Source organism: Periplaneta americana, chromosome 2 (genome assembly GCF_040183065.1).
Source record: "Periplaneta americana isolate PAMFEO1 chromosome 2, P.americana_PAMFEO1_priV1, whole genome shotgun sequence".
In the NCBI taxonomy this organism is placed as follows: Eukaryota; Metazoa; Arthropoda; class Insecta; order Blattodea; family Blattidae; genus Periplaneta; species Periplaneta americana.
In genome coordinates this window covers 61853510-61925598 of record NC_091118.1, presented here as the reverse complement: position 1 = coordinate 61925598, position 72089 = coordinate 61853510, and the positions used below count along the sequence as shown (strand labels likewise).

Below are 72089 nucleotides of genomic sequence, written 5' to 3'. Positions count from 1 at the left end.
ATATTGATGAGTGTGTCTGTTTCAGAGTTGCCGAGAACAACTAATCTCAGATTTATCTTTATACTGTTTGTATGGTATTGTTTTACTGTCAGTGCAGTATTTCAGACATATTTCACCACCTATCTCATCGATACAGGCTTACAACCACACATCACGACATTTGAGGACTTGCTAAAATCGGGAATAGAGTATGGATATGATAATAACTACGATATGTTTGTCGAAGAATCGAATGACTGGAGATTTAGGGAAGCGTTCGAACACCGTATAGAATGCAAGGACAGAAATTATTGTTTTGGGCGTGTTGATCTCGCCGGAGATTTCGCCTTTTTTGACAGTGTTATATTGTATGAATTGTACGCAATAATGCATCGAAATCACAGGATATGTGCAATCGATGAAGCACACGTATCATCTCTTGCACCTATACTTTTCAGAAAGGGGAGTGTTCTCGTTGAATGTTTCAACAGAATCATCCCTAAAATTGTGGAATCCGGTATCTTCGGCAAAATGTGGGTTGACGTAATGTACTCTATGAGGTTGGAAAACAAAGCGAGTAAATGGTTTGATAGTTACATAAATGAAACGATTATTCCTGATAGTAATGATTACGAGGTTGTTGGTGATGGCTATTGTCCGTTTTCCTTAGCTAATATGATGGTTGCATTTTTTCTCTTACTATTAGGGTACGTTTTAAGTTTTATTGTTTTTATTGCAGAAATTGTTTCTCATAAATATCAGAAAAATTGAGGAATGTCAACTCTATAAATCTGTGGCATAGTACATTTGCATCTTTCATTCATATATTCTGAGGATCTCGTAATCATCATGATAGCAAAATGTTTTATGCAATGTTAAGTATGACACGAGTCATTCATAACATAGTCATAATATTTAACGCAAAGTATTACGAAATATGTCTGATGCACATAGATGAGTCACAGATCTAACTAGCGACCAATATTTGTTAATGATGCTGCTAAAGTTATTAGCGTTAGATGACAGTATTCTCCAAGTATCTAGGAGGTCAATGTGCATACAAGCGAAACAGAGAAGCAGCAGTTGCAACAGGGCCGAATACCTGCTCGACCTTCGAGTAGCAATCAGTTGTGCGATTTTCTGTTGCAAAGTTATAGCAGCAAAGGACATTCATAAAGAAATGCTGCTTTATGGTGGACAAGTATCGACCTTCCAGTCTGTTGGCCAGTGGAGATTGAGTCGGAGGCAAAAGTGCAGCAGCTTGGTTACATTATCCGAGTAGATAGGAAGAAATGGACGATTTGCTAGCCTAGATAGTCACTAGTGATGAGACTTGGATCAATCATTGCCAGTCCTGGACAAAGCGTGCATCAATGCTCGGATAAAGTTGTCAACTGTAGGCCACATTCTTGCGGAAGTGCCGGCTTCTAGCAATTGCAGCTTCCTTTTTTGAAAGGAAAAAATGTACAGTTCCCCAAAAAGGGAATGAGACAATGGAATATGCTTAAGTCTCTCATATAAGACACTATGCAAGATCGAGTATTCAAATTGATAGACAAGACAACGAATATTTGAGTTACTTAAATCCAGACTATTTGGTTTGTTACTAGCATTGTTCTGAAAATCACTTCAAAACTACAAAAAATATGGTAATATGATAAAAAGAATTGCTAATTATTAACAAAAGCCGCCCTTAATAAGAGATTCCATATATCGACATACTAATAAATTCCTAAAAATAATCATTAAAAACAATTATGTGACAATATGAAAGAAAAAAAAACATTAAGATAAATGATAAAAAAAAGTAGGAAATCAACAATAAATTTTCTTGGGTACAAATGATTACTAATTATAGCTAAGGATGATTTTAACACGAGATCCTATGACATCAATGGTTGCATCAGAAATGTTAAATTGTTTAAGTTGATTTAAAGTTTCTCGTGGAATCGTACCACGGGCACCGAACATGAGCCCAACAAAGTGTAATTAAATCGATATTTGAACCTTTATGATTAGATCCACACTACGCCCAGAAATGGAAGGTTTCGTGTCATCTTAATAGCTCAGACGCGAAGTTTTCTGCGTATTACGCAGGAGACAGTGGGTTCGAATCTGAGTCTATACCAATGATTTTTTATGAATAACCTTGAATCAGTGTTTACTGAATCCTGAGATTAAGTGTTAGTGATCACAGACAATACAAAATTAAAAAATTATAACACTATAAACCTTAATCTACTGAATGCAATTTCACCATATATTAGAAAGTAACATTACAATTAAATTGACAAAAATAAAACGATTTTACGACAAGCATTAAGAAATTGATTCTAAACAATTACATTTAAATATTAACCTATCAGCCACCGAGACAAGAAGGACAGACATTCATCCAGCTTTTTAGTCTCACCGCAGGCAGGTTCCAATTCAAAATACAGACAAAGAATATTAAAGCCCAGATCATTTAGGAAGACGTTCCAAGAGGGGAATCATGCGAGATAGAGTGCTAATTTTCCCTCTCCGAGAAGGCTTTAAGTCGATTTTTTTTTTCATTTCACTTACTGTATTCTATAGATCTCACATTAGTATTGAAGCTCCAAGATGTGGAATGTCAAAATTTTGTAAGATTACAATTGTAAGCTGAGGAGTCGAGATATGGGATATGAGCTGTGTGACAGGGGAAAGAATGAGCTATCACAAAGAGAGTTTGTTTCATGATGGTTAATATTATATGAATCTACTGACACGAAAGTCCATCTATCTTCCTCCTCCATACCCATTGTTGATATAGCCATGGCACATGATAATGTCACAGGACAGATCTTGCCTCTTTACTACAGTATACCTCACCTAAAAATTAGTTACACGGCGCTCGGTAGAAAATATCCTGAATAAATCTGTGATCGGTCAGGCTCCCGTACGGTATCTTAAGACCCCGCTTTGAGGACGAAATTATCTACCATGTGAAATATAGTCACTTGCCAAAGGATAAAAACATTATTTGAAATGATAATTGTAAGAGCATGATAAAAGGAACAAGGACACGGCAAGGACAAAGACGAGGACGACGACAAGGATCACTTCTTGAGCTGCGGCAAGCACCGCAACAAAGATCTCTAAGTACCAGGATTAGAACCCACGATAATGAACAAGACCGCGATAACGACTCTGACGAAGAAAAGAAGGGCCATGATAAGGACCACAATAAAGACAACAATCGTCGCGATAAGGACAATGACAAATACAAGGGCCACAGTAAGGACTACGACAAAGACAACAAGGATCAGCATATGGGCCCTGAAAAAGACGAGAAAGACCACGATAAGGACTACGACAAGGTAAATGTCAAGAACAACTATAGGACTAAGTATCACGACGTGAATCACGGTCCTAGTTAAAAAAAAAAAAAACTTTAATTTGTGTAAAGAAGTTTGTAAATGAAAATGGTTTTCAAATATGTAACATGTTTAATGTTATTAACAAGTTTTCTTTCTAGAATTTCCACATATCGTTATTGTTTAAATATGATACTAGTTCACGTCATGGATGTCCCTTTGTGAGTGGTAATACGTGTAACGTTTATGTTATACACAATTTCTGTTATACACAACATTAATGCTTTTTTAACACAATAGATTAATTAAATGTCATTTCAATTTATGCAACAGAATTTGTTTGCAGTGGTAATTGTTTAATTGATTCATGCTAGATATAAATAAACTTTCCTATACACAAATTGCTAACGTGTTTTAAATGCACGGTACACATTGATGTTAATGCTATGTTGATCTGTGTAATCGAAGTGGCAATACATTCAAATACATGTAATCCTTTAAATTTAAAAAAAAACTATTTCTACACATGTAGAAATCTTTCCCATTACATGAAAAGTTTTCCTAAATATTATCTTAACTTGTGTAACAAAATTTTTCAGTAACTGGTAATTATTTTTTAATGCAAGCAATGATGTGGAAGTGAAATAATGCTTCAGATTCAAAGGGACTATATAGTATACGCCCGAGGGATAAATTATTCTTACTAGATTTCCAATCGATATGAATAAAATTACGATCCTTCTCGCAATAGTTACCGCATAAGAGATAGTTAAACATTTGCAAAAAAAAAAAAAAAAACACACATTTTCTGAAAAAAAAAAAAAAAACTATGAACTTTCCACCAATATGGTATTATAGTCTTTTGTTACATACAACGTGAACTATTCGGTCTGAAAATCTGCAAGACTATTTCACTTCCACCTGTAGATGCTAGTTTATATTATAACAGGTGTTACATTGTATATAACTACAACGTCTTTTGTAACTGGTAATAGTTTCAAATACATGTAACGTTTAATGTTACAACCATATTCTGTTACACACAATATCAAAGGTTTTTAAATACAATGAGTGAATTAAATATTACGTTAATTTGTGCAATAGAGGTTTGCTTGTAAATGGTAATTGTTTTTAAATACACGTCTAGTTTAATATTATAATCAGGCCTTAATGGTATGGGTTTTTAATATATTGCAATGATTTCAATTCCATGATAATTTAACATATGTTTATAAGTGGCAATGGTTTTTGAGTTCTTCAAAAGTTATACTGTCTTACTAATAAGCCGTGTATAGTTTTTATACGATACTTATACAGAGTTGAGACAGAAAACGTTACTAATAAACCGTGAATAAGCTATGGACGTATAAACAGCCTGTAACTATACAATGGGAATTGCTTTGCAGTAGTTATATACACGAAACCCCTAGTTTAAGCGTTGTATATAGCGAAAAAATGGCCGCCCCTCTAACAGCTGTTCGTATCGACTGTCATTTTATGATGATGGATGCCTTGTAACCACAGAAGAACAAACCAAAGATCGTAGAATTATTAGAATAATATTGCTGTAGCTTGTACTCTTTGACCAAAATGTAGTGTAGTAATCGATTAGAGCCAGTTGTACTATCGATATTTAACACGCCACACTAGAGCGCTCTACCGGATGCAATAGAGAACCTCAGATATTCTATTATCTTTCGTAACGAAGTAATGACGAAACTATGACGTAGCTGTGTAACAGTTATACTGTTATACACGACGTATGTACTGATTATTAGTAAGGAATTTACAGAAGACTTATAAACGAGCTACTCATTGTATAAGTATAAGACAGTTAAACGTCTGTATATAGAGTTTTATTAGTAAGACCGATACAATTTTATAACCAAACTGAGGAGGCTTGAAACTAAATTAGCTACGTCCGATTGAAAGCACTTTGAGAAAAACAGACAGAAAGAGAAAGAGAGAGAGGGGGAAAGGGGGAGGGGGAGGGAGGGAGGGAGGGGAAAGAGAGAGAGAGAGACTGTGTGTGTGATCGACCTGGTTGGCGGAATTGGTATAGCTTTGGCCTTCTATGCCGGAAGTTGCGGGTTCGATCCCTGGCCAACTCGATGGCATTAAAGTGTGCTTAAATGCTACAGGCTCATGTCAGTAGATTTACTTGCATGTAAAAGAACTACTGCGGGAAAAAACTCCGGCACACCGGCGACGCTGATATAACCTAGGCGTCGTTAAATAAAACATAACATACATATTTGTATTGTTGTTCGATATTTTTGTTACTTTTGAATATGGAAATTCTGTATACGAAAACATGAAGTAAGAAAATAATGACTACAAATGTGAAATCAATATTCACGGAAATAGTTTACAAATAATGCGTTTGGACATGTCGACTTTTGTTTCTAACTTAATGGACATAGCTAGTTTTCCTTTTTATATACTTGGACAAAGCCAGTTATGGGAGAAATATTTTTATTAAATTGGGTGAAAGTTAACTACTGTGTCTTGGGAACATGAGTAAGGTTACATTTTATTTGTTTCCAATGGATTATAATTCAAATAAGTATACAGGGTGATTCAGTGACTATGTTACAAACTTTTAGGGATGATAGAGGAGACAATTATGAACTACTTTCATTTAAGAACCCATGCTCGGAAATGCTTCACAATGATAAAAATTAACCTAAGCCAGTGGTCGTCAGCACTCGCTGAAATGGGCAGAGTGCATGGGATAACAAGACAGCATAACCGCCAGCAACCACGAATGCAGGGCAGTGTCTTGTCCGCGGGTAGGAGACGCTAGTCGGAAGGTCCAGTGTTCTGATGACTGCTGAACAAAAGTTTTAAATTTTTATTACAAACATTTATGTATTTAACACATTTGAAGGTCGTAACAACACAATTAAAAGACCAACACACATTACAAGGACTGTTGAAAATGTCCCCACCAGCCTCAATAGGGGCATTGCACCGTCGCATCATCGACTGTCGCACTCGTTCAAAAATTCCCGGCATGTTCCTGACTGTGTAACTGGCAATTGCTATCCTTGCTATTAAGTCCTCTTCCGATTCGATCGGTGTGTAATAAACGAGGGCTTTAAGTTGACCCCAAAACAAAAAAAAATCTAATGATGTCAAGTCGGGTGAACGGGCTGGCCAATGATCCAATGATCTCCGATCCACTTTGCCGGAAATCGTTTATTGAGAAGTTTTTGGCCATCCTGGGAGAAGTGAGTGTGTGAACCTCATGCTGCCACCACATGCGCTGAAGAAATTATATGGAATATTCTCTAGCAGCTCGGGTATTACAATCAGATCAAGAAAGTTGTGGTAAATTTGTCCATTTAAGACCTGGCAGTAGATACGACCTTATCAAGCGATCATGCAGTATGCCAGCCCACACGTTTACTAAAAATCTCTGTTGATGGTTTCTAATGGTGTGAAAGTGTGGATTTTCCTGAGTCCGGACATGGCTATTCCTGTTGTTAAGTATGCCATTTCTGGTGAAGCATGGCTCATCGGAAAACAACACAGTGGTTATAAAATCATGTTCAATACTTCTGCAATAAGCACTGACACAATTCCACTCGAAGATGATAATCAGCTGGACTCAGAGTCTGGACCTTTAGACCATGAAATGGTAAAGACATTGTTCTTCTACACTGAAAACAGCGAAGAAGCCATATTGTTTGCAATCTTTCGTGTACTCACATGCGGCTGTTCTTCTTGCATCATTTTCTTTTACATTTGTTCACAGACTCCCTGTTTCTTACAAACTTTGGTGAAGTCTCATAAAAATGGTATGGCCTGGTTGGCAACGTAACGGATATTTCAACTGATAAAATCTTGCAGCATTTCTTCCGTTACCATTTGCTTCTCCATAAATAAAATGTATATTTGTAACTTATCTTAATGTGAATCTTTCCATGATTACAACGGAGTAAACACAGCAACATGTGAACATCACCATGACAACATCATGGCGTACTTTAAAGACGCCAACATTTACCATAGCCCCTAATCACTTTAGAACAAAAAGCTTCAATTTACCAGTCTTTTACAAACAGCATTCTGACAATACACAGCAATGCTTGTATCTATCAAACCAGATGTTTCCGGACATAGGTTCCTATATGAAAGTTCTTCATAATTGTGTCCCCTACCAACCCTAAAAGTTTGTAACATAGTCATTGAATCACCCTGTATATTAGATTATTATTAATTCATAACATCACGTAAGACACAACACTTGACTATTATAGACCAAAAAACATACGTTTTTTTATACAGTTTGTTCTTCATATTTTTCATTAATATCGCACAAGTGATCATCATTCACAACGTCTGCAATGTTTTTCATTTTCACTGCTGATCAAATCCCTGTAATAAATCAATTGCTGATCTTATTGCCAATCATGTCCAAAATGTTCCTTCAGCAGATTATATATATATATATATATATATATATATATATATATATATATATATATCTTTTAGCTTCTTCTTGATTGCAACTTGAGGAGCTAGTGGAATTTTAATCACACTGGTGCATCTTTTCCTCTCTTGTTCACTCCTTTATGCTGCCCAAATCAGTTCTGAAATATGGTTCACCTGTGACTAATATTATATTCCCATTATTTGACTTCTTAATGAAAATACATCTGAAAGTGCTAAATTTAAAATGCTAATCTCCTGGTGGCGTAAGATATAATATCATTACTTTGTTGCCTGGAATTAGGACTGCTTTCTTCACATAATATTTAATCGAGCAACATTTTTTTTGACTATGAACCCAGTGTCTTTCTTGAACAGCGGCACATCATGAGCATGATAACCAGGTCAAACAAATTAAACTAATTTTTAGCGTTAACTTTGAAATATTATGTTAATATATGAGGCGTTTAGTTGCAAAATCAGATACATCACAAAAACACAATTTTTCAGTATGAAGGAAAAACGTTTGCAAGGAACAAAAGATTTGCAGCCAATACTATTCTTTCATCATACAAATCCATGTGATGTATCTGCCTTTGGAGTATAACAGTGATGAAGCAGTTGTAGAATCATATGAAGATATGAAATGTAACATTAACTCATTTTCGAAAAAAAAAGTTATGTATCTGATTTTGCAACTACACGCCTCATATGTAGCAGCAATTTGTAATAGATAAGTGTATAAATACATGTAATAATGTAAATGTAATATTAATTTGTAGAAAATATTACTTGTTAGTGTTAATAGCTTTTAAATGGATATAATATTCAAAATGTCTTAAACATAGCCCTCTTACACACAAACATAAATGGTAACAAACAATCGTTGAATGTATGTAATATTTAAGTGTCATATTTCTTGTAACAGATATTTCTTTGTAATTATTAATTATATTTAAATATATGTTTATTTTGACTGCTACATTAATAGTATGATCATAAGAACGTTTCAAATTCTACGTTCTTCTAGTTTTGGAATATATTCCTCTGTCCCATATATTCCCTAATTCATTTTTACTTAAGAGCACAGAAAGTTAACCTGCTTTAGTATTCATTATCTTAAGCTCTCCAGAGACTCCTGTCTTCAGCTACGTACTAATGGTCTCTGACTACCAGAAATTCACTATTTACTCGGTCCTTCATCGTAGTTGTGGACCACCCAAAATATTCTTCTACATATGGGGTAACTGTTCACCACTGTCGGAAGAAGATTTCGAAATTTTGTCGTTCGAAATGATCAACTCACTACAGTTCTCTATTTTTCACTAGAGCCACTTTTCGGATTTTTACAGAGTTCCAATTGAATTTTTTTTCAATAATCATTTTTAAGATTGGGACTAAATATACTTTCTAAAATGTTACTTTCTAAAGTGAATATCAATTTCATGGATCTTTTCATTTAAATTCATATTTATTTTGAATATAAACTAGAGGTAAGATTCCCATATTCCATAACGAGAAAATGTTGAGTACGCAGATATATTTTTAATGGTGTATCATTTTTGTAAGATAAAATGAACGTGTCTGTATGAATAAAGAATATGAAAGTGAGGAGAACGTACCATCTTCCAAAACTGAAAGTAATCCAACGACACTGGAAAACCAGGCAAGAAATGATCGACGCTTTCAAAAACTGAACGAATATGAACTGTTCTAATAATAACATACAAAATGCTCTCCTGCTTAAAAGATAAAAGAAATGAACTCCGGAAATGTAAAATGAAATCAACGACTTTGCAAAAATTTAAGCAAAATTAATATTTCTTCCGAAACTGAAGGGAAAGGAACTACTCTCCAGTAACCGAAAAGTCGTGAGCGGTTTACTGAAAACTGAAAATTAATTGTAGATGTTGTGGAAACAAACGTCTGGAATTTAGAAAACGAGCATAAGAAAAATTTTTTACTTACAAAAATAAACTAGAATTCACGCGCATTAAGAATTTTGCTTTTTTTATATTCGTTACATCCGTTCCGTAAGGGACTCGCTTTCGGGAAATCCGCGGTTCCCCAGATCGATCAACGAGTTTCTCCGTGCTTTTCCAAAATTACATAGGCAAATTCGGGTTTGGAATTTCCCTTTCTCTTCCCGTAGAAAAAATGTAGTTTTCACATCATACATGACTGTCGCAAACAAACTGCGTGATACTGAAGCAACATAGATTTAAAATGTATTTCATTTATAGCTAAACACCTTGACTTGCAGCTTGAAACCACATAATGTAAAAAAATTGCACTGTCTAGTTCACTCCTAGGTTCATTTTTTTTATTTGTGTCCTAAATAAATTTGCTGTGTTAAGTAATAGCAGTTCATAAGTTGCAAATCAAGCTCTCAGGTGTAACTCCCTGTAAAATTGATTTGAATAATTTCGAGGAAAAAATTGTTCTGGGGCCGGGCATCGAAACCGGGACCTTTGGTTAAACGTACCAACGCTCTACCAACTCAGCTACCCGAGAACTCTAGAGACACGGATCCAATTTTTCCCTTTATATCCACATACCTCAAAGTAGGCTGACAACCGTCAAGCAACCAATTTTTGTCTCTCCTATAAAATTAGTTTTGACGGAGATGACTGATTTTGAATTCATCGATTCAGTTTTATTACATTTCAGAGTTGTTGAAATACCTTTAATTTATCAGATATAACATATGAGAATGTCACAAATCATAGGTTCTCTATAGTGGCAACCAATAAACTCTGTCGTACTGATACTACTTGCTGCAATTAAGTTCATTGCTCCATGTATCCACTTCGTACTATCACAGATTGCAAGAACATAACTTGGAAGAAATTACAACCGCAGTATAACTGAGGCACGGTGCACAACACTCATTAACATAAAGCTAAAATCGATGGACAGTGGTGCAACAGCGTGGAACTATCGCAGGATATTGTAGTTCACTCTATACCAAGAATTATACGCAAAAGCCCCACTATTTCAGATAAGTTGGATATTTAAAATCCCGATATCTATTATGAGGAGAGAGAATACTGAAATTTCAGAAAATTCCCGCCCCCCAAATAAAATCCCTTAAAATGTTCTCTTTGTATTCTACTTTCTTGCCCAAGTCATTATTTATGTCCCTAAGGCCCAATTGTATAAAACTCCCTGACTAAATATCAACTTTGATCGAAGATCGAAAAGTGAACCGAGTTCAGACACTTCTTCTATTGTATAAAACTTTTCTGCGATCAAATTACCTTGGTTCAAATGCAATCTAAGTTCACGTGAAAAGGATTTGGCAACATCGCATAAACAGGTGAAATACGTGATGCGCGGACCATGTTATACAGGTTTGTTCAGTGTTGCCAATCTAGCGATTTTAACTCTTTTTCAACAACAATTTCTTTTAACTTTTATATTGCTTAAATAGAGATTTAGTGACCTTTTTAGCACCCCATAGTGACAAAATTTAATCTTTCTTTGTTGATAATGAGAAATCTAGCGACTTTACGACTACTTTTTCGCGACTTTCCGTATTACACTCTGTTGGACACACTGGTTTTTTTTTTTTTTGTAATGTAAATAATGGCGGACAATAAGAAGAAGGTTGACTGTTCTCCAAGTTGTTATCATGTTATGGTGTTTCATACTGCTAAACATAATAAAGCTTTATAAAACGACAATTTTCGCTTAGTAATACAGTTAATTGAACATTTATGAATGTACCTATCATATCCATTAATAATTAATGGTTGTTATAAACATAATATAATTATAGGTTATGTTATTTGATACTGCTGAACACGATAGAGCCTTATAAAATATAAGAATGTTTGTGTATTAAGGCAAGAAATTGAAAGAAATATATATAAATGTACCTAACAACATATCTATTAATATTAGTAATAATGGATATTTTATTTGCATAATCTGTCACTCGTATATTTCAAACAGAAAAGAAATAACTGAACTTAGATCATCTAACTTAATCGGAGAAATTTCTTCAGTCAAAGTTAACTTTAGTTTGAGACAAATTAATCTCAGATTAGACTTTATACAACACAAAATTCCAAGTTCAGCTGAAACAAGGATCAATTTAACCTCTGATCTAAGATTAAATGGTTTATACAATCGGGCCTAAGTGATCCAGAGATAACATGCGACGCCATTTTAAATTGCATGACGCCCACTATTCCTTTAACCAGAGAAAATTCATTCGCCTGTTTCTGTAAGCTACCGTATATTTTCTTACAATGCCGCCAAGGTGGTCTAGTGGCTAGAGCGCCGGACTTAAAATTCTGTGGACCTGGGTTCGATCCCCGGCGTACCTCCGATTTATAATTTGTATTGGGCAAACCCGTGCTTCACGTAATACAGGGGTTTTCTCCAGGAACTCCGGTTTCTCTTTTGGCATCCCAACAAAAAACTGTCGGTAAACTGTCTACTGTTAGCGCCGGGTAACTTTGTCCGTGGAAGAAAGGGCAACATGTAAACAAAGCGAAGGTAAGGGTAAGTCATTAGTAGGCTTCGAGACTTCCGACCCGATAGAGTAGTTCAGTGGGAAATCCGCATACTGAGTATAGTGGTAAAGCGTACAGTGGGTGGGGGTACTGTAGAATGAATGCCAACAATAGGCAAAGGAAAACGCTCCGGATTTGAAGGTTCTGACGAATAATTATTTGGTTTTCATACAAAAATATTTTCAAACAGTGTCTGAAATTATTACACGGTTAGAAAAGTCAGAGCAAGAGATGCCGGAAGCCCTCAAATTAGTTGAGGAAATGACACACAGAATTAATTAGACACCAAGTACACCGGTTACTGAACGTGTAAAACAGAAGTGGAAATCAATTTTATGTAAAAATAACGGATATGGAACTTTATATAACATAAACTGCAAATTAGTGGACATAGAGTCACCCGAGAATAAAGGACCGTCTCTTAGAGACTGCAATGATGATAGGTTTTTTTCGTTTTTCTCCTATCACGTCATGCCATGTAGAGGGCAGCTTTTCACAGTACAAACTGTGTTTGGCAGATAACCGAAAAATATTTATGTTTGAGGCACTGAAAATATATCTTGTAGTACATTGCAATTCGGTACTGTAACTGGACTTCCTAAAGACGACCAATGGGATAAATGAAGAAATTAAAATTGCTACATGTTTATTTCCACCATTAACACTGTCTGTAATTAAACACAAATGCTTATAAAAGACAGGAGAATAAATGCTTTTCACATTCTTTTGACACTATCACTGTGTAAAGTATATTTACTTTCAGAATGTACATATGTGTGTTTCCCCATACTACCGTACTCTATTCTAAACAGCAACGTTGTTACCTCAACACATCTCTACCTTTCACTACCTGCAGCGAGTCAACAACCTACAGTACATGCACAGTAAACTTATTGTATCGGGTCCAAAGTCTCGAAGCCTGCTCATTAGACAAGCTACCACCGTTCAAGAGAACATTTCTTACTTTATGATATACACACAGTGCTCAGAAGAATATTCATCGGAAAAAACTGAAGACATCTGAACTATACTCGTACTTTGCATATGACCTTCAGCGTTACCTGGCCAAAGAGGATCGATATCAAATGCATTTCACGCTGATGTGTTCTGCTCTGGTATCAGGGATCTCGCTCGGAGAAATCACAGATGCTCCCGAAGGCTACAGACAATCCGAGGCCCCCGGTACAGTAAGCTACAGTGTATAGTCCGGGTCAGCTTACTTCATACCCTAAGAGTGTAACCTAACCATTTTTCCCCCATTACTACATAAGCTAGTGGATTATGGTGATTTTATAGTTTGCAGGTTGAATTTTCTTTTGCCAATTTCGTTTCGAATTTTGGTACTGAGAAATACTACAACTGGTAGTGAATTTATAACTTATGTTGGCAGCAGTGACACAAGTTGTCAGTAGTTTAAATTCTGAAAATTCAAATTGTTCTATATTTCTGAGCCCATTACTGAAAGCTAGTGAACTTTGAACATATTAGGCCTAATAATTAATTAATATCAGTATTAATATTAACACATAATAGTTATTGTATGCGTTGCTTTGTGTTGTGGTTACAATTCAAGATTACAGTCAGGTACTCTAAGTGTAAATAAATATAACATAATTTCAAGGGAAAAATTGTTCCGGGGCCGGGTATCGATCCCGGGACGTCTGGTTGAACGTATCGGCGCTCTGCCAACTGAGCTACCCGGAAACTCCACCGGACACCGTCTCAACTTTTCCCTTTATATCCACACAACTCGCGTGGGCTAACGAAACGCCAGAGACCCACATCGAGTGCACACAATCTCTGTGTGACTTGGAATTGTGGTTTTCTGTTAACGTACACAGTGACGTATTGTGACTTGGAATTGTGGTTTTCTGTTAACGTACACAGTGACGTATAACTTTTCCCTTTATATCCACACAACTCGAGTGGGCTGACGAAACGCCAGAACTGTTCCCTTTATATCCACACAACTCGCGTGGGCTGACGAAACGCCTGGACTTTTCCCTTTATATCCACACAACTCGCGTGGGCTGATGAAACGCCAGAACTTTTCCCTTTAAATCCACACAACTCGCGTGGGCTGACGAAACGCCAGAACTTTTCCCTTTATATCCACACAACTCGAGTGGGCTGACGAAACGCCAGAACTAACTCGAGTGGGCTGACGAAACGCCAGAACTGTTCCCTTTATATCCACACAACTCGCGTGGGCTGACGAAACGCCTGGACTTTTCCCTTTATATCCACACAACTCGCGTGGGCTGACGAAACGCCAGAACTTTTCACTTTAAATCCACACAACTCGCGTGGGCTGACGAAACGCCAGAACTTTTCCCTTTATATCCACACAACTCGCGTGGGCTGACGAAACGTCTAGCATGTACGTTAACAGAAAACCACAATTCGAAGTCACAACTGGCGTATCGCCAGCCGACGCGAGTTGTGTGGATATAAAGGGAAAAGTTATACGTCACTGTGTACGTTAACAGAAAACCACAATTCCAAGTCACAACTGGCGTTTCGTCAGCCCACGCGAGTTGTGTGGATATAAAGGGAAAAGTTGAGACGGTGTCAGGTGGAGTTCCCGGTTAGCTCAGTTGGCAGAGGGCTGGTACGTTCAACGAGAGGTCCCGGGATCGATACCCGGCCCCGGAACAATTTTTCCCTTGAAATTATTCAAATCTGCTTTACAGGGAGCTTTACCTGAAAGACTAGATTTGCAGAATATAACATAATTCATGTGATACATGCCCTTGAGTAATCGATAGAAATACCATTTCACATTTTGATTAATTTCTTTCGTTTTTATACTCTTATTACAATAATGGAGTAAATATTCTAAAGCATACATTTCAAAGTGACATTCGTTTTCGGAATTCATACTAATCAGTTCACGTGATCAAACAAAGTACATTTTTAGGTTAGGTCTCGTGATTCGTAAACTGTTTAATCAAAGCAATAAATTTCATGTTATCAGGCAAAATACATTTTAATATTAGATCATACACTAATCTACTAACTACTAACATTATGTGCGAAAGGTCCAGAAGAAAAATATAACTTACTCTTTCACAAATTTTAGAAAACACCTCCCCAACATAAAGATGAGATGTGGTAAAGAAGCAAGACATCGTTATTGTTAATACTATATTATTACTATTATTATTATTATTATTATTATTATTATTATTATTATTATGATTTTATCCTATTTTGGTGATACCTATTATTAGTTGGCAACACTGAAGAGACGGCCAAATTAGTCTTTTAGGAATTACTCTTACGTGATCCTCAGTATAGTCAGCGCAGTGGAATAGTTGGAGAATGTAAACACTCACACAAGGTCATTATGCTCTTTATCTCCATTTAGGGAGAGAGAACAGCCCACGGCGTGTTTACATTCTCAAACATCCACTGCGCTGGTTGTATAAGGCAAGCTATTGTATTTTTTCTTGGGCAGGCTATTATATTTTTTCCAACTGTCTGAGAACTCTAAACGGAGTACTCATCCGAGCGTCATTCTGTTTTTATGATTGAGAATGATATACAGTAGAACGTCTCATTTAGGCATAGTGAAAACGTAAACAAAGTGCAGGCAACGTGTGGGGGGGGGGAGGACGAGCCGTATGCTAACACGAGGGATGCACAAGGTTTTAGTTGCAACATTTATGATGGAGCATTATTTGAAATTATATTTTCCAAAAACACACGAAACAAAAGAACACAAATCGCCTAACGTTATCATACACTCATTTTAACAAATCTATACTAATAATAAATCTGTAGCCGAAATTTTTCTGGTAATTTTCGATTTTCCAAAAATAATTGGTCCTAACATATATAATTAACCACCCTGAAACCGAAAATCGCTTTTTTTGAAATTTTTGTTTGTATGTCCGTCTGTATGTTTGTTACCTTTTCACGCGATAAAGGCTGAACGGATTTCGATGAAAATTGGAATATAAATTAAGTTCGTTGTAACTTAGATTTTAGGCTATATGGCATTCAAAATACATTATTTAAAAGGGGGGTTATAAGGGGGCCTGAATTAAATAAATCGAAATATCTCGCTTATTATTGATTTTTGTGAAAAATGTTACATAACAAAAGTTTCTTTAAAAATAATTTGCGATAAGTTTTATTCCTTGAAAAATTTTGATAGGACTGATATTTAATGAGATAAATGAGTTTTAAAATTAAAATAACTGCCATCTAAGGCCGTGTAATGAATTAAAAAACAAATGACTTCGTCTATAAGGGGCCTTGGACAGCAACAATCGAAAGCTATGAAAGAAAGCCTACATAGAATGTTTCTGTATTTGTATGAAGTAATATCGGAAGCTAAATTAAATGATTTGTATAATTAATTATTATTTCACCATTGGAAAGTGTAGTTTCTCTAGATGGATATAATGCTATAATGTTATTACAGTAACTTCTGATATAATATAATATAATATAATATAAATAATATAATATAATATAATATAATATAATATAATATAATATAATATAATATAATATAATATAATATAATATAATATGTAATATTATATAATATAATTTAAGTTATTTGAAGGGTTCACAACCATAGTGGTCCAAGCGCCATTTACTGAATACGTAGAAAACAAGGGTTAAAATTAAGTTATTACCATAATTCAATGGAAACCTATAACAAGTAAAATAAAATATACACATTAAATCTAAATGATGTCAATCTTCATTAAACTATGGTTGCATGTAATAAAAATTAAGAAACATGTTAAAGGAATTGTCATTGCACCAAATGAGTGTCTCTGGACCAAAATGATCGCATTTTAATTATTTGGATGCAATTTGAATTAAGTAAAACATATTAAACGATTTATCCTTCTATCAAACATGAATGTTCCCTGGATCAAATGTCCTATTTTAATTATGTAATTACTTTATATTTATTTCTAACGGGTGCAGCGGAGTGCACGGGTACGGCTAGTAAGCAATAAAATTGTAACGTTGAAATAATTCAATATAACAAATCAATTTTGCTACTTATATGATGTCATGAATTTCATTTTCTGTATGACTAACATAATATCACCGTCTTCTGTGGCCGAATTAACAAATCTACAGTAAGCTATACTGATCTGAAGTGACAACACTATTTCCTAAACATAATTATTCTTTCCTAAAGTTCAATTTATTCAGGTACAGTTCAGATCAGTATACTGTAGTTTTGTTAATTCGGCCACAGAAGACGACGATATTATGTTAGTCATACAGAGAATGAAATTCATGACCGTAAAAAATGCTGCTTGAAAGCAACATTATATAAGTAGCAAAATTTGATTTGTTATACTGAATTATTTCAACGTTACAATTGCTTGTTTGTTAAAATGTGTATATGATAACGTTATGCAATATGTGTGTTTTTGGAAAATACATTTCAATTAATGCTCCGTCAAAAATGCTGTATCTAAAATCTTGTGCATCTCTCGTGTTTATGGTACGGCTCGTCCTCTCCCCCCCCCCACACGTTACCTGCACTTTGTTTACGTTTTCACTGTGCCTAAACGAGACGCTCTACTGTATATCATATTGCAGCAAGTTTTTATAGTTTTAATTTTTGCAAAAAGTGGAAAAAAAATCACCGAAAAATCATTTGAAACACTTCGCAAGAAGAGATTAGTCGCGTATTTGAGAACAATTTTCGGAGATATAAAAAAATGAAATGAAGCACATGGAGGACATTTTCAACATCTCTTGTGATACAGGTAAGACATACTTGTATTCATTTTTAAGTTTTTCATGAAGCATTTTCCCAGCTAAACAGGTTTTAAAAACTAAAATTACTACCGTAAAAACGTATGTCGATTTCACAGTAACTTTGCGAGGCCTACGACAGAAAATACCGCCGAGCCTGCGATGTGAGGAAAGCGTCATATATGGAGGGTATGTCTGCGGTTCATTGATTTAAAAAACAGCATTGTTCCAATAAATTGCATGTTATTGCAACTAATACTGTTGAGATATTTCCAAATATTAAGCACCTTTATTCTGAATCACATAACATGGTCATTGATTCGTCTGAAATAAATAATTATTGCAAATACAAAATTTCCTACTCAACAAGCACAGACAATAATTGATTTCCAGAGGGTGGTACGCTGAATAAATATTGATTTGAAGAGAGTTACGTCCGTCTTGCACTTAAGAATTGTGTTTTGTAATACAGTACAGTATTCATTACGCGAGGCTTTGCAACAAAATAGAGTAATTTAAATGTAAAATAAGGTAGAGTGCCGTATTTTTTTATTGAGTGAGAAAAGATTTACTTTTGCTACGACCTTCTACAAGTGTGCACACCGATTCGCACTTGAAGCTTTGGTGCTTACTTCGTCGTGTACTCTTTACATTCTCAAAACAAGGACCACCGATCTTCGCAGTAATAGAGTGATGAAGATCTGCTATGAAATACGTATGTAACAAGCCAATTTCAAATACCAAGTTATACCAATATCTGTAAGAATTTACTCGATATGAAGTAACATCTGCCTAAGAACAGTAAACTACATTAGAACCATCAATAACTACGAAGTAATACCATTCTTCACGTCTTCAGAGTCATGGAATTGTATATTTTGGTGAGTGTAGCAACATCGTACAACTTTAAATATTTCATTTTTATTAATTTCTCTTCTTCCCAAGTTGACCTTGTTCCTCCTGTATTTCTCTCACGCCATCTATTCCTTTCCCTTTTCCCCATCTGTAACTCCTCTTCTGCTCTTCTAATTCTGTAGGCTACTATCTTCCTCCCCAGTCCTTCTGCACGATGTAGGCTTATGAACAGCACGATTATTTAGTCCTAACAGTCGCCGATAATGTGCGTCTGGGTCAGGCGAGTCGATTAAGTTACGCCAAGGGACGTTCAGGTTAGTCTGTCGCCTGCAGTCAGAGCGATCGGATGTCACGCATGCGATATAGCGTTGTCTTTCCAGTACAGTTAAGCTGTACTGCATTCCTTTACCGACCGCTCGCCCTTATCTCTACTCCGGAACTCTCCCCACTACTCCTATTACTTCCCCTCTTTCGCGTCGCTGAGCTATCAGGACTAAATAATCGGGCTGTACCAAATTAATCATTAATCGTGCGACTAGGTCCACCTCTGTGGAGTAACTGTTAGTTTGACTGACCATGAAACGAGCGGACCCGGGTTCAAATCCTGGTTGGGAAAAGTTACCTGGTTAGGTTTTTTCCGAGGTTTTCCCACAACTGCTTGAAGCAGAATTACTGGGTAACTTTCGGCTTTGGACCTCGGACTCATTTTGCCTTCATTAGTATTATTTTTTAATAGTTATAGGTCGTCTGGGAGATCGTGACGAACGTGGTTCCCGGATTCGCATACAGATGCCATCTGTCTGAAGGAGCTACACAAATCCCTTCTACTGTGGACTACGGAAAACCTGGGAGTGTAGTTCCATCGGATAGATGGCGCCTTGGTGAGTCGCGGAATCGACGATGGAGGGGCGTGCCCAGCATGGGGGCTTTGGTGGAGTGGAGCCCACACAAAATTAATTTCAGCGCACCCTTAAGCCCCACCCAACATGAAAAATAAAATTAAATTATGTTTTATTTAACGACGTTTGGGAACGAAAATGCGCTGCCAAGAAATGATACATAGTTGCTGTCTACCACCTACAGGGAATAGTAAGAACTATGTTTTCCCGGTACTGGGAGCTGTTCAGGGCTGGGGGGCGTTCCCCTACCTTCAATGTCAATGGATTATTATCAGTATGTTTTGATTGATAAGTTTTCATCTTACAGGCAATTCTCTTCTTTTGCATCGTTATTCCAACTCAGTCGTCAGGAATCAAGGTAACCGAAGAATCAAATGGTTTGGAAGATTGTGCAGCAGAGCTAAGTAAGCGAATATTCAAGCCAGGGAAAATCTTAATTTTTCCATCATTGCAGACACAAAAATTCTCTGATCAGTCCCCAATGTCAATCATTTCTCTCTCTCCGAAAACTCTAACTGTGGAAGAATATTCTGCCTGTTCTATGCCGAAATCTGACATTTCAGCAGCTGTCTTTGATAACATACGGAGAGGATTAGCAGTAACAGTTCCTGCAACACTTACCGATACCAACTTATACCGATTCGAGTCTCTATTCTGGGATGGACGCAAGAGTTCACTGATACGCTCTTTGCATGAGGCAGGAACGTGGCCTGTTCTTACCTCTCCCCAAGATCGTGATTCTGACATTTGGGATAGAAAATACTTAAGCATTTACGACTATATCATAATTGTTTCCTATCTGGCAGGAGACTTCCAGTCACTGCATGATGACATAAGGAAACATATCCACACTTTGTTGTTGTCAAATATGTTGAATACTAGCGCTCGTTTCCTTGTCATCGTCGAAGGTGATACTGGCACAGAGGAGGTGGTACGTTTAGTGATTGAAACTCTATCCTCATTCCAAATTAAAGACGTTGTGGTCCTCATAGAAGACAAAACATCTGGAAGTTTTCGTATATTCACATGGTTTCCTTACAAGCAATCATCAGGCTATTGTGGCAATCTCCGGAAACCCATATTGGTAGATACCTGTCGTAATGGGAAATTGGAACGTAACTTCAGCAGACAGTCTAACGACAAAATTAATCTGAATTTGCAAGGTTGTTGCATATCAGTTCACGAAGTTAATTCAAACGAGCCCATTGTCATTAACAATGGTGATCAAACGAATGAATTTAGTTTGCCAGTGACAGTCATGAAACAAATTTCAAATTTCTTCAACATATCAGACAAATGTGTAGAACACGACAATCAGTCCATCATTAATATTACTAGCGTATTACTGAAAGATATCCGTTCCAGAATTTCGGATGGAGTAACTTTATTTGACACACACGAATACACGTTCTTCGTACCACGGGCCGAGCTTCATCCTCGTTGGAACAGTATGCTTCGTGAAATAAACTGGGTAGCAGAATTAAACTAAAATACATAGAATGTTAATATATTTCAAATTATATTAGATAATAGAAAGAGATTATTATGAGACAATTTTGAAAATGCAGCACAATCAGGATGATGTCTAAAGAAAAAAAGCAACAGTGTAGTCAGTAATATTTTAAATCAGTATGATTGGAGTGAAATGCTAATAAGGTTATCTTTTAAGCTGTTCTTAAAGGTGTTTGTTGTCTTGCAGCCCCTAATACTTTGTGACAAGGAATTCCATTGACGCGAGGTGTATAGTCGACATCTAGCAGCCTGCAGTGTCTATGCGAGAGGAGTCGGCTACATGACGCAACTCCCCGGTAACCATGACAACAGCAGTTTAACCAATAAGATAGCTGGTTAGAGGCGTGTTTAAACTTGACTAGAACGCGCGAGGGGAGCCGAATTTGGAGACGTCCTACCCACCACTGACAACTGTACTGCTGTACTGCTTAACAGCTGGTTTCGGCTGTATTGGGAAGCTCTCTCTCCTTCTCTCTTCTTGGTTTTAGAAAATTGAATCACGTTTTGTTAGTTTTCTCTCCCTGCGTAAAAGTTTTCATTTATGTTAGATTTTCTCTTGTTTGCGTCTGTTCCTGTTATTTTATTCTTTCGTGTTACGAGATGTATTTATTTATACAGTATTTTAAATATATCGAGAGTTTAGAAACAGATGCAGATTTGTCTCTAGCTTCTTCTAGTAGCAGTTATTCAGTATGTTGTGACCTAATTGATCGGTTTACGAAAAAAGGGGATTGAGTTAATTTGCTGTAAAATTAGACTAGGCTATGTATTAGTAATGGGCAAGCTCGAATCAATTTTGTTGCTATCTCGTTACTCTCGATATATTGCTTTTCTTATTCGTTTTATATAGCAAAGAGTAACATTCTTAAATTCAATATGACCTAAAAAGACCTAATTCCTAAGTTAGGACTTAAAGTGTCCTAAAGAGAGGCCATTTTACAAAGCCATTGTAATATATTAACAGTATGTTGTTTATTTTTTTCCGTAAAAACCTATATAAATTCCTAAACATAAGATTTAAAATCCTAAAACATAAACTGGAAAACCTAATTTTAGTTTCTTAAAACCTATAAATTCAGCGCTTGGTAAGGAAGTACGTCACAGGCCTTATATTTTTATATTCTCATCAGTCACATCTAGGCCTCCTCAACTTTCCAACTCACCGTCCGCTACTGTGTTAGTTGTAGGAAAACTGCACAAGAGTTTGGAATTTCTAAAATCAACAGTTTCAAACATTAGCAATAATAGGACATCAATATTAAATCCATGAGAACAACATTGCAGTGGGAAAGAAAAAGAGTTCACAAAACTGTAAACAACGAACTAAAATGACAAAGTATTTGAATACAGTAGTTCCGTAACATTATGTACAGTAATTTCCTTTCCATTGCATGCTAAAAAATTTCTATCTCGGACACCCCGTTAGGTTTGACAATTTTTTTTATTAAACCATACGTGTCCGAGTTAGAGAGGTTTCACTGTATCATGTGGGAACAAAACTTGTGTAACCAATCACAATGCTCTTAGAACTGTTGAAGTACCGTCCAGGCAGAAAATAGGCCATGAACAGGAACAAAATGTAGTCAGGAAGTCCCAGGTCTGGACTGTAAGTACATTTAGACAAAACCTCAATGCCTTACAGTTCTTAAATATCGGCTTGTGTCAAACATATCGATGGACTGGAGAGTTGTAATGCTAGTGAAGAGTCCGCTTTTGTCTCGATGGTAAAGAAATCAGTTTCCTTTAAATAAATGTAAACACAATCCATATAGGCTACTTCGACATCAACAGCCCAGTAATCTCCAACAAATACTCTAAACACTCTTCTGTTTAATACGAGAATTGATCCAGAAGTTGATGTCTTTCTACAATTAAAAAATCGACAGTACTGGCGCTTCGTCAGAATCAAAGACTTTGCTTCAGCATAGAATAGAACAAACTATTATCTGCAAAACTGTTAAAAATATTTTAACATAAAATCCCAAGTTTGCTTTGTGTTCTCCAACAATATACCATGAACAAATTGCTAATAGCTCCTCCATATTAACAAAATAAAGTCGTTCATATTTTATTGGCGCTCTTGGAATTTATCTCAGTAGATTTATTTGTTTCTCGTATTCATTTTCAGCTGTAATCAGAGTTTTTAAAAAGAAAATTTGATCACTGCAGAAATCGGCATTGAAATTACCGGAATTACATTTATTATTATTATTATTATTATTATCATTATCATTATCATTATCATTATTATTATTATTATTATTATTATTATTATTATTATTATTATTATTATTATAGGAAGAAGAAGAAGAAGAAGAAGAAGAAGAAGAAGAAGAAGAAGAAGAAGAAGAAGAAGAAAGTTAGCTTCCCTTATGAAAAGGTTGCCAGATTTGACAAAGCGTATTACATATAATTTGGAAACACACCTAAAAGGTAAAATGATATGCATTTGAAACGATTAGGGAATCGAATATACAAAATGTCAGAAAAATTTACACCTAAGTAGCGTTTGTGCTCATTTACAGTTAAGGGGGGAAAAATATCATCAGATAGGTTAGAATGATATGAATGCCATATACCGCGAGAAAAATAATAGTACGGATTTATTTGCATTGATATCTAAACCAATCAACAGCCATCGGTTAAGATAACTTGAAATTTCCATTATCACTCCCATACAAATGATTTCTCAATATCTGAACCGATCCTTTGAGGGCACTAATGGCTATTTCCTTCACAATGCTGTGTGTTAAGCCCAGGATTTTACATTTGTTGGCAAAAAGGAGGGTATGGTACCTCGTGCTCCTACCATCAGACCTATTACATCAATGTGGGACAGGCTATATTTATCTTTATAGAACGGGATTGTTGATTCATAGATCCGTTTCTTTTCACTATCCACTTCATGCGGTTGATCTGCATGTGTCTCAAATCTAATGGTGGGATCGAGAATGTATGCCGAGTTGTTCTTAATGGCAATGATATCAATTCACCGAACACTTCCTTGTGTGGCTAGTCCCTGCACCTCTTTATGTACTGTAAACCCAACTTCCTTCAGTGCCTCGGCCAGCATAGAACGGACAGCATGGTGACGGATGTTGCGAAAGGCCTCACTATATGGGCAGAAGCCAAGGATATGGGGAAGAGTTTCAATCTCGCTGAGACAGCGCCTACAGCGGGTACCATCCCGACTTCTACCCAGTACAGCTCGGACCGGAGCGACAGAGCCTACCATTTTAAGGGCGTCTATCCATTCCGAGAGGGTTACACCTTTGTGATTTCTTATCCAACTGTTTGCTGGGTGGAACTCTTTGTTAAGAATCACTCCCTTACACTTTTGTTGCAATATACACCAATTTTCAAATTCTTTTTCTCTTAAAGCGTCTCTAACTTTCCGAGAGTCCACAAAATTTTCACGATTATTTAAAAAAAGAATTAGCAGGAGTTAATTTAAGGCTATTTAAATGTGTTTTACTTTCCTCAATAAGGTCCCTAGTGGAAGTAATGTAAGGATCATTAGTTTTGTGTAATACCCGTAATCTGTTAATATGTTGTAGCCTGGATTCCCATCGTACCCTAAAAAGACCAATACCTTTATATTTACGATGTGTATATATCATAGAATCGGGTGTATCAGCTGGTAGGTGCAAAATTTCTTTAAGAGTGCTTTTAATAATTTTATCAGCGTTATCTAAAAAGGTATTGGGTATTGTTTTCAAGAGCATTGTCTGAAATGTGTAGATTGATGATGGGCAAATTGAGGAATTTAATATACAAAACTTTTGATCAGGATGTAATAAAGGCGACGAAATGAGCAAATCTAATCTAGTTTTCAGGTCTTTTAAAACGGTTTGGGAATCGAATATACGGACGTCAGAAAAATTAAAACCTAAGTAGCGTACATGCTCATTTGCAGTTAAGCATGTAATAGTAGTGTCACCAGAAATGTTTAGTTGATTTGGATGCAATTTACCGCGAGAAATATTAATAGTTACAGATTTATTTACATTTATATCTAAACCAATAGCTTTGAAACGATCAATAGCCATCCTTGTGAGTTCTAAAACGGAGTTTTTGTTTTTAGCTATGATAACAGTATCATCTGCAAAACCAAGTACAGTAATGAGTTTTAAACCTGAAACAAGATTGAAACCGTATTCGGCAGCGATCGAGTCTTCTGACAATTCATTAAGGATGTGAGCAGTACATAGATTGTATAATGCGGGTGAAAGGGGCGATCCTTGCATAACTCCTTTTCGTAAATCTATGGGGTTAGTTTTTCTTTTGATTGATTTCTACTCTCGTGGAATTATTTTGTTGAAGATTCAAAATTAACGTTTCCAACAAGCTTGGAATAAGCAAGCTATCTAATGTGTTTGATAGGTGCAAGTGCCCGATATTATCGAATGCCTTACTAATGTCAAGGAAAACGAGAGTTGCATCACATTGTTTAGATTTTGCGGACATTAAAATGGACCTGAAAAGGAATGTAATAACTATTGTTCCTGGAGAATTTGTAAATCCCCTCTGATGAGGATTGAATTTTATATATTCTCGAAGGCGTTTATCGAGGACGCGTTCAATTACCCTACGTAACACGGAACAAATAGTAATTGGTCTCCAGTTTTTAAAGTCATTTTCGTCACCAGATTTATAAATGAGAACACTTCTTACGGTCTGGAAGCATGGAGGTACGTGACCAGTCTGGAGCAGTCTTGTAGCTATGGAGGAGATGATTTCTGCAGCAGTATCATCCTTCAGAACTCTCATCAGGACGTGGTCTGGGCCAGGAGCGGTGTCCACCGCGATTCGAGATATTGAAAGCGCAACTTCTAACTTGGTAATAGATTTCTGGAATGTTTCATCTAATTCGAGTATTTCTGCTTCGGTGTAATGGGATGGATATTCTGATCGAATATTGTTATTTGGTTGAGAAAAATTTGAACTGTAAAGTTGTTGCACCTCGCAGACATCTAATTTGCACGTTGGTTTATTTTGACTCAGTACTGTTCTTATTGCTTTCCGCCGTTGATTGAAGTAGTCGAATTGTGTTTTCTCATAGAGAAATCTGTTTTTTCTTTTCTGTCGGTCTCGTTTTGTGGCTCTTTCTGGGTTAGTGGATCTGCTGTAAGTCCTCTGGTTATTTAAATTTTTCTTCAGTTTTCTTGCTTCGTAATATTTTCTGGTTGGATGTTTGGGTCCGGGCAGATAATCAATTGCTTTGCATAAGAAAATCAAGAATTGCTGTATCACATCATCAAACACATTGTCGGATAACTCTGTGCTAAATTTATCATTCCAAGTAGAAAGATTTTGTTTGTAGAAGGATAAAGGACTTGTATCAGCAGTAGAATGGTTTTCAGAATTATTAGTTAAATTATTGGAATTGTTCTTCCACACGATGGTTGAACATTGGGGTTGTTTACCAATGAGACGTTCTCGATGAATATCTGGGTGAGATTTACTAATATGTATGGCTATTCCTCTTGAATTAAAGAAACATTTTCCACAATGATCACACTGAATTTGATTAGGACCCTGCGTTGAGTTACAAGTATCTAAAGAAATGTTATTTATGTCGTTGACTCTTCTCCTGTTACAGCCTCCATGTAGTAAGAAATATCAAAGATTTGCTTATACTTGACCAGGTAAGGGTCTATAAATTAATAATAATATATGGTATCTGTAAAGTTTCATATATCTAAATAGTCTCGCCTACAGTACATTCCAAAACTTATATCAGACACAGCACAGAACTATAAAACTTCCATAACACGATATGCAAAATCAATAAAAACTGGACGTTGTTGATAAAATGTCTATAGCAACACATAACAGTTCAGGAAACAAGGCGAAAAAGTCAATATTTTCCAAAAGTCATTCAATAAATTATTATGCAAATATCACTTTGTGTGAAAAAGAATAATTACTATGTATATCTTGCATAAAAAAAGTCGAAACACCTTAAATGATACTAATAAGTTCACATAAATAACGTCAAACTGTTCTGTTTCTCAGATCTCATTCCATGGCCATCATCAGATAGGTTACAATGATTTGAATGCCATATACCGCGAGAAAAATAATAGTACGGATTTATTGGCATTGATATCTAAACCAATCAACAGCCATTGGTTAAGATAACTTGAAATTTCCATTATCACTCCCATACAAATGATTTCTCAATATCTGAACCGATCCTTTGAGGGCACTAATGGCTATTTCCTTCACAATGCTGTGTGTTAGCCCCAGGTTTTTACATTTGTTGGCAAAGAAGGAGGATATGGTACCTCGTGCTCCTACCATCAGACCTATTACATCAATGTGGGACAGGCTATGTTTATCTTTATAGAACGGGATTGTTGGTTCATAGATCCGTTTCTTTTCACTGTCCACCTCATGCGGTTGATCTGCATGTGTCTCAAATCTGATGGTGGGATCGAGAATGTATGCCGAGTTGTTCTTCATTTGTGCTCATTTAAGAAAGGGGGGGGATAACTTTAGTGTACGGTTTCCTCACTGTCAACAATTTTCTCTTGGAGATTTGCTATTTTTACTCATAATTATCTGTGTTTGTCCAATGCACACCATCATACTTACGGAAAGACATTTTCCGCTACCAAAAATTTATTTTGTGTGCAAAGGTGTAGACTGTAGAGGACAAAGATGAAAACCGTAAACTAAAGTTTCTCCAAATATTAAATGGAATCATTATGTGAAACGTCACACTCCTGAAATAATAATAATAACGGCAGCAATCTTACTTGAACTTCGTACAAAGCTAGGCGCTCACTTACTGGAAAAAATTCGTTCGTCGCATTCGAATTTTTAATAAAAATTTTTTATTATAACATCGCTAACTTGTCCGCATTTCAGAATTAATGATCAAATAGTGTTGTAATTTACCGCTAGAGTGCATTATTTCATTGTAATGTTTTGAACTGAACCTGGGAATAAAATGATTAGTTCTGCAACTTAAACTTTGAAGAACAGATCTGGTTAATTCACTATTTCCCCAACCTCACCCCGTACATCCTTTTTGCGTTACATTGCTATAATTATAATTTGACAAATTGTAAAGCTCTTCATACTGTTGGACTTACAAAATCAGCTTCGCGTCATCTTTTTAATTTATATACCTTCAATATTACCGCGATTTGAGGTTTTGCAATCGATACAAGTTTCATGACATTCTTTATTTCGATCTTAGCCCGTACGGAAATCCGTTTAGAATTCTCCGGCCAGAATTTTGGACGGAATCCAGTCATGCGGACAGAGGCGATACGGCCAAGTGGACGATGTTCCTTTTAAGATAATACAAAGTATAAAAATCCGCCTAACGAATCCGTTCCGGTAAGTGAGTTTATTTAAAAATCCAGTGGCTAGCAAGCGCCATAACAACGGTCAGGGTTACTAACTTTACTGTACTACACTGTTATATTCAGACGTGATGAAAAATGTTAAAATGACAACCAGTAGGAGGATAACACATCAAAGAATAAGAAATGCTAAGATACTGATGTCTATTACAAGTTAATTTTTCGCATTACTTCTACATAATTGTGCTATAATTTGGGGTGTACTATAAGCAGTAATATAACCTGCTCCCAGGGAATCAGAAGGAGGATAACTATGGCAAAGAAAGCTTTTAATAGAAACAGGATCTCCTTCTGCAGACATCTGGAAAAACAACGAAAGAACTGAGAAAGGGACTAGTGAAATATTTTGTGTGGAGTGTGACATTTTGTGGAGTAGAAACATGGACATTACGACGAAGGGACTAGAAGCATTTGAAATAAGAGTATGGAGAAGAACTGAATGTGTGAAGTGGACAGACAGAATAAGGAGTGAAGCTGTCTTGGAGAGAGGTGGTGAAGAAAGAATGATGCTAAAACTGATCAGGGAGAGAAAAAGAAATTGGTTGGGTCACTGGCTGAAAAGAAACTGCCTACTGAAGGATGCACTGAAAGGAATGGTGAACTGGAGAAGAGTTCGGGGTAGAAGAAGATATCAGATGATAGGTGACATTACGTATGCGGAGATAAAGAAGAAGGCAGAAAATAGGAAAGATTAGATAATGCTGGGTTTGCAGTGAAAACCTACCGTTGCGCAGAAAACTATGAATGAATTAATGTTGTACTTTGTAATTATTGTAAGATTAACTCATAAGGTGTAAATTTTCATGAATTTTAGACTATTACCTTTACGTATTCTGTTGTATTTTTTATTACTGCACAACATTTGCTTCAGCAATGGGCGTGCAGTTTTATCACTGAACAAATTGTGTAAGACTTCACACTAAAAAAGCCCTCGTTATAATTTCTTCAATTTGAGTTTTAAGCTGGACAGAGTGCATATAACAGCATTCTTTGTTAAAAAAATTGTGTGTGATTTTATAAAATGGTTTGGTAGTTTTCATTTGTTAGCTTAGATTTGTAATGTTTTTCAGTATGTGCAGTGTCAAATCATGTCAATATTGTTATTGTTACTATTTTTCTTATCATTGATACTAGTATTATTGTGGCAATTCAATATTGCAGTCTTAATCAGTTTTAATGAATGTACTACATTGAAAATTATGCACATCCACACTTAGTTAAGTTTTGAGTATGGTGATAGTGAAATATTATATGCTCACAGCATTTTTTGTGGAATTCTGATGTTATTTTGTCTTCTTAAAGAATAAATCTGAAAGGTATTGTAATGTTTAAGGTTCTTATTCAATGAACGAAATCAAACAAAAATACGTAATATAGTCTACCCACAGGTCCTAAAGTCCTTAGCTTTTATGTTACTGCCACAAGAAAATTCTAATTGTAAAGAAAATAAGAGAACATAAACAAAAGAAAACAAAAAAATATAGTGTTCTCTATAAACAGACATCATGGTGCATATATGTCTGCCCCTGTGAATTACAAGATTGCAGTTGAGATAAAATAACAAAAGTAAGAATTTTATTACTCATGCCCGTACAGGTCGAATCGAAATTCTGCTGACAAGTTTCTAGTAGTTACAGATTACACAACTCAAAAATACAGGTAAGTAATTAATGACCAGAAAACACGCACAGTCCACATCTGTGGAGTAGCGGCTAGCGCGTCTGGCTGTAAAACCAGGTGGCCCGTGTTCGATTCCCGGTCGGGGCAATTTTTCTGGTTGAGGTTTTTTCCGGGGTTTTCCCTCAACTCAATATGAGCAAATGCTGGGTAACTCTCGGTGCTGGACCCCGGACTCATTTCACCGGCATTATCACCTTCATTTCATTCAGACGCTAAATAACCTGAGATGTTGATACAGCGTCGTAAAATAACCTACTAAAAAACACACACATAAGTAATGTCAATAATTCTGGTGGGTGATCCCTTGAGTAAAGAGCAACAAAAAAGTAAAATACCATTTTGAAATATTTTAAACAGTTTTTCAGAAAAACGTACATTTTAAAATACGTGAATTGTGAAAACTTGCAACGCTGTACCCTACAAGCAGCTGGGAGTTATGTTACTCTGAACAAATTCCTCAACCTGTGTTGTTGGAGGTCAATGTCACCTTGCCATGTACATTGGAATTAAACTCTTAAGGAAAAATACAGATATACCATTTAATGTTTGTGTTTACTTATGACCGTTAAGGCTAGTTCACAATAAACCGGGGACGGGAACGGGAACGACAACGAGAAAGGGAACGGAAATATTGTTAAAATAAATGTATTTAAATATGAGCATTCACCATTAACTATTGTGAATGCTCACATTTAAACAAGTCTACATTTATTTTAACAATATTTCCGTTCCCGTTCTCGTAGTTTCCATTCCCGGTTTATTGTGAATGAGCCTTTACTGTTCGATAGTTTTAAAATGTATGAACTGAACTGGAGAAATGTGGATCACAGACAAAGAAGGGTTATCTTTGCATCATGTGCGGGGATTCACCGATATGAAGGAAGAAAGGCTTGCGTCACTGCGTCCAGAGCTAGGCCGTGCCAGAGTCCGTGGATGTACGAGTAGAGTAGAGCAATTACCGAGTCGGCCGCCATTGTTATTCCATTTCAACACTCGTGGGATAGGAATATTTAAAGTAAAACTCAAATATTTTTAATTTGAAGGGCAAAAAACTACAAAAGGATATTCCTATATTTCAGAACATTATTGTCAGTCAACATGCTAATGTACAAAAACTTAATTAACAATTATTACAGCATAAATGTACATTTAAATGTTCGATATATTTCTTCATACACATCACAACTATGGGTATTACAGCAACATAAGCTTAATAAATTACAAGTAATAAATGAAAACAACAATGTTGCAAATAAAAAAATAATAAATCTAAACATTTCCAACAGCATTTCTCGTGTTGACATTTAGGCTTCCGCATTAAATAGGATTTCTAGGGCCTTTGTGTTATTTGGCTAGGTTCGAAAATACGATCTTGTTCTGAAGAATGAATTTTTGAAACTACTAGTATATTATGACATTCTGGCAAATTGCAAATAGGATTGAATAATTCAGAAATATTTGATGTTAATTTTATTTCATTTCATTTATTAAATTCCATAGATCTTACATTAGCAATGAAGCTTTAAGATGTGGAACAAGTCAAAATTTTACAAGATTACAATATATTACAATTTCTACAATTTATTTTTTACAATTTCTTTTATAATTTTTTGGCGAGATGTGGGGATAAAACGGTGAAATTTGACATTTTCTTCCGAATTGATATATAATTTTCATTTGTTTTAAGTAAAAATATTACAGACGTAACATATCTTGAAAATGATTCTATTGCATTTCTGGGTTAGTTACAAGCAATAGATGAAGAAACTACGTCAAGGTCTCCTTCCTAAAAACTATACGACGACCAAGTAGCTTTTTGATGATGACAGAGTGAATCTAGTAGGTTGTGGTCGGAAACGAGAACGGCAAAGTTCGCCAACCTTCACATTCCCGTTCCCGTCCCGGGCTCCGGTAAGCTTCTCGTTAATTACGAATGCTCACATTTAAATTTGTGTAGGCCTATTGTAACAATTTTTCCGTTATCGTTTACGTTGAAACAGTCATAACATACACAGATCGCTCACCAGCCAAACAAGCAAGGACATGAGCCAATAACGTTGATCGAGCTGTACTTAGTTTTATAAAGCTTGAAGGATGTTGTGATATTGTGGAGAATCATTTCATTAGCCCTTTCCCTGGCAGCTGGGTATTTAAAGATTACGAGTGTCCTGGCAGACATTTTAAACAAAATAGGATCAAAATGCACTCATTCTGATCTCTTTTATTTGTTGCATGGACTCAGAATTTATAGACTGTCTTTAATGCGAACGAGGGCCTCAAGTTTTACAGCCCTAGGATCGCTTATCTCTTAGCTAACAAAGCAGAACGGAATCTTACACCAAGGCATGAAAACGAGCCAACATCATGCAATTTTATGCCGGGGCCATTCATCGTTCTGTAGGAGCGTACATATGAACAGAACGTCGAAAGAATTTTTTATTTCCTGCTCTATGATTGCAGGAATTCAATATTTTTATTAATTATGCAAACTAGCTTACATTCAAATATTTTTTGATATCGTTAACACAACGTCGCACTGCAATAACAAGACTCGTGCATCCCTGCCAAGTCCGTCACTTATCAAACGAGGAAAGTTTGCAGACGTGATGATGTCACGCCGCCTTATCCTTGAACTCGTACATTCAACATCTGATTCACAGAGATGGAAGCGCTGTCAACTCAGGGAAGGCAAAATCTGTCGGAACCACAAGAATAAAAGGTTTGTCTATTACTGCAAAGTGAAGCACGACTGTATCGTAGAGGTAACGTATCAGTGCAAAATATTTCTCTATTTTTCACTATGCTATCTTCTTATTCAGTGTCATAACCTTTATCTGCTAACAGTATCTGTACACAGCGCCAGTGTCGCTTACGCAAGGGCGAACCCTACGTCCGCCGGTGGCCTCTGAGTAGTAGCAGTAGCAGTAGTGTAGCAGTAGTAGTGTAGTAGCAGTAGTAGTAGTATAGCAGCAGTAGTAGTAGTAGTAGTAGTAGTAGTAGTGTAGCAGCAGCAGCAGTAGTAGTAGTAGCAGTCGTAGTAGTAATACTAGCAGTAGTGGTAATAGTAGTGTTGTAGTAGTATCAGTAGTAGTACTAGCAGTAATAGTAGTACTAGTGTAGTAGTAGCAGTAGTAGTACTAGTAGCAGTAGTAGTACTAGTTTAGTAGTAGCAGTAGTAGTACTAGCAGCAGCAGTAGTAGTAGTAGTAGTAGTAGTAGCAGTCGTAGTAATACTAGCAGTAATGGTAGTAGTAGTAGTAGTATAGTAGTAGCAGTAGTAGTACTACTAGTGTAGTAGTAGCAGTAGTAATACTAGCAGTAGTAGTAGTGTACTAGCAACAGCAGCAGTAGTAGTACTAGCAGTAATAGTAGTAGTACTTGTTTCTTTAAAGTTTGGTATTATACACAAAGGGTGGAAAGTGAAATAATCCTGCAAAGATTAAAAGGGACGATAGAGTACACTTAAATAAATAGAAAACCTATATTACGTTTTGTGATTAAATGCACGGTTAATTAGAAAATTAAGTTTGAAGTTTCAGCAATCCGGAAACATTGTCACTAACACACTGCTCCTCCTTCTCGTAATGCAGATGTACCAGGTCAACGAACCGAGGTCTATCTATCTCAGTTAATTACCTCCAATCTCCCTTTCTGGCTACAATGTTCCAAACTGGTCGCATAGATCAGTGGCTTCAAATTAGTGATTTTAAAATTAAATTTACACGAAAATCGTTCACGCTACTGAAATACGCCAAAGGGATAAATAATCCTTTATGAGATTTTATATCGATATGGACAAATAAAACAATCCTACTCACAATAATTACTGAATAACAAGGTGTTAAATATTTGGGAGGGGGCATTTCTTTTTCTGAGAAAATTATGGACTTTTCATCCATATGCTGTTACACTTTTTTGTTATTACATCATGAGTTATTAGCTCTGTAAATCTGCAGGGTCATTTCACTTCCACCTTGTATATATGAAAGGGTAGTTGGCGACACAATTCGCTTAGCGGAATCTGCCGGACGATCTTGCTTTGTTGAAATTTAATCCGTGTGAATTTTCAGTCTTGATTATTACTGTTAAAGAAGTTAGGTGTACTGTGTTTTATTGGCGTAGTTTTCAGTGTTAGTTTTGTTTAGCAAATAATAATATTGTATCCAAAATAATATAAAAATATTGTACCAAAATAGTTACAGCCAACTGGTCTACATACGTATATATAAATATTTCATTGTACGATGCCAAAATAAAACAAATAATTGTTTGCATTCCTCACAAAGAAAGACCAGATGTAGTTAATACTTCAGTTTCACAACTTGTTCGTCTACTTTAGGTAAAAAGTAGCTCAAATATGGCTGCACGTAGTTACCCTATGCCCTGCGTGAAGTATAAAACATTCTCGACAGATACAAATACACACACAATTTGCAAATCATAATGCATACACTCATAGAGCCCGATCGCAAACTCGTGGCACCAACATGCGCGAGCTTCTTTCTGAGTAGAGATGGCCGATATTTCACAAACCGATATTTTGCCACAGGTATTTTTTGTCACAGATAAACCTGTGACTGATGACGCGAAATATCTGTGACAAAATATCGCTATCGAAATCTGCTCCGTATTCAGTACTCTGTGGCTGATATTTTCTCCTCTACGTCGTAGGTTTGCGCGTGCGCATGATACAATAACAGCAATCTGGCGGTAGTTTCTCCATCTTATTATAAATGATGTAGTTATTACACGATTTAAATAATAACACCATTGTTTATCAGTACTTAATCTTGTGTAAAATCCTGTCTGAACAACTGTTTTGTTTTGTAATTATTTTCCAATGTTTTTCCGAATACTTATGTTTCATTAATTTTTATTCTATGGCTCAATATTATAATGTTAATGCAAGACTTAAAATAATTTATCCATTATATTATATACAATCAAAAGGATAAATTTTTAAAACGATTGGGATAATCATATAACCTCAATTTCTCCATACCCAACTACATTTAAAAGTGATCAACTGGTTCAATATCTATAATATAACCTCTTGGTACATGAGGTTATGAGAAATTCTGTTCTATTAAAAGGCTTTAGAGCACGAGATATTTCAAACCCCATTAGGTAGCTGACTTCCTTACATTTATTTATCTCGTCTTTCTCTTCCTCGCTATGATTTAAGACATGTCAATTCCTGGCGTTTAACAGTTCGTTGGTCCATAATATTGAATCAGTTTTTCTACAATATTATTATTAAATGAATAACTAATAAATAGTTATCCTCATCTGAAGATTAAGAAGATTAAAAGTGAGATAAAACCTAATAATTTTATCCTTCTAGGGAGAAGATCTAAAAATATCAATATTCATGCACATACAGAAGAATTATAGAAACACATACTTAGTGGTCAGTAATAATAATAATAATAATAATAATAATAATAATAATAATAATGATAATGATAATACATTATTCACCATGGCAGTGTTTCTATATACTCCTAATTGAACTGTTGAGCAAAATAAACATATTACATTTTGTCCGACAGAACAACAAAGAAGTTCTCCTTCTCATTCTTTACGAAACCACTTCTTACTGCTTGTAGAGACAGAGTTTGTAGAGCGACATGATACCGCCACTGCTTGCTTTCAGTACGTGAATGAAAAACACAGCAATGTACTATCTGAGCGCCACCTCTGAAACCGTGCCGTGTGAGGAAGTGGAGACCAGGGGGACGTGACTCAGCAAGTATAGCACAGTCTAGCGCAACCATGGGGAAAAATGGCTCCGAAGGGCCATTGCACTCAAAGCCGCCTTACCTCACTCCACCGACCCTCTCCTCCGCCTGGTGCTTCTCTAGACACGCTTCATTCAGTGGCGGGTATGGCTTCGATCTCGAGACGTCAGTTTCAGGAAGAGTGGCAGAAAGAATTTTTTGTTACTTACAAAAAGAAGAAAGTCTGTTGCTTAATATGTAGGTTTAAAATTGCGCATATAAAACGCTTCAATATTAAACGCCACTTTGATCGGAAGCATAAAGCGGACTTCGGTGATCTTACAAGTATTTATTTAGAGTTTTAAAAGCTATTTTCGTAATATTTGTGAAAAGATACAAAACAAGATATGTTTATGGTATTTTCAGGATTTAGATACTTACTATTTTATTAAGTAGCCTATCTGGAACTGAACTTATTTAAAACTTTGAGTGCATATTAGGCCTACTTGATGCGTTCTCTTTCCAGGAAAGATTTTCAGAAGTAACTGCAATGGACATGGAGATGTGTCTGTTCAATAATCCATTTGTATTTGATGTTACCCAAGCATCAGAGCCACTAAAGAGATGCAAAAGAGCACTCGACTAAAGTGTTTAGGAACAAATGGATTAGATATCTTTAAAAACCTACCAGAGGAGCAATTACTTAATCTGCGCACATTTGCAATGCGTATTGTATCTATGTTTGGATCAACTTACTGTTGTGAGCTGTTTTTCTTTTCAAAATGAATATGACCAAAAGTATCTCCAGGCCTAGGATCACAGACATGCACTTAGTTTCAGTATTACGGTTGAGTTGTTCTATTTTAGAGCCAAATATATCCTTTATAGTTAATAAGAAATTTCGAGGGCAATCAACAAAAAAAAAAAAAATGAAAACCAGCAGTATAGGCCTACAGTAGTATTTCGTTTCATTCATATCTCATATATTTTGTTTAATATCTTTTAAAGTTAAACGACAGTGGAGCTTAGTTTTACTTTCTTTAGTATTTATAAAGAGAAACAATTGATTTTGTTGATAATTATATTGTGTTTAAATCTTTCAAGTTAAATGACAATGGAGCTTAGTTACTTTATTGGTTTTAAAAAGAAACAATTTATTATGTTGAGCATTGCTCCTAAACTCTCAAGACAACATAGAAAGCTACAGAAGTCGATGAAATTAGAAATTAAGAAGAAAATGCAGGTTCAGAATCAAAATGTTACCACTACTGATGAAATTTTCTACCACAACTTTAACCTATTAGAGCTAGAAACTGCTATTAACAAACTTAGTAACAAAAAAGCCCCAGGCCCAGACAATATCCACCCAGAATTCATCAAACAGACACTAAAGCAAGAAATGCATTACTTGACTTCTATAACTATGTTTGGAACATCTCCGTACCTGCAAATTGGAAAAAAAGCAATATTATTCCAATATTGAAACCAGGAAAGACAACAGACAATATTGAAAGCTACAGACCTATATCACTAACAAGCCACTTAGCTAAAATCATGGAAAGGATGATATCAGAGCGATTAAACTAGTTTTTAGAAACAAACAATCTTCTATCAACACAGCAAGCCGGATTTAGGAGAGACCACTCAACAAGAGAACAAATAATTTTACTAAGTCAAGCTATTAAGGATGGATTTAACAAAAAGAAAGATACATTAGCTGTATTCGTCGATTTGAAATCAGCATATGATAATGTGTGGAGATACAATCTGATTACAAAGCTCCAGAAATTAGGCATAAAATCCAATATGTTAAGATGGATATCTGAGTTCATCACCCAAAGATTTTGTTCTACAACTTATGGATCAGCAAGTTCTAAATATAAACAAACTCACTTGGGCTTACCTCAAGGTGCAGTATTAAGCACAACACTATTCAACATATATATTAACGACCTACCACAAGAGCTGGAAAAACATGGCACTAAAACAGCACTCTTTGCTGATGATTTGGTTATTTGGACGTCACATAAAACCAACGCAGTAGAGAAACTTCAAAATTCCATCCAGTCATCGTTAGTGGCACTTGAAATTTGGTGTTCAAATAATATGTCAGTGAACACAGAAAAAACAAACTTTCAACTCTTCTCATTAAGAAAGAAACCAGTGAAAATAAATCTAAACTATAGAGATGATAAGTTACAAAGAACTGAAAATGCAAAATACCTGGATATACATTTCGACAATAAGCTCACCTGGAGAAATCACATTGAACAGATCAGAACAAAGACAACAAATCGTTTTAAATTACTAAAAAGACTGCAGGAACGAAATGGGGTAGCTCAAGGAGTACACTCAACACAACCCACAACACATACGTAAAGCCTATCTTAACGTACTGTGGTGAAGCACTAATAACCTCATCAACCACAAACAGATATTAGAACGCACTCAAAACCAAGCTTTACGTCTCATCACTGGTGCAATCAAAACTACTCCAATTGAAGCCGTGCAAATAATCACATCTAATAAACCAGTTGTAACAGATCTTGAAACACAAGCCCTTTTAACCTATGAAAAATTAAAAAGGCTTCCAAATTGGAATAAATGGAGTAAATACAAAGATTCTAAATTTACATTGAGTGCCCAAAATGGATACATACAAGAGGTAGAAAAGCTTAGGCAAATTCTAAAAATACCAAGTGAAAAGGAAAACTTGATGAATCGATATAATCCACTTAATAACTTCAAAGTAGATTGCTGCCTTGATCTTGATGAAGTCTTCAACAAAAAAGATATAAATTCAGAAATAGCACAAGCCATTGCCCTACAAACAATTAATAGAAAATATCCACAAAAGGACTGGTTGTACAGTTACCCTGAAAAAGAATGAGACGATTCTTGGTCGTCGGAAGTTAAAGTTCTACAGCGCGGTTCACTCGATATCGACGTAGGGATACATAACATGACAGATAGTACAATAATTGTTACAAGGACCACAAGGACAAGGACCAGAATAAGGATCACGAATAACACTGTCATTTAAGGCCAGGATTTCACAACATAGCTCGAGTCCCAAAATATCATTGCTTCACTGTACCGAATGGCAAATGCCTGCTAAGGGATCTACATTCTGGACTGCTGCTATCACTGTCTTGTCTCGGTAGCTCATATAGTAGCGTGCCGGTTCCATTGTATAACCGAAACGGCTCGTGTTCGATCCCAGGTAAAACTTTTTTTTTTATTGAGGTGTAATTAATTTGTTCAGAGTTCCTCGACTGTCTAATTTGTCGGAAAATATGGAATAATTTATGCCCAATTTCTAGGTCTTACAAGTGGGCTGAACCTCGTCAAAAAAAATAAATCTTACTTGGAAGTTAAAAGTATTCTTCCTCAAACAAAAATCATAAGAAACAAAAAGAGACCTGTTAACTTAAAATCTTCTCCACATGCCATCAGCTTCTATTACAGCTCTAAATCGATCCGGCATGGATGTCACGAGATTGTGGAATAAGTTCTGATCCCCGGCGAGATCTTCCCAGGTGTCAACAACTTGATCCCACAATTCGTCTCGATTTCGAGGGCGTCGGTGGGCATAGGCGGCTATCCTTCTCTTTTTCAATTCCGCCCATAAATTTTCGATGACATTCAAATCAGGTGACTTCGGAGGCCAGTTAATGATTTCGATCTCGGGTCTCCTTTGAAACCATCTTTGAATGCTTGCAGCATAGTGCACGGGATGTTTATCCTGCTGGAACAGCAATGTTCCTTCGGGAAAACGTTCTCGGGCGGAGGGAAGGAATATATTTTCCAGAATGTGCTCGGAAGTTTCCGCATTAAACCGGCCATCGATGCGTTCTATAACGCCAGGTCCATCGTAAGACATCCACCCCCAACACGATATGCTAAAGCGCCCCGATCTTTCACGTCGGTGCACATAGCGCTGATCATGTCGGAGACCATCCTCACGATAGACACGGACAGGACCTTCGTAATCACTCGAGATGGTTGTTTCGTCGGAGAAAATTACATTTCTCCAATCGAAATCCACTCGATTGGTAGCGAAGGCAAGACGGTCGACAGCTTGTGCTTCCCCCAATATTTCCATTTGCGCAGCCCTCCGGCTCCTAATACCGCGGTTCCTCAACCTGCTGATGATAGTCTGTGAAGAGCCGGGAAAGTTAGATGCTGCTCTTATTTCGTTAGCAGTCAGAAAGGGGTCCTGTCGAACTGTCTCGGTTAAAAGAGCATCCTCTTCCAATGAAGAAATCCGCGGACGCCCAGGAATAGGGCGATTTTCGACCTCCCCAAAATGTTGGTAACGATGAACCCATCTCGCGGCTGTACTTCCAGGAACACCGACCAAACGGCCAGCATATCTAGCCCCATATCCAGCCTCAACTAGAGCTATAACTCGCTGTCTCATGTCACGTCGGTTCGCCATTGCGATGAGAAATGAGAGATGACGATAATACTTTAGTGTAGACAATGACTATTTAACATGATATAGAATTATTGAAATAAGAGGCATCTTGCATAGTAAGAGTTAATAAATCAACCCTAAATTAAATATCTAAATAACAGGATATAACAGGAAGTCCAATTGTTGCGAAACTAATCAAATTAAATCTAATTACATTAAATAAACAAACCCCAAGTTATGACACCACATTGCTACAGCTAAATTGTATGTTATTAACATAAGCATTGAATAGGTCCGTGGTTGTGCGTTGGACGACAAAACCAAACATCGAAAGTTCGAATCTTGCCGAGGAATGTAACTTCTTGCTTTTTATAATGTAAATCAGACTTATAACTACAATCATTCATATTTCTTACATTATTTATTAATATTTATAGCCAACATTGAATTTGTAAAGAAAAGACTTTAGAAATCTCATATGGAATTTGTGACCTGTAGTGACATAAACATAGATTATCTCTCGGAACTTTTCCGTAAAAGTAAATTAAATTCACTCCTTGAAACTGGAAACCTTATTCGTAGGGTCATTTTCCCATAGCATACAAGCTGAAGTAACACAGCCATTGATAAACGTTTTGTACACAGAATTAGACTGAATTCCTATTCGACAGAACCTATAATCAATGGCTTGTCTGACCATGATAAACAAATCCTATGTGTTTCCAATGTCACTGAACAATTTCAAAATATTATTTTAAAACTAAGAAAGGATCGTAATTGCTGTATCTAGTGATTATTTACATTTATGTCTACAAAATGAATCTTGGAAAAACATATATGATACTGGTACTACTGATATTAAGAGTAAATATATTGAATTTTTCACTTAATTTCATAATCACTTCAGTGGATGTTCTCCACTCAATGTTGTGAAAAAATTCAAAAGTTAAAACATGTAGATAACGCAGGGACTTCAAAATCTCATGTATTAAAAAGAAGAATCAATATGTAATGAGTTGCAATGTAATGATCTTCATGTTCTTAAATACTGCAAGAAGTACAGTGTAATTTATAAAAATTATGAAAGAGGGAAATAGAATATATTTGAGTAGAAAAGTACAAAATTCAGATAATGCAATTAAACCTATTCGTAATATTATTAAATTTAAACTTGTAGATATCCTAAGAAAGAAAATATTTTTTCATTAAAACCAATGATTATAAAGTACAGGATCCCAAATCTATTGCAAATTCTTTTAACGTATTATAGTATATAGTACAGAAATATTATTGACAACTGAAACATTCAAGATTTTGCAAAAGATACTGCAATTGGTTACTTAACAGATGTATTTAATAATTATTATTAATATATGTAATTAGTCAATAACTGCAACAGTGCTTATACATTCAATCATAACATGAATAAAATTGAATGCAAACACGTAGATAAAATAGTTAAAATTAACTGCAGGGGTGAGAATGAAATAATCCAAAGCCATACTTTTAACAAAAATTGTTTTGTGCGAGTGCATTTCTTACACATATGGGAAAGCTATTAATAAATTATTGTAATAATTACTCAACAAATGACATAGCCTAAGGACTCTAAACCTTTGTAAAAGTTTGTCTATTATTATATATTTTTTTAAATTTCATTTTAATTGTTAGTTTTTAATATATATGCATTTACATTGTATATATGTGTGTGTATAAATGCATTCATTAGATTAACGTTTATAATATTATAACTTGTAATTTTGTATTGTTTGCGATCATTAACACTTAATCTCAGGACTTTGTGAAACTATATTTCAACGTGACTTAGCTATTTCAACGTTATTTAGACAAAAAAAATTGTTGTGTAGACTAAGAATCGAACTCGCATTCTTCTACACAACACGCAGAAGTCTTACCGTCTGAGCTATGGAAACGACATGAAAGCTTTCCTTTCTGTGCGGAGTGTCGATCTAGTCATGAAGGTCCACTGTCGATTTAACTACACGATTTATGTATATATTTATCTTTTATTTACGTAATATCATATTTTTTGCAGTTTTTTAATTGAATTTCGGAACGATGCTAGTAACAAACCAAATAGCCTGAATTTAAGTAACTCAATATTCGTTATCTTGTGTATCGGTGCTCTGGTCTCCGATCATGCGCAGTGTCTTACATCTGAGACTTAGGAATATTCAATCGTCTCATCCTTTTCCAGGGAAACTGTACATTTACACTGATGGATCTCTCATGGATCAAAATGAAGGAGCTGGAGCAGGAGCTACTTGCCAATACTTTTCTCTTTATAAAAATGTTGGCAAGTACACAACAAATTTTGATGGCGAAGTTGAAGCCATTTATACATCACTTCAAAATGTATTTGTTTGGCTAAACCAGTGCAAAAACATAATCATCCTGTCTGATTCCAGAGCTGCAATCCAGTCCATCAGCTCAACTACATCCCCTAAAATGGAAAAAGTAAAAGAAATTCATTGCATGGTAAAACAAATTCAAATGCTAAATAAAAAAGTGGTCTTCCAATGGATCCCGGCCCACTGCGGACTGAACGGTAACGAGAAAGCAGATATGTTAGCAAAGAAAGGAACTTATATCAACTTAAAAACAAATTTCAATTTCCCATATGAATCAATAAACAAGTCATAAAAAGAATAAGTTACAGCGAACAGGCAAAACATCAAAATTCAAAATGGAAAGAATCATTCAAAGATCCAAAACTAATTCCTGATCTACCTCGAAAATCTGCCGTGGCCATGTTTAGATTGATTACTGGTCATTATTGCCTCAGTAAACACCTCCATCGCATTGGAGTACTGAATTCACCTAAATGCTTACTGTGCACCAGAGAAGAGGCCATGGAGATGGAGCACCTGGCTAATTGTGAAACTCTTAGGACATTTGTGGACCTTCCATGAAAATATTGGGAAGCAAGAAGGATGATGACTTCATTGTTAAATCCAGAGCATTAGATACACACACACATCCACACACTTTTAATATATTGTGCAGTTAAATGACAATGGAGCTTTGCTTTTTTCTTTATTGTTTTTAAAAAAGAAATACTTTATTATGTCGATCACAAGGCAGTTCAAACATTTTTCGTGCACATGATAAAGGAATGGTTATACAATTGAAAAATATATAATTTGCCTAATGACAGTAGGTGGCCGTCATAATTATTGTATGATACGTGTACTTCCTGTAAACAAAATACTGTAAAGATTTTAAAACGAGAAATAAGAGCGGAGAAATTACTGATGCGCAAGGTGTGTCGAGTCCACCACTGCACTTGACTTAGCAAAACAACTGCGTTACCCCTCGCCTGTCAATCAAACGAATGTGGGGTAAGTAGGAACGTTCCCTCCCTACTTTGCTTATAGTCCCCATAGCTGGTCAAGCGGGTTCCACGCCGCATTCCTGCCGCGGTTTCAGAGCTGGCGCTCAGACAGGAAACTCCTCGTACCCGTTTGAATGTTTGTGATTACGCGATGTATACCTGGTAAGGTTTATCTTGTCTCAGTAGCAATAAAACCAAGTCCCTTCAAATGAGGGTGGAGATTATAGGAGGGTTGTAAATTTTCAGGATTCCTTTCAAAACCTTGTTATTGTACAGGCTACCGGAACTCAATTTCTTGAAAGACAAGCTCAGTGACGGAACTAGACAGTACGAAGAGAGATATTTTGTTAATGTATCAACTAGTCCCTTCCTCCACTGGATGGATGGACGGCATTGCTCCACTGCCCCATCGCCATAACACAGACGAAGTAAGACATACCTCCTTTCTCTCTTTTTTCACAGTGAGACGAAATACATCACACAGACTTTAATCACGACACCCGCTTTGGTCACAGCTGATCTAGATAGGATGGAGTGTACAAAATGTGTGAGAAACCATGGCCTTTTCAAATACTAAATTATATTTCTGATTGGGTAAATATTTCGGAATTTACAGACATAATAATTGTAAAAATAGACCCGCTCACACGGCTTCTTGTCACGAGTCCGCGTAAATGAAGCAAGCTATACATTTATGTAGACCCTCGTCCTGTGGGCACAGACACCATAGTCTCTGAAGGTACAATTTCAATCCTCACACAGTAAATATTCATGTTTAGCAAGTATTGTGTTAATTTTATTTACATCCTAGCAAAACAAAGCTACGATTTTTCTTTCATTATATCTTATTAATTTCAGAAAAGCTCAACTTTGCTATAGATGACTTTGATGCTAAGAGATAGATCCCTGAACAGAATATCTTGAAGTCATGCTTCTTCAACTTCTTCTCATTTGTGCTGCTGGATGTTTTGGTATGTGCATTTAAGTAATAAGTATTATTCATTCAAGAAATTTGGTACGTACATTTATGTCAGAGATTATTAGCCCAGTTCAAGAAACTTTGTACAGTAGAGCGTCTCGTTTAGGCTCAATGAAAACGTAAACAAAGTGCAGATACTGTCTTCCTCCGACAAGTTTAGCGCTGGGACCTGAGGTATTCTTGCCATCGGTGCGGGGGGTTGCAGGTAGATTCTTTTGTTGCTACAGCCAAGCCGAGCGGAGCGGAGTGGGAAGTATTAATCGTCCAAAAATATGCAGTCTTCAGTTTGTAATAGTGTGTGACTGTGTGCACGTGTTAGGTACTCTATATACGAGTGAAATGTTTTCAGTATGATTATAATTCCTTCCAGACTCCCGCTGTCACTGTTCCCTCCCACTCCAGTACCGCGCTAGGCTAGTCGGAACCGCATTCCTCTCAGCACTAAACTCCTCAGAGGATGACAGTAACTTGTGGGGGGAGGACGAGCCGTACAATAAACACGAGGGATGCACAAGGTTTTAGTTACAAATTTCGTAACGTTATAATATGCACATTTTAACAAAGAAGCAATTGTAACTATAATAGGTATCTATAAGTTGACTACAAATAGTCTTGATTATTCAATGAGGATGGCCAGGCCTCATATATGAATATATTATAAGCAATTCTAACGTTGAAATAATTCAATATAACAAATCAAATTTTGCTACTGTACCTGAATAAATTGAACTTTGAGAAGGGATGATTATGATTAGGCAATAGTGTTGTCACTTCTGACCAATATACTGTAGTTTTGTTAATTCGGCCACAGAAGACGGTGATATTATGTTAGTCATACAGAGAAATGCTGCTTGAAAGGAATATCATGTAAGTGGAAAATTTTCATTTGTTATATTGAATTATTTCAACGTTACAATTACTTGTTTGTTAAAATATGTATACGATAACGTTATGCACTTTGTGTTCTTTTGTTTTGCGTGTTTTTGGAAAATATAATTTTAATTAATGCTCCGCCATAAACGTTGTAACTAAAACCTTGTGCATCCCTCGTGTTTATCGTGCGGCTCGACCTCCCCCCACACGTTACCTCCACTTCGTTTACGTTTTCACTGTGCCTAAACGAGACGCTGTACTGTACGTACATTTATGACAGAGATTATTGTTAAAAGAAACTCGGTACGGTACCTACATTTTATAACAGAGACGATTAAAAGAAACTCTCTGCAATTGGACGGTCTTATGTTATGCACCCATTTTCAAAACACAACATTTGGTAACATTTTTAATAATGTGTAGTTTAAATACCAGTACTTCATTTCTATACTACAGTTATGAAACTCCTCAGGTATATTGCACTCAATATATGATAAAATGAACAAATAAAATGTTATTCCTAGAAGCTTATACTATTTTTGAAAGGGGTAAAAAAATGGTAAGATTTGAGGCTTTCTCGGCGATGGATATGGAATAACTCTTCTCTGGGTTCTCGGTCATGTGAGTTGGAATGTTGCTTCCAATTTTTCGACGACTCGATCTGCCATCTTCAGGGATCGAAGTGCTTATAGGTTTCCAGGGTAAAAAATATATTCGACTTCTTTACCCTATTCTTAACTTCGTAAGGAAATGACTTTAATCAACATGCTGATTATCTTTGCATGTCTTTCCGTTCGAAACTGGTGTCGAGCTACAGAGGATGGGACACAGAAAGGTTACGAAACTGATTCCTTTAAATGCGGAACTATTCTACAAGGGAGATCAGTTAGCATAAAAAAACATTTTTAACACGACAAAGAGTCCACCGCTGTGGAGTAATGGTTAGTATGTTTGACTGTGAAACTAGTGTACCCGGGTTCAATTTATTTTTTTTTATTTTATTAGGTTATTTTACGACGCTTTATCAATATCATAGGTTATTTAGCGTCTGAATGAGATGAGGGTGATAATGCCGGTGAAATGAGTCCGGGGTCCAGCACCGAAAGTTATCCAGTATTTGCTCGTATTGGGTTGAGGGAAAACCCTGGAAAAAACCTCAACCAGGTAACTTGCCCCGACCGGGAATCGAACCCGGGTCACCTGGTTTCGCGCCCAGACGCGCTAACCGTTACTCCACAGGTGTGGACACCCGGGTTCAAAACCTGGTTGGAGTTTATTCCGAGGTTTTCCCCCTCAATCAATTGAAGCAGAATCGTTGGCCAACTTTCGGCGTTGGACCTCGGACTCATTTTGCTATCATTTATTTGCGTATCGTTGTCATCATGAACACTGCCGGGGTTAAGTTTACGGTGCAGCGTGCCGTATTCGTACAAGAGCGCAAACGTTCGGCGACAAATATTCATAGAACTGAAGTGGACGATCTCAGTGTTTTTGGACGAGGGGTAAGCCGATTCCAAAATACGGGATGAGTCCGCTAAAGGTTTTGCGTACGTGGTGCATACAACAGAGTGGTAGCGGGGCAGAGAAGGTCTGATGGCCTTATCTCTACCAGGTTAAATAAATAAATACTACTAAATACTACTGAATACAACAATTTTTAATAAAGCTCTCTAAATTATATGAAATTGTCATACTCTCACTGCCGCCGCGCCGTTTGATAAACATAATGAAACAATGTTGGCATATTAAAACCCTGTTATACAGGGTGTTTCTAAATTAAACCGACAAATTTTCGGATCGGATATATAACCTTCTTTCAAACACTTTTCGTTAAAGAACCCTTGAGCTCGGATGCTTCCTTTCAGTGCAAGATAGTTTATGCTACCACCCAGTTTGTTTACTCCGTCAGCGCAGTAACATTCTTCGACCGCGTTTGTTTATTCCCAGAGCTCGGTATCATGCATTAACCCAATTTGATTACTGTCTGAGGTCGGCAAGTTTGTTTACTTTCAACTGGTCTGTTAGCTTTTTGCGCTCAGTATCATTCTGCCACTTATTCTGTTTAACGCTTCTTCTCTGTACAGTATATCGTCGTGTGAATCCAAGAACTAGATAACTTGATTTTTCATATTTTGTGACATTGCCTATTTACTTATTTATTGCACTAAGGAATATGTCTCGTTTTCATTTACCTATTTGTTATATTGGAAAATAGATGTCGCTGGTATCGTTCGATCAGTTACCAAGTTCTTGCATTACATTTTGTGCGATTTTTGCTCTGCTATAAAAGAGGTAACTAAAACACGCAAATTTCGAGTTACCTAGTTCTTGCATTCACACGACGATATACAAGTCTTCCTTGCTTACAAAACATTGCATTTTGTTAACTACAGCAAATATTCAACGTTACACACGGAATGAGTTGGCGGACATGCATTTGGCGTACGGGGCAGCATTTTGTTCTATTCGTGTGGCGGAAAGGCTTTCCCAACAACAGTTTCCAAACCGACGGGTCAGTAACTTGTGCCTGTAACGTTAATGATTTGTTTCACTTTTCACGTAACTAATTACTTCAATCCTTTCCTAACTGATCGAATTATGTAATGACTAGGGATCGGAAGTTAAGGCACTGAAATGGCATTTTAGGCTCCTAAACAGACACTAAAATGGTATTTTAGGCTCCTAAAAAGGCACTAGAAAGTTGTATTCCAGGCACCTAAAAGGCACTAAAAATTAAAATTTATGGAAAATTAACCACTGAAAATTTATTCCACACACAATAATTAATTTGAGCTATTTCCTTACACGATGTTTTAATTAAATGCCAGTATTTGCTTTTTTATTCATTATTCGTATAGGCTACGTAAAGTTTCCCTGGAAAAGGATGAGACGATTCAATATTCCTAAGTCTCAGATGTAAGACACTGCGCATGATCGGAGACCAGAGCACCGATACACAAGATAACGAATATTGAGTTACTTAAATTCAGGCTATTTGGTTTGTTACTAGCATCGTTCCGAAATTCAATTAAAAAACTGCAAAAAATATGATAATATTACGTAAATAAAAGATAAATATATACATAAATCGTGTAGTTAAATCGACAATGGACCTTCATGACTAGATCGACACTCCGCACAGAAAGGAAAGCTTTCATGTCGTTTCCATAGCTCAGACGGTAAGACTTCTGCGTGTTCTGTAGAAGAGTGCGAGTTCGATTCTTAGTCTACACAACAATTTTTTTTTGTCTAAATAACGTTGAAATAGCTAAGTCACGTTGAAATATAGTTTTACAAAGTCCTGAGATTAAGTGTTAATGATCGCAAACAATACAAAATTACAAGTTATAATATTATAAACGTTACTCTAATGAATGCATTTATACACACACATATATATACAATGTAAATGCATATGTATATTAAAAACTAACAATTAAAATGAAATTAAAAATATATATAATAATAGACAAATTTTTACAAAGGTTTAGAGTCCTTAGGCTATGTCATTTGTTGAGTAATTATTACAATAATTTATTAATAGCTTTCCCATATGTGTAAGAAATGCACTCGCACAAAACAATTTTTGTTAAAAGTATGGCTTTGGATTATTTCATTCTCACCCCTGCAGTTAATTTTAACTATTTTATCTACGTGTTTGCATTCAATTTTATTCATGTTATGATTGAATGTATAAGCACTGTTGCAGTTATTGACTAATTACATATATTAATAATAATTATTAAACACATCTGTTAAGTAACCAATTGCAGTATCTTTTGCAAAATCTTGAATGTTTAAGTTGTCAATAATATTTCTGTACTATATACTATAATACGTTAAAAGAATTTGCAATATATTTGGGATCCTCTACTTTATAATCATTGGTTTTAATGAAAAAATATTTTCTTTCTTAGGATATCTACAAGTTTAAATTTAATAATATTACGAATAGGTTTAATTGCATTATCTGAATTTTGTACTTTTCTACTCAAATATATTCTATTTCCCTCTTTCATAATTTTTGATAAATCACACTGTACTTCTTGCAGTATTTAAGAACATGAAGATCATTACATTGCAACTCATTACATATAGATTCTTCTTTTTAATACATGAGATTTTGAAGTCCCTGCGTTATCTACATGTTTTAACTTTTGAATTTTTTCACAACATTGAGTGGAGAACATCCACTGAAGTGATTATGAAATTAAGTGAAAAATTCAATATATTTACTCTTAATATCAGTAGTACCAGTATCATATATATTTTTCCAAGATTCATTTTGTAGACATAAATGTAAATAATCACTAGATACAGCAATTACGATCCTTTCTTAGTTTTTAAATTAATATTTTGAAATTGTTCAGTGACATTGGAAACACATAGGATTTGTTTATCATGGTCAGACAAACCATTGATTATAGGTTCTGTCGAATAGGAATTCAGTCTAATTCTGTGTACAAAACGTTTATCAATGGCTGTGTTACTTCAGTTTGTATGCTATGGAAAAATGACCCTACGAATAAGGTTTCCAGTTTCAAGGAGTGAATTTAATTTACTTTTACGGAAAAGTTCCGAGAGATAATCTATGCTTATGTCACTACAGATCGCAAATTCCATACGAGACTTCTAAAGTCTTTTCTTTACAAATTCAATGTTGGCTATAAATATTAATAAATAATGTAAGAAATATGAATGATTGTAGTTATAAGTCTGATTTACATTATAAAAAGCAAGAAGTTACATTTCTCGGCAAGATTCGAAATTTCGATGTTTGGTTTTGTCGTCCAACGCACAACCACGGACCTATTCAATGCTTATGTTAATAACATACAATTTAGCTGTAGCAATGTGGTGTCATAACTTGGGGTTTGTTTATTTAATGTAATTAGATTTAATTTGATTAGTTTCGCAACAATTGGACTTCCTGTTATATCCTGTTATTTAGATATTTAATTTAGGGTTGATTTATTAACTCTTACTATGCAAGATGCCTCTTATTTCAATAATTCTATATCATGTTAAATAGTCATTGTCTACACTAAAGTATTATCGTCATCTCTCATTTCTCATCGTAATGGCGAACCGACGTGACATGAGACACCGAGTTATAGCTCTAGTTGAGGCTGGATATGGGGCTAGATCTGCTGGCCGTTTGGTCGGTGTTCCTGGAAGTACAGCCGCGAGATGGGTTCATCGTTACCAACATTTTGGGGAGGTCGAAAATCGCCCTATTCCTGGGCGTCCGCGGATTATTTCATTGGAAGAGGATGCTCTTTTATTCGAGACAGTTCGACAGGACCCCTTTCTGACTGCTAACGAAATAAGAGCAGCATCTAACTTTCCCGGCTCTTCACAGACTGTGATCAGCAGGTTGAGGAACCGCGGTATTAGGAGCCGGAGGGATGCGCAAATGGAAATATTGGGGGAAGCACAAGCTGTCGACCGTCTTGCCTTCGCTACCAATCGAGTGGATTTCGATTGGAGAAATGTAATTTTCTACGACGAAACAACCATCTCGAGTGATTACGAAGGTCCTGTCCGTGTCTATCGTGAGGATGGTCTCCGACATGATCAGCGCTATGTGCACCGACGTGAAAGATCGGGGCGCTTTAGCATATCGTGTTGGGGGTGGATGTCTTACGATGGACCTGGCGTTATAGAACGCATCGATGGCCGGTTTAATGCGGAAACTTACGAGCACATTCTGGAAAATATATTCCTTCCCTCCGCCCGAGAACGTTTTCCCGAAGGAACATTGCTGTTCCAGCAGGATAACCATCCCGTGCACTATGCTGCAAGCATTCAAAGATGGTTTCAAAGGAGACCCGAGATCGAAATCATTAATTGGCCTCCGAAGTCACCTGATTTGAATGTCATCGAAAATTTATGGGCGGAATTGAAAAAGAGAAGGATAGCCGCCTATGCCCACCGACGCTCTCGAAATCGAGACGAATTGTGGGATCAAGTTGTTGACACCTGGGAAGATCTCGCCGGGGATCAGAACTTATTCCACAATCTCGTGACATCCGTGCCGGATCGACTTAGAGCTGTAATAGAAGCTGATGGCATGTGGACAAGATTTTAAGTTAACAGGTCTCTTTTTGTTTCTTATGATTTTTGTTTGAGGAAGAATACTTTTAACTTCCAAGTAAGATTTATTTTTTTTGACGAGGTTCAGCCCACTTGTAAGACCCAGAAATTGGGCATAAATTATTCCATATTTTTCGACAAATTAGACAGTCGAGGAACTCTGAACAAATTAATTACGCCTCAATAAAAAAAAGTTTTACCTGGGATCGAACACGAGACGTTTCGGTTATACAATGGAACCGGCACGCTACTATATGAGCTACCGAGACAAGACAGTGATAGCAGCAGTCCAGAATGTAGATCCCTTAGCAGGCATTTGCCATTCGGTACAGTGAAGCAATGATATTTTGGGACTCGAGCTATGTTGTGAAATCCTGGCCTTAAATGGCAGTCTTCTTCGTGATCCTTATTCTGGTCCTTGTCCTTGTTGTGGTCCTTGTAACAATTCTTGTACTATCTGTCATGTTATGTATCCCTACGTCGATATCGAATGAACCGCGCTGTAGAACTTTAACTTCCGACGACCAAGAATCGTCTCATTCTTTTTCAGGGTAACTGTACATACATAGATGGCAGTGCATATTCTGAGCGCTCGTTTTTAAACAACAATACATACGAACTAGTGTATTTATGAAAGGCTTTGTCTAGTTTTGTGAAAATATTAATAATAATCCCGAGGAAATTTAAATCCCAACCAGAAACATTGAATGTTTGGTTATATTTGTTGTTATATGATGAACTGTTTTGTTTAAAACACTGGTAAAGTTTCTGATAAACATAATGGAACAATGTTGGCTCTTATTTGTTGTTATATGATGAAGTACTTTGTTTAAAACTCTGTTAAAGTTGGCAAGACAATTGTCACTGCCATCTGGATTCGAATCTCGTATAAACTATGTAGAATACGAATTTAGACGGTGCTGAGTTGATTTTGTTTAAAACGCCGCTAAAGGTTGCTATGACGACTCTAGCGGCATAGGTCGCTATAGTTAATTTTTCGGCCTATACCGCTTAAGTTCAAGTTTTCGGGCTGATAACAGTCCGAAAAGCAAATATTTTAGAGACCATGTACTGAAATAGTTATATGCGTTACAAGAGCGATATGTTGAAGTTTTCATGTTCGAGGAAAAGTTTGAAAAAGCGAAACGTAGTTGAGCTTTTTTAATTTCCGAGAATTGAAAGAAAACATACCGCTCGTGTATCGTACATTATTTTGTGCGAAGATCGTTTATTACATACCTGAAAGAGGAATTTCTAATTAGGTGCAATGAAATCTCCATCTTGGTTTCTGTTCAATGACGGCAAATTTGCAAAACAAAAATATCTATCTTCAACATTGTTGCTTTAAAATGTTTTCTGTGTTTACTCCAGCAGGCCGTGATATACGTCTGTCTTCCCCTCCCCCAGGCTATGGAATCTTGTTGATTTTTTCACGGCTTCCTTAATGATACTTGCATCACGAATTCAATAACTTAAGTGGAGTTGTAGAGTTTACTTAATTTTTGCAAATATTTAAAAACAATAATTAACAGTGCAATTTAGGTGAAATTGCAGTGGTAAGTTTCCAATTTTTAATTATTACTATATTGAACGTCACTAAAAATAATATGTTAAAAGCCTAAAGCAGTAAAATCAATATGTCACTTAAGCGGTTAGAAGAGGGAAATTGTTATGTGTGTTCGGTCGGGAATACTGAATGTGGAATTGTAGACTTTCCGCGGATTGGTTTTGTGCGGAAACCAAGCAAATACACACGATCTCGCACAAAATGTTTTACGTTCACCATATACAGAGTATCCAACTTGAAAAATTATCCACACATGATGTAGGCTATGAATATAGTTTACTGGTTTGAAGAATCTTCGTAATGTATGGATACACTTCAAAAGATCAGCTTCTGTAGCACTAAATTTATTAAATTTCTTCTGAGATTACAACAATACTATACCCCTTCTTACAAGTTTCTGAAAAACATCTTCAGAATACCGCGTAAGTACGATGTCATTATTGAATTATTTATTTTTGTTGCAAGGGGCACCTCTTTTTTATGTACTTGTTTATGTATCTAATCTTGTACTATTAATAAAAAACATATTTTTAAATTATTTTTGATTTGCACAGTCTTTGTACTTATGATTAAGTACTTAATTTTCCTCTTACGCGGTATTCTGAAGTATAGCGCATGCAAGATTTACAATTATTAGATATTAAGTGACTATATAATTATGTCAGACGTTTAACTCATACCTTATTTCGTTATTTGTAACAGGACATGCTGCTGTACAACCTGTGTCGGACACCTCTCTTCCCCAGCAAGGAAGCACACTCAACAACACCGAACAAATCACAAAACCTGAACGTCCCGTCACTAATGTCACAGAGACACTGTCGGGAAATAGCACCGGAAACAGATCAGCGCAGTCCAGTGGTGAGAAAAAGAACGATAATCCGGAACTGGAAGGTACAATCCTAGTGACAAAAAACGAAACTAAATATGACATGCATCGAGGAAAAGAACCTGTTTATGGACAGAAAAACAATGACGAGGTGGGAAATGTATCTTCTAGTAGCATCGAAATTGTAGAGAAGACCTTTAAACTTTTAAGTGAGGGAGATACGTTTATAAATTTGGGATCTAATGAGGATAAAATTTTGATTGTTGGTAACACAGGCTCGGGTAAAAGTACTTTAACGCAGTTCATAGCTGGTGATAATGATAAGTTGATATCTAAGGAAGTTGAGGAAGATTCAGGGGAATATATTATTGAGGATGGCAACAGAATCTCACATTCTACATTAGTTTCCAAGACAATCTTTCCAGAACTCGTGGTTGATAATAAAACGAATGCAGCCCTTTACGATTGCCCTGGATTTAGTGATACAAGAAGCGCAAGTTACGACATTGCATCTACTTACTTTATTAAGAAAATCGTGGATTCCGCCACAAGGATAAAAATAGTTCTTACCGTTAGTTATCCGTCAGTAAAGAAGGGGGTGGATAGACAAGATTTCATGACGTTAATTCGACACACGACAAATTTCATAAGAAATATTACCAAGTATAGAGACGGAATTGCCATCATTGTTACTAAAGTTGACAATGAGTACAAACGTAAGGATGGTGTCCTAAGTTTAGTTCCCGATGATAAAGTTATAAGTAAAATTGCGAACTTCTTCCTAGAATTCAAACAATCGCTAAGAGATCAATATGCAGATAGGAATGTAAGTTCAGTAAACAATGGCTTTTATGACAATGCAATGACACTATTAGATACGTTATTGATGAAGGAAGGTGACAATTATACGAGATTAGGAATTTTTAGAAGACCGGACGAAGGTGGCCCTCTTAGTAACATTTCAACCCTTCAGCAAGGGAAGAAGTCTATAGAGAAAATAATACATAATTGTACAAATTACGTCGCAAGAAATAGTTCTGATTTTGGTTTCACAATTTCAGAAAAATCAAGAAACTCAGTATATGTCCTAAATAATGTTATAAATAAACGTATATCTAATACATTTACTATTATGTTTGGAGAACTACTAAAGATTTACCATTATAAGGAAACTCAAATTAATGATTTGTATGAACTTACTGAAGAACTGGATAAAGCAATCGATATAATTACACAAACATCAGTAGAAATATCTAATATGAAAAATGCGGAGTTTCTTGTAAACATAGTTTTGAAAACATTGGAGCGATTGGACGCTACAATCAAGGAGGATCCTATACATGAAATAATACAGCTACGCAAGTATCAGCATTTTCTGCAGGTTGTGGCACACGAGAAATTAGATATTAGCAAAGCTGAGTGGGCATATGAAGTACAAAATATTGCGGATGAAATTACAGGGGCCAGAGACTGGTACATTTTCTTGAATGATCTGTATGAAGAGTTAGTGCGACAAGAAATACCCCAAGTCTTAAATATACCGATTGTTGCAGAAAAACTGCCTACTCCAAACTGTAACTATTATAACATGAGCATATTTTTTGAAGAGATATCAAGTCATAAGTTATATAACATTGATAAAATCAAGTCTCTGAATGTTGATGAAACTAAACTGAAAGCTCTGAATGAAGTTTTAAATGCAACTCTGAGGCTAGGAGTGAGGTTTGCTTATCCAAACGAAAACGAGCTTGTGGTGTCTGGGGCAGTTATTAAGTTAAGTGAAACGACTGTGGGAAATACATCTCACACAATAAAGAATCTTAAAATATTTGCTTTACACACTGTAATAATTGATACTGATATTACAAAAGTTGGGAAAGAATTCCAACTATCTATTTTGGCTCCAAGATGGGAGATCACTGGGAAAAGAAAATTTGTCCTCGATGGCTCAAATTGCGTTCAGAATGGGCCAGATAGTGCTAGAAAAGGAGTTTGTGTTGGTTGTGGAGGGCAGGATGGCAATGCGGGAGCACCTGGTGGCAATGCTGGGAATTTCTTCGGGGTTGGAGAAGTTTTCATTAACGGACATAACCTTCAAATATCTACTAAAGGCGGTAGTGGCTGCAAAGGACAGGCTGGCGGGGACGGAATGGAAGGACGGGACGCTGAAGATATCACTATAAATTATTTTGACAAAGATCACGATGACTTGATAGCGAGTGGAGTTCAGGCTAAAAGATTCTTTGATTTTTTAAGTTTTAAGTGGGCGTATACTTATACACGTATTGGTGATGTTGGCAGCAGTGGCGGAAATGGTGGAGTTGGTGGGATGGGTGGTTATGGTGGTAAGGGAGGGGAGAATGTCATCTATCCGCTGCACAGTATAACAAATATAACGTTTACAAAAGGAGATGGACCTAGAGGTGTAGGTGGTAAAGGTGGCCGAGGAGGAAACGGTGGTTTGAATGGAAAAGGCATACAAGCTACTTGTAAGATTCAGAAAACTCGAATTGGTTTGTTATTAACATCGATCCCCGCTTGGGTTTGTACTAGAGACAAAGTCCTACCATCGTCTGGAAGAGGAGTATCTGGCGCTAACGGTGTTGCAAATTGGAATACCAAAGGTTTGGTGCAGCCATCCGAAATTACACTACAACCTAAAGCAAATATTTTAAACGAATTCAAAGGGTTTCTGTTAAGAAATTTTCAGTATAGTGTTACAAGACATCACGTGTCAGAGGTAGTTCATAAAATCGATTCTAATTCAGACGTTAATGCAATTTACAATATTCTTGATTTTATTAATGAGTTGGAAGTTATAGAAAAGGTTCTCTCCGAGACGGAAAACGACACGGAGTTTCTTCAATTTTATAAATCACTTTTAAATCGCATAAGAATGTATTCGAAGAAAATGGGAAGCAATTTAAACAACGAAAACAAGAAAGTTCTAAGTTACTTGCATGCAACTGTATTGAGTAAGATCTGTGCTTTGGAGAGAGGATCGGAACAAAATTTAGTAGTCAGTATAAATACTTTCTTAGAACTAACACTTGAAGAAATTAAGAGAGTCGAAGTGGCCATGAAGACGTACTCCATCAATATGATTAGAAGTGACTACAAGGAGATTATGGAAAAGGGAATAGAAGAGGGTAGGAATGTAATTGATGGAGACATACTTCCTGAAATCCATACGTTGAATGAAGAACTAGATACAAATATTGAAACGTTATTTAGCGAGGTAACTGAATTACAAAAGAAGGTTGTAAGGGAACGAAATGATTTGATAGTGCTGAAAAAAAGATTAGTAACTTCGTTAGAACTGAGAATGAATCTTGGAATTATTAAGATTCTGGGGCAGGCTTTAAGTTTCTTTGGAAAAGTAGGTGCAGCATTTGGTAAGTTATTTGGCGCAATGAGCACTGTAACAGAATCTCTTGCTTTAGATCGTGAAGGTGACAACATTCTGATCACAAATATTCCCGAGGGAGTAAAAGAGTTGCTAGAAGCAGCTGAAAATATTGTTATAGAATCTAAAACCAAACAAATTGAAGTTATTGTACATCAGATCTCTCATTTATCGCAGAAATTAAATTATACTACTATATATACAAGTAATCTAGTAGAGCAATGTATAGAAATAAAGGAAAAGTTGGAAGAAACAAATAAGACAGATGCCTTTAATTCCTTGGATATAACAGAAATACAAAATCTTAAAGGATTACTAATTCAGAATGAAAATTACATAGAGAACCTAGAACTGAAATTAAACCCGGATGTCGATACAGCTTTAGGTATCATTAGAAATACAACGAACGCTTTGACAGTGATTGAAACATCAGTGGATGTATATATGAAACTCAAAGATGATCAAGACAAAATAAATTTAATTTCAAAATACATTGAACAAAGAAGAAACAAGATTGACCAGCTTAAAACATATGAACAACAAATCTACAAAGTTTTAGTTCCCATGGTTACAGAGGTTCATGATTTTATCAGTAAAGTTGGAAGTAAACTGAACTCGACATCAAAGATATCTCTCGCTGTAACAAATTGGAAGGTACAAAGTAAGCTAAGGGACATGAAATTGCAATTTAAACGGTTTACCAAAGGTTTTAGAGTAAGTGAAAATTTTATACGTTGTTTCGATAAAATTGACGATGCAATGAGCACCCTAATAGGAGTCTATAATCAGATTCAGAGCTACACGGAGCAGAAACAACTTTCTGACTATATTGCTGACATATATTCCGTCACTTCTTTAAATATGTTAGTAAAGGATCGAATATATCAAGAATCACTTGCGCGACTAGATAAAATTATCACTAGTAACATTATGTTATCGGAATATAACAGATTCGTAGCTGCGTTTAAACAGTGGGTATTTCCATTTGCTGATCACTATTTAGAGGAATTTAACTTGCCTTCGAGTTTGGAACCGAAATACAGTGTTGAAAATAAAGTTTTGAGAATCAGGACGCAGTTGGAAGTGCTGAAGAAAAGACTGGATGAATATAATTCGTCAATTATAAAAGGTCTCGATAGCAAGATTCACGATGAAGTTTTTTACAGCAAACACAGGTCAACAAATCCGTTCTTCGTTTGGAGAAATGATGTTAACAAAAACGCAATATCAGATCTGTTATCCGGCAAGGAAATAACACTTAAGGCTGACATACTGAGCGGAGTAAGGAAAAATGCTGTTAAATTCAATTTAATAGAAATTAATTTGAAGTGCACCAATGAAACAATGAAATCTTCTTTTGATTCAATTCTGAACGACTATCACGTCACTCTGACACACCACGGGAACTCTTATTACCAATGTGGTGATCATTTCTACGTAATAAGAAGCGAAAAACAAATTATAAAATATAGCTTCGAAAAAAATGAAAATGGAGTACCTTTGAGTCGGAATAGAGTCTACGAGAAGATAAAACGTGGAGACTCCATGCTTAGCCCTTATGCCATGTGGAGTTTCAGGTTAGCCAACGTTACAACTACAGATTTTTCAGAGTTAGTGAAATTTAAAGATGATATAGAAATCGAATTGGTGGGTAATGGTCAATATGTAAGCAAAGACGCAAAGATTTGCGACAGAAATTTACAAAACTATTATGAAATCGATAATTCCATAAACGATATCAATTCAATCAATTATGAAAGCAATTGGGATAACTAGCAAAACAGTCAGAGTCGTCGTGGGCGGAAATAACTTTTGTCACTCTTCCTTCAACTGTCGTGTGAAAGGAATATAGGAAAATGTAGCCTATCTATTGACATACTCCTGAGTCCTAAGACATTTGTTGTTTTATTTTTAAAGTTCAATATAATTCCATACTTCAAAAAAAAGTTATTTACATGAGGAAAAATGCTGAAAAAAGTCTGCAGGTTACAGTTAGGGCACAAATGCAGGTATATTATACTATACTTCGCGTCTCTGCACATAATCTTATATCATAATCATGTATGAAGTATAGTATACTATACTGTCAGGACTCAGGAGGATATGTAAAAGACTAAAATAATTCAAGGAAAATCAATTAACACTATTTGTAATCAGATAACTTTCATAAACAAATTTTCATATTCCACATTTATTTATAGTCTCAATTTAACATCTGTGTTTGTCACAGACAGAATCTTTATTACATCTCAAGTAATCCTAGAAACCTATCTGGGCTTTTTAAAACTTTTATAACTCACCAGAAAGTATTGTTATTCAACTAATATTTTAGATATATTCCTGCTACATCTTCTAATTTAGTTTGTATATGGACTTGTTATTGTACAGTCCGCGTCACCGTTTTTGGCATGTGAAGTAAGTAATGGAAACGTTAAGTGCGGCTATTTTACATTTGCCGCAGTCAGTCTGACAACTGTGTTTGGTAAATGGCTGATGTGACGTGTATAGTAAGTGGTACCATTCTCAGCTGCACTAGCAACATGCTCACAAACTGGGCACTATATATCTAGGACAAACGTCCTCCCAACTTTAGTAATACACCAGCCAAAATTATTGAATCTGAACCAAAAACGCTGGCGCCAGCTGTAACATATCTCTTTATGAATCAAAATTTTAAATTTCGATTGGAGCTATGATGGACTCCAATCAGGTTGTATGCTATTTATAATTCAAGCTGCATTTACACTGGCGTAACATTGTTGGCAACATATGTTAACAACATATCTATGGTGTGCGGTAGAAAGGGCATACCGTAAGTTATAAATTTCATGTTTTCAGTATAGCAAAAGCGAAGTTTGAAATGAGGACCAGTATCATTATGATGGGCTGGAAATCTGATGCTCTGAATCTTTATGGAAATGATAAACATATGCCATTTGTACCATATGAAGAAGTACTTTTTTTGTATTCGTAACTCAAAACCACCAATTTCGGACTTAAGCTGTTTTTACCGCGAACCATAGATATTATGACGTGTAAAATCAGCTGTAAATGAAGGGTTCAGAACCATAGTGGACCAAGCGCCATTTATTAAAAACGGAGAAAACAAGAGTTAAAGTTAAGTGAATACCATAGTTTAATGAAGATTGACATATCATTTAGTTTTAATGTGCATACTTTATATTACTTGCTATATGTTTAATTAAATTATGGTAAACACTTAATTTTAACACTTGTTTTCTTAGTTTGGCCCACTATGGCTCTGAACTCTTCAAATGTTGGCAGCGAAAATTATTTTTTTTTCCTTCAGTGAGCGATAAAATTAAATAAAATGTTGAAAACATGCTAATAACATTGTTTAGGCGCGTTTATACCGTACCAATATTGTTGTGAACATAGTTATGATCTTATGATCATTTAATTTTGCTTGAGATTCAAGTTTATATGTTTTTAGTCTTGAGTATTCCATTTCTTGAGTACTACCACAGTCTACTATATACAGTCACGAAGCTTGAGTTTTGAGGGAGCTAGAAACAATAGACTTTGATGGTACTATTTTGCATTGCCTGTAATAAGGCGATATTAGCGGTCCTAGTGGTGAGCAACTATCTAATGTTTGCATATTTACTACGTATTGAGCTTCGCGACTGTATATACTAGACTGTGGTACTACGTATATTCCAGTATGAAATGGAATGCAGAATATACAGTTACTTAATTAGAAATGTAGAGAGATTGGCCGGTTTTTATGACATGTTAAGTATAAGGATTATAAAAATAGAAACAAGAAATTTCACAAGCGTTAACTTTGGAAAGAATTGAGGTAGAAAAATTAAATGTGTTTCGGTATATTTTTATTGTGAACTAAGATTTGAAATCAGGGAGCAGAACTGAAGAAGTTTATTCCTCAAAATAGTTAAAAACAATTCTTAGCACGTAGTCTATTCCTCTCTCAGCAAACAAAACTCAACCAAATTCCGACAGAAATGTTAATTTGGGTTAAGTCGAATTTTGACAAATTTTATCATTTTTTTTATTTTAGATTTAAGAATGTACGTTTTTATGAACATTTTATTTCAATACCTTAATTATGTGCCTAATTATACTTTCATATAAGCCTAACTTAATTTTTAATTTTCCTTAAACATTTTTATGTCATCTGAAAGCTTGAACTTTCTAGTTTTCAAAAATATATCAGTTTTGTTTCTGTGATATTTGGTTAATAAATTAATTAGCTAAGTTTTTACTGACCGGAAACATCCTTTCTTTAAGCTGGAAGTGCAGTTCTGAAAGTGTCAATCCGTCACATTCCGTCAATATTATATATAATAACAACTCGAATTTGGCAGTAGAGTTTGCTTGTATTATTTTTCATATAGCCAGGAGGCTGTGTGTTTGGTTATACTATTTTTCATATCCTCAGGATGTAGATGATTTTTCTCCATGTTCAGTTCTACAGCATTTTACAAAGTGCACTTAAAATTGAGATATTTTCATCATTGTTGCACAAAAATGAAGCTGATTAAAGTAGCTAAGTGCCAAATTACAAACAGTGTCCCACTACTTAAAAATTTTTCAAAACATAAATTGGCATTTTTGCTTAGGCCCGGTTTCTTCAACCATTGTTAAATTATAACAGTGTGTTATTCCATTTTAACTGTAAACTTAACAGTTGAAGCATTTCTTCAACTGCTGTTAGTGCTAACAGGCTGTTAAAACATTATGTTAATTTAACTGCCCAATTTCATGCAGTTAATCATTTAACTCTCTGTTAACATAGAAGTATCCAATATGGCTGGTGTGTTAGATGCTGAACTTATAAATCTGGATTATTTAGAAAATGATATCCATGCATACATAAACAGAGCGAATGATTTCTGTGATTTGACAGACCAGAAGTTCATACAAAGGTATAGGCTGTTAAAACATTATGTCAATTTAACTGCCCAATTTCATGCAGTTAATCATTTAACTCTCTGTTAACATAGAAGTATCCAATATGGCTGGTGTGTTAGATGCTGAACTTATATATCTGGATTATTTAGAAAATGATATCCATGCATACATAAACAGAGCGAATGATTTCTGTGATTTGACAGACCAGAAGTTCATACAAAGGTATAGGCTATTTTCTGCCAAGCCTCACTTTTCGCTTTTAACTTAGATCGGTTTGTTTGTTTATTCACATTAATTGGTTTATACTGCGAAATAATTTCCAGCAGAAGGTTTCTTTCGAACCCAAGAGAAATTAGTCTCACGATTTCTTTTTGTTCCAGTGTTTTCCATTTCATAACAGCAATACCAATACTCCGCTCCATGTTACTGTGATACAGACGAGGAAAGAAGCAGAAATCAAACCTGAGAGAATAGAAAGACTTCTATCCTCTCTGAATCAAACAAGGGAAACAAGCGAGAATCGCAATTGTCAGAGTTCAGAAAACAGAAATGAGCTTATACTTGGTTATAGGTTATGGTTAAACTCTAGAAACTCTGGTCCTAACAGAGAGTTAACAAACATAATGTTAAAATGTGAAATGTAAAGTTGAAGAAATGCAATATTTTTAACAGCAATTCATACTTTTAACTTACAGTTAATTAACGCTGTGTTAGGTGCATTTTAACAAAGGTTGAAGAAACTGGGCCTTAATATGATAAGATAGGGAAAAACTGTTTTCACAGCTTATTCTATCCTTTTAGGAGTAACAGAGTGAAAGAAATTTTGTTCCAACATAAAAAACTGTAGGCCAACGATTAAAACGAACAAATTTTAGTTTTCGCTTAAAAAATTGCCCTCTGTCCTACCAAAAGTATCTGAGGGGTTTATCTTGTGTGAAAATTCTTAATTATGTGTCAAGTAATCACGAAGAAAAAAACAGTTTAAATTTGGATAAAAATTGGAAATTTTTCTCCGAAAGGTAGGTAAGTATCTTAATGTACGAGTTACGAGTTATGTCTAACCAAAACTTTAAATTTAATTATCACAAAACACATATGTCAACACATATGTCGAACATGGAGTAAGGCTACAGAGGAAAAATACCCAAGAAGAAGAATTCTACCCGGTGCTGCGGATTAAGCCTCGGCGTAGCTCAGTAGTTAGAGCGCCCAGTGCGTAGAACCGACGCCCCGAGTTTGATACCCGACGTCGAAGCGAATTTTTCTCCAATAATAACCACAAGTATTAATTTTATTTCTCAGCAGTTGAAGCTAGAGTAATGAAACTTGACATACTCATTCATTAATATTTCTTGTGTGAAATGGAGCATTTTATTGGCTGTATTCAGTATAGTTTTATTGTTAGAGAAATATATGGAAAGCAGCATTTTTTTATTAATGTTTGAACATTGAAAAAATTATATTTCATTTTTTACAAATGAACAAATTAGAATAGGGCATTACTAATGCTCCATTGCACAATATGCAGTGTTACTTTTAAGAAAAAAATAGATTTTTTTAAAAATAGTAATTCTTTTATAAATAGGATTTTTATTTAAAAAAATAAATAAGTTCAATTTTTTAAAGTGTATGAGCAAAGACTGACATTTACAATGTGTGATTATGATATTGATATGCATATTCAGTAGGAATTTCAGCTCTCTAGCTCAAAAATTCTGGATTTTAGAAATTTCACCTTGTTGCAGGAAATTAACATTGATAAGATTTGCTGCTAGTATGTTTCCAACATTGTTATGCGAGTATAAACGCGCCTTTATGTAATAAATTGCGTTAAGGATTTTGCAACAATGTATTAGCTTCAAATGATGGTCACATTCAGAAGAACATATCGATGATCAATCGTCTGCTGAACACGCGTAAAAGCAGCGATGAGGAATCGGACGTCATCCTTTCCATCGCTTTTAAAATCTGATTTGTAATCGTGATTATTGTGATTGGTCAATGGTAAACTTAATTCTTCACTTATTCCCGCTTTGGTTCTATTGAAAGAAAAGGTAAAGGTCTGGCGGGATTGTGCACCATATTTTTATTATGTTCATTTTAATCATATCAGATCATCATTCAAAAAAAGGTTTAAAAGGTGTATTACTCAGTAATCACGTCAACTCAAGAAGTCTTCTTCGCGCATTCAATAAACATAGGTATCACCAAAGATTTTTAAGGAGAAGGCAGCCATCTTTTTCTAGTTACATGTTAAGTAAAGAGACAAGTAAGGTCTCTACACAGTCTAGTATATATAGTCACGAAGCTTGAATTGATGAGGTTGCTAGGAACAATAGACTGTGCAAAGTATTATTTCGCATTGTCTGTAATGAGGCGATAGTAGCGATCCTAGTGGTTAGCAACTATTTATGGATGCATATTTATTTCATATTGAGGTTCGTGACTGTATATATTAGACTGTGGTCTCTAGATGTCGCTGTCGAACACCTGTTTTATCGACGGACTTTGGAGACAAGCTGCATGCAGCGTCCCTAGTGGCTGAACCTGTTGTCTAGAACAAGCGGAAATTCAAAATAGAAATAGCCTATTGTTAGAGTGACGATTCGTTAACAAGTTGCCCTCAGTGGTCTAGAGGTAAAGCGCTCTCCTCTAAACCAAAATTTGCGGGTTCAAATTCGGTTGGGGTTGATAGATTTTTTAGGACGCAAAAATCAGGAGCGCAAGTCATCCGAGAGGGACTTAAAGTGGTGTGTTCCGTGTCGGGTCTTCTGGCACGTTAAAGACCTCCAAGTCTAAATTAGGGCCTCTGGATCAAATTTATCCTATCTCACGTCCTAGTAATAACTTATTTGCTTACTAGATGGCGTTTGAGGCGATAAGCTTACCATCTACCTCTCTGTTCAGCGTCATGCAATCGATGACATAGCGATAACAACTCTTCGATGTGTTGTGCTGAATGTGGCCGTTGTTTTAATACGTACAGGGAAATCATTTTATTTTTACTAACATTTTTAATATTAACCTGGCTATACCTCTAGAGAACCGGAAACACCGTTTGCTACCCCCTTCCACGACTGTAGTTCGATGATACTGGCGTAAAACACAAACAAATCACTTTACTAGGTATAGGAGGGAAGAAAAGTAGTTCATCCATTTACGTAAACTAGAAAATACCGCGATTTTGAGTTCGATAATTTTCATTAGGTTTTTATTTAATCAAAATGCAGTACTGTATTAAGAATAAGTGTTTTTACTCACGAACTGAGTTATCCATGCGAACATATTCATTACGCAATGTATATTATACTGTCTACAGCACATTAGCGTACAATATAGAGAATGAAGTTAAATTGAAAAATAATCATAAAATGGATATTTAAACACATTTTTGAAAATGGTGGCCGTTCATTTCGATACAGGCTTCAGTTCTTTTGTGCATATTATCGCACTATAGACTATTGCATCTAATTCCAATTGCCAGTTTCGTCCTTCGTACTAGTAACTCATTTTGAAATAATTCTATACCTACTCTATAAAAGAGTACCTTACGTACTGTAAAGTCAATCTTCACTTCTGCCCGACCCGCACAGATAAAATTACTCAGACATGCCATCTACTGTCCGTCCAAGTGGTTATGCCGCAGGATCGTAGAAAGGGGGCAAATTATGTGACAGTTCATTATTTAACGAGGCCCTTTTATTTAAGTTAGTTTAAACAGCTGTATAATATTACGTAAACGTCCAATTCCTAACAGAAATTAATGTTTTCAGAAAAGAGCTAAGACGGTCCAGCTTTTTCATAGGTGCGAGCAGAAGCAGGTGGGGGAAATCGGGATGCGACGTAGGCAAACGGACAGTACCTTTGCGAAAATATGATTCAATATTGAAAGCTCTTTCGTCACTGGAAAACGCGAACGTATTTCTGGAAAGTACTATACTCACTCAATCAGTGCTGTTTACTATATGCGGCCTTGATTCTGCGTGGAGGATAGTTAGAACTTCATTAGTAGAAGGAGTGGGAGTGAAGTACATTCAAAAATTCAGGTACAATAAAAATTGAAGTAAAAATAAAATGATGTCCCTGTAGCTGTTACTGAAATGACACTTATTTTATAACTAGAGACGAGAATTTCATGCACTCTAAAAATCCAAAATACATTATATGTACTTTCATTTTTGTTCCAAATTTCTTATTTCACTTCACTTTTTTTTGCGCAGTTAACGACTAACATCATTTCTAAATTGGTTTCTGTGAGGTACCTGTGCTTGTCAGGCAATATTATGTTTTTACAGGCAAAGAATGATCTCTCCACATCGCAAGACGTTATGGATGCAAACTTAAATGAACATATTTGTGACAGTGTCAGGTCAAATTCTTCATTCAAGTTTTCACCACAAATAACCTTCTTGATTGAACAAAAGAATCCGTAGTCCGGGTTCGCTTTTATGACCCTGTCCAGTTTGTTTTAAAGAAGTTTTGTAATGTTTTGCAAAGAAAACTGTCGTAGAAAATATTCGGAAACAGAACAGCAGTCCCTACCTTTTTACTGCAACAATCGCAGAATACGATATCCCCATCTGATCTAATAAAATCTTTTCCTTTAATCCACTGTGCAAAGAGTACACTTTTGGAACCTTTAACTGGAGGCATATTAGAACCACATTAACACACGCAAACAGAATAGACAATCACATTAACCACTTACGAGTTTAGCGAATGATTCCAATTTTAGAAGAATCTGAATTGCTTCTGGTAATGGAAAAGGAAGAGAGAGAGAGAGAGAGAGTATTTACAACCTCCCTAAAAGAGGGTGCTTTTGGCATAAATTATTTGTCGGTAGTTTCCCTGAACTTTCTATATTTTCTCTCTACTATTCTCAAAATATCCAACGTAATAAATCCATTTATGACACGCAGTCTGCAGAGGGTCGTCGGTAAGTGTTGTAAAAGTGAACTTAAGTCCAGGTGAACTTCCGTCTTCGTCAATCCTGATTCCTGAAGCTAAAATAAGGGACATAAAAATCGAGAAACTATGGTGTCCGCTCAAAACATTAAAACGTGCATTTAAACTGAATATGATGTATATTATATGCATTATTAAGCTAAAAATTGCTTAAATATGCATTATGCATGTTTTTATCCCCAAAAAGACCAAAACATGCAAATATGCACTGAAAAAGTACACATATTTGGAACCGGAAAGTAATGAAATGGATGGGTACCAAGTTTGAGCTATGTCCTATTTTCCTATAAAACATGCATTTGCATGAAATTCTTGTCTCTATTTATAACATACAAAATCTCAGTTATAAAATGCCTTGTAGTAATAAGCTGTGTCTTGTACCTACTATTTTTATACTTATTATATATATTTTTTGTGTTCGGTTTATATATATACAGAGTGGCCCACTTAACTCTTTCACCTCCGATAGCGTGTGAAATATTTTAATTATACACAAACCGACAATTACAAGTTAAATTACATCGAAGGGGACATCTAATACATGTAATGTATTGTTTGTACATTAAATAATTTTCAAGATATTAGAGTCAACTTTCTTTTTTTTTTTTAATTGAACCAATTATGTTTTGTATTGTAATGTTGCGTTAGCTCTGTCTAATAACTGACTACTTTACAGACTCTTTGAATGTCACCAATAAGAGTAAACCTAAACAATGTCTGACACACCCTTCCTTATAATAATAATAATAATAATAATAATAATAATAATAATGATTTATTTTAGCTGGCAGAGTTAAGGCCGTAAGGCCTTCTCTTCCACTCAACCAGCTGTTGACTTCATTGAAGATCCAACACACCCATAGTACTGTAGCCTACACTGTACTGTACTGGACAATTGAAGGATAAACATCGCCTAATTTTGCTGAATATTTTACGCGCTACAGCTCTACGACATAAGTTTGGATATACTTCCCTATACGCAGAAGTTATGCTATGGACTTTATCGCCCTTTACATTCCTTCGCGAGAGGCAAGATTCGAACTCGTGAACTATACATCCAACTGATAGGCTATCACAATATCCGCTGGACCACAAATATTGGTAGTCTTGACAGAAATGTATGAGTGGCTCAGTCAACTAAAGTTCTTATCGCAATGGTGAAAACATTAAACTATTTGCAATGCGTTTACCTAAATGGGCCAAGCGCCATTTATTAAAAACTGAAAAAGCAAGGGTTAAAGTTAAGTGAGTACCATAGTTTAATGAAGATTGATATATCATGTAGTTTTAATATGTATACTTTATATTGCTATATGTTTCCACTGAATTATGGTAATAACTTCATTTTAACCCTTGTTTTCTACGGTTTTAGTAAATGGCGCTTGGTCCACTATGGTTCTGAACCCTTCAAATGCTCTTCCAAGAAATCTGCAACAACTTAACAAACCACCATTTTATCTATAGAGTGGATGAAAAGTCCGTAGCCTATATCCTTAACATCAATATAGATTTGAAATGATTTTACTTGCCTATTACAAATACAAAACATGAACATATACTCTTCCATGGTCTCTTCATAGATGGATGCGTCTCCTGGTCTATTTGATTATTTCCCATAGCATTTCTGAGGTAACAGTCGTGAAGGCATTGCTCACAGCATTCTTCAACTCGGCGTTTGAAACGTAGCGTTTTTTTTTTTTTAGGACATGATTCGCCAAAGAGAATTATCTGGTATGGTGATATCTGGGCTTCGTGGTGGCCATGTCAAAGATGAAAGAGAGTTCTAGGATCCTCGACAAATCCATCTATCACCAAAAAAGTTCGTTAAGACGCATTTTCACACTCATGGAGAAATGAGCTCGTACCGTTTCTTGTTGAAGCCACACAATGTCAGATATATCTTTCCTCTGGAGTTCAGGAAGCAACCACTCGTTAATCATATGTAGGTACCTGATTCACCGAATATTGAAAAAATACAATAGGCCTATAGGCAGTTGATCTGTTATCCCCGCCTAAATCATAACGTGAGGTGCATTTTATTCAGTTTGATAGAAATGAGCGATCTCATTTAAAAAAAAAAAGGAAGAATAGTTTCGACGAATCGGAAAAAGTAACTCTTCTTTCACCATCTCTCCTTGTGAAGTGGGGTAGAAGCAAGTTGCATGCTTCTTCTTGTCGTTTTAAATCCAAATCTGATAGCTCACTGTGATGCCAAGAATGCCAAGGAAAATTAACAAACGCATCTGAAGATGCATCTAGCTCTGCAAAGGCCATGGAAAAATATTTGTAGATGTTTTGAATCCTTAACAGGCATGTCATATCATTGTAAATCTATATTGATGATAGGTATATACAGACGGACATTTTGTAGAGTACACTAACGGCTCCAAAATATATCATGGTAGCGGATGTGCAGATATATTCCCTGAAGAAATAAGTAACACAAGTAACTTTTCTATATTTTTTGGCAAGAGATTACACCTTCTGTCCACTTAATATTGTTTAGTAAAGGTAAAGGTATCCCCGTAACATGCCATGAAAGCACTTGGGGGCATGGAGGTAGAGCCCCATGCTTTCCATGACCTCGGCACTAGAATCAGGTGGTGTGGTCGGCACCACGCTCTGGCCGCCTTTTACCCCCGGGAAAGACCCGATACTCAATTTTATAGGAGGCTGAGTGAACCACGGGGCCGTTCTGAAAGTTTGGCAACGAGAAAAAATCCTGTCACCACCCGGGATCGAACCCCGGACCTTCCAGTCCGTAGCCAGCTGCTCTACCGGCCGCCCAATATTGTTTAGTAAGGTGAAAAACTCATGCAAGAGCAGCAATATTGGTAGTTGAATCCCATTTAAAAATCAATTTCCAATTCTAAAATTAGACAGGGCAACACTTGAAGTACTTTCCCTATATTCAAAAGAATGAGCAAAAGTGGAATAGAAACCAGTTTTCGTTTTGGCTTCTTGAATTCACAGTCTCTAAGATTTCATTTATTCTGAAAGGAAATTTGGAGATTTCACTTGCCTTTGAGAATACCGGAATGTGGTGGAATGGACAGATTGAGATTTAAAAAAAATCGTACAAAATATGGGGAAAAAATTAATAAATTATTTAAAAAATAATATTTTTCTGAAATATAAAAATGTAACAAAAATATTATTAATCGGCCTATTATATTTTACCTGTCAGTAATGATAACTGGATAACAATGTGTTCATGTAGAAATTTATTTTGTGTTACTACGTGCAAACGGTTATGTTACCGGTTGTTCTGTATGGCTGTGAAACTTGGACTCTCACTTTGACTGAGGAATAGTGATTAAGGGTGTTTGAGAATAAGTACTTAGGAAAATATTTGGGGCTAAGAGGGCTGAAGTTACAGGAGAATGGAGAAAGTTACACAACCCAGAACTGCACACATTGTATCCTTCATCTGACATAATTAGGAACATTAAATCCAGACTTTTGAGATGGGCAGGGCATATAGCACGTATGGGCGAATCCAGAAATGAATATAGTGTGTTAGTTTGGAGACTGGAGGGAAAAATACCTTTGGGGAGGCCGAGACGTAGATGGGAGGATAATATAAAAAATGGATTTGAGGGAGGTGGGATATGATGATAGAGACTGGATTAATCTTGCACAGGCATGGTAGTTGGTGACCCAGCAGCGGAACCCACTCCCTTCCTGACGGGAGGGGTGGGCTACACCGCAGACCGTTGGCCAGACGGGAGGGGTGGCGTACACCTCAGACCGCTTGAGGAGGAATGTGGGGGGGGGCTGTTGGGGTGGAATGCTACACGGACTTAGAGGGATGTCGGGACTGGTCGTTAGAGTGTTATGGGTTAGGTGTGGTCGTTGGGCTACAACTCATCCCAGGGGCGCACAATAGACCTCAGGTCGCGGTGCATAGGGATGTTCCCCTCCCGACTTCATGGAGAGAAAAAAAAATCCTGTTCAGGATAGGGACTGATGGCGGACTTATGTAAGGACGGCAATTAAACTGTGGGTTCCTTAAAAGCCATTTGTAAGTAAGTACGTGCAAACATCGTTCTTCGCATGGTTGGAGGATGCGAAACTATGTAAGTTATAGTAAACACCGATAGATGGGAGTTGCAAGTGTGTGAGGAGAGACATCTGCAGTAGCGCGAAGATATGATGTACTGCAACAACTGACGTACAGCATAACCAACTTCTCCAAAATATATCCTAGAATTACTCAAGAGTCGCTACTCATTAAACAAAGTTCTGTAATAAAAGCTGCTATGAAAAGAGAGTAACGAGAATGGGCCTTGAATGGCGTAAAAGTAAGCGTATTATTGTTTGTCTCTTGTGTATTTCTTATTTTATTAGGTTATTTTACGACGCTTTATCGACATCTTAGGTTATTTAGCGTCTGAATGAGATGAAGTTTATAATGCCGGTGAAATGAGTTCAGGGTCCAGCACCGAAAGTTACCCAGCATTTACTCATATTGGGTTGAGGGAAAACCCCGGAAAAAACTTCAACCAGGTAACTTGCCCCGACCAGGAATCGAACCCGGGCCACCTAGTCTCGCGGCCAGACACGCTAACCGTTATTTCAGAGGTGTGGGCTGTCTTTTGTATTATCAAAAATGTAATATGTATTGTTTCATTATAAGA

The 72089-nt window shown here is 36.0% G+C and overlaps 1 long non-coding RNA gene across 1 annotated transcript; it reads left to right on the top strand.

Annotated features, from left to right (window-relative positions):
• Nucleotides 1-32815: 32815 nt before the first annotated feature.
• On the top strand, nt 32816-61845 carry LOC138694200 (uncharacterized). Its single transcript, XR_011330845.1, has 3 exons — nt 32816-33106; nt 44697-44809; nt 54056-61845. It is a non-coding gene; the product is annotated as an uncharacterized lncRNA (long non-coding RNA).
• The last annotated feature ends 10244 nt before the right edge of the window (nt 61846-72089 follow it).